At 39.7% G+C, this 72,089-nt stretch overlaps 1 protein-coding gene across 1 annotated transcript; it reads right to left on the reverse strand.

The window, feature by feature from the left end:
• Positions 1–6,502: 6,502 nt before the first annotated feature.
• Positions 6,503–40,292, reverse strand: LOC311597068 (protein disulfide-isomerase TMX3-like). The gene is made up of 16 exons (XM_084781113.1): positions 40,092–40,292; positions 39,203–39,257; positions 35,540–35,579; positions 34,165–34,288; positions 29,005–29,050; positions 27,701–27,781; positions 25,262–25,361; positions 24,547–24,624; positions 21,310–21,376; positions 19,844–19,942; positions 17,745–17,802; positions 17,543–17,596; positions 15,502–15,558; positions 12,593–12,722; positions 10,988–11,056; positions 6,503–9,450 (listed from the first exon to the last, which is right to left on the reverse strand). Exons 1-16 carry the CDS (start codon positions 40,186–40,188, stop codon positions 9,193–9,195), a joined length of 1,413 nt encoding a protein of 470 aa, XP_084637239.1. The 5' UTR covers positions 40,189–40,292; the 3' UTR covers positions 6,503–9,192.
• Positions 40,293–72,089: the final 31,797 nt, after the last annotated feature.

Below are 72,089 nucleotides of genomic sequence, written 5' to 3' on the forward strand. Positions count from 1 at the left end.
ATTCCCTAAGGGGTCACCAGTAGTATAGTGATTAGGACAATTCCCTTTTCCACCCCTTAAATCCTGGACCCATGGATCCTGGTTATGAGATAAACCATTCCATATATTGGATGCTGACTCAAAGGATATACAGCCTTCTGGAGGACCCTGCTCCAGCTCTCCAGCTGCCTGTCACCTAATTTGCTTTGCAATGGTATCTTCAAAAGAACATTCCATCTTTCTATCAGATCAGCTGATTCAGGATGCCAAGGAACATAGCAATACCAGTGGAATCCATGATAGTGGTCCCACTATCTCTTTTCTCTGTTTTGAAGTGAGTTCCTTGGTCAGGAGCAACACTGTGTGGAATACTATTGCAGGGGATAAGGCATTCTGCACATCCATGGATGATGGTTATGGCAGAAGCAATTATGTACATGAAAGTTACTATGTAAACATCTGCCACTATGGCCACTTTATTCATGGGACCATTGGAAAATGACAGGAATGGCTGGGGAAAGAGGCTGACTGCTCACAGAATGAATCATTCTATCTATTTCATTATTGAATTCTTCCTCTGCAGAAGTCACCTTTTTAAGAGCATTTACATGTGACATAAATATCTTTACATTCTTTAAACATTTGGAGAAATATATCTATGTATTTCTTCCCATCTGTGGTTTTCTTTGATGAGCTTTTGGGAGCTTTTGTAGGGGGAGCCTTTCTAGATTCCTTATTGAGGTGGGATTTGAGTGCCTATAGATTCAACCCATTCCCTGTTCTTTGTATCTACTGTATTGTGTTTGAAATCGACCAGTCAGCTTCCTTCCTGTGCTGTCATGCTCTCACCATTACTCCTAAATCATATAAGATACATTAGTAGCAAGTGCTATTCAATGCTAAGCTATTTTGCTAGCTTGGTATATTTATATTTTTAACTTTGTTGTTTCTGGTTTTGATTTTGAAGACAAAGTTTCTCTGTGTAGCCCTGATATGTAGACCAGACAGGGCTTGTTCTTAGAGATCCACCTGACTCTGCTCCAGAGTACTGGGATTAGATGCGGGTCAGCATGCCTGGCTTGTTTTGTTCATTATTAGCTGATATATGTAGAATATATGTTTTTGTACATGCCAACCATGTGTTGGGCTTCATCTACATCTTGAATTTTGAAATTTTGCAGAAAGTATATTCTATTTCTCAGAATAGTACATATTAATTACATTAATACTACCTGGGCCTTCTGAATCATTGGATTGCAGGTTTGTGACATTCTTCCTATCTGTTGTGTTTGTTCTGAAAAAATTTTTAAATATTTAATTTATCATGTATACAGTGCTCTGCCTGCATGTTCACCCGCAGGCCAGAAGACATCAGATCACATTATAGGTGATTGTGAGTCACCATGTGGTTGCTAGGAATTGAACTCAGGACCTCTGGAAGAATAGTCAGTGTTCTTAATCTGTTAAGGATTTTTTGAATGAAGATGAGTATTTTACCTGTATGCATAAATATGTATATCATGTGTGCCTCCTCTTCACTGTAGTCAGAAGATGGCCTCAGAACTCTCAAACTTTGAGGATAATTGTGAGCCCCATGTAAAGACTAGCAATTGACCCCAATTATTTGCAAGACCATCAAGAGCTCTTAACTGGTGAGACATCTCTCCTGCCCTATGCTGCTTATTTATGATCAACATATTGCTAGTATTTTCATCTGTCTATTTGTAGCTGTTTAAACATGCATTTTCTTTTAGTAAGATCTTACTAGTGTTACAGTTTAATCTGGGGCACTTCAAGTTTATAGGATGAATACAGAACTGGAGTGAATGTATAATTCTTAGTAGGAACTTCAGTAAAGAGTTCTCTTTTCTGTTTGTTTGATTTTTGCAGGGGAGTCAGACTCAATATGTACCTCTTGCTGTTCTGGAACTCATTGTGTAGACTAGGCTGGCACCAAGCTCAATGAAATAAACCTGCCTCTGCCTCCTGAGTGCTGGGATTAAGGGAATGAGTGAATACACCAAGCTTGCTCATCATTTTTTGTTATTAGTAATTGTTCATACAGTTTCTCTGATGTGTTTCTCTCTCTCTTCCCCCTTCTCTGTGAATTGGCATTTATCTTGCAAGGCTCTATCCTATTCAAAGGGCTCAGAAATGATAGAGGTGAACCTCATTATTCAGTTTCCTTCTAAAATGACTTGGTGATTACATTAGAACTTCTGTGTCAGGAAATAAGTCATGGAAGCACTAGAATTATATGAATATATTGTAAATGAATATACATTTGCAGCATTATAAGTTTCATGCTTTCTGTTATACCATGTATAGGATATTTAAGGTTACAGTGACCTATGATGATGTGCATGTGAACTTCACTGAGGAAGAGTGGGCTTTGCCGGATCTTTCCCAGAAGAGTCTCTACAAAGATGTGATGCTGGAGACCTACAGGAACCTCACTGTTATAGGTAAGACTTTTTTAAAACAAAGAGACAACTGTTTCTTTGTTATTGATGCTCTTCTGTAATTTTAATTGAGGACAAGGAAGAATGAGGTGAATTAATCAGGTTCACTGAAGATAGTAAGTTAAAATTTGCCTAATTTCCATATTTTCTGGTATTATGTTTTAGGCTACAATTAGGAAGACCATAATATTGAAGAACATTCTCAGAGTTCTAGAAGACATGAAGGTAATTTTCATCTGCAAGCTGATAAGAAAATGCTTATGAAGAAATTATAATGTGTCCTGAAAGTTTTAAAGAAAAGCAATGGTGTAAACAAGCAGTGCTTTAAGTGTACTGATAATTATTAAATTCTCACAAAACCATGTACCTCAATATCAGGTATCTGATTTGTGTTTGCAAGGCATTCCCCACTTTGGCACAGAGCAATAGGACCTTTTCTATATAATTCTCACACTCAACATCTGCATTCATTTCTCACTAAGACACTGGCTCATTTTTATTGTAAATAGTTATTTTAGGTCAGGGACTGTTAATAGTCCCATAAGCACATACTATATCTGCATTATAAACACAAAGACAACTAAGTCAGAAGACCACACTAAAAGAAAAAAAATATTTTAAAATTTATTTACATTCGGATCGAAGCATCCTCTTTCAGTCTGTTCCCCCCATGCCGCCCCCCCCCCAGTCCCATGTCCCATACAATCCTCCCCATATCCTCAGAAAAGACTCTGAGAAAAGGAGGCCTCTCATGGATAGCAACCCAACCTGGTATATCAAGTTGCAGTAGGACTAGGCATATCCTTTCCCAAAGTGGCTAGCCAAGAAGTCCAGGTAGGGGAACAAGATCCAAAGGCAGGTAACAGAGTCAGATATAGCTCCTAGCTTTCACTGCTAGGGTCTCATGTATGCTATTATGTGATTTAGTCTTTTGGGTCCCTATGGGCCCAGATTAATTGATTCTGTATGTTTTCTTGTGGTGTTCTTGACCTCTCTGGCTCCTTCAGTGCTTTGTACCCCTCTTCCATAGAATTCCCAAGCTTTGCCCAGTGTTTGGCTGTGGGTCTCTGCAGCCATGCCAGGCACCTTTCTGGAATATCATTAATAATGTCGGGAGTGGTCTTGCTCTTACAAGCATGGGTCTCAAGTTTGGCCAGTCATTGGCTGGCTGTTACTTTAATCTCTGCTCCATCTTTACCCTTACAAATCTTGTTAGCAGATTTGTGGGTCTAAGGTTTTGTGGTTGGGTTGGTGGCCCAGTCCCTCCATTGGAAGTCTTTTCTGGTCATAGGAAATGGCCATTTCAGGCTCCATTTCCCCCACTGTTAGGAGTCCTAGCCAGGATCACCTCATAGATTCCTGGGATACTCCATTTTCCTAGGTTTCTAGCTTGTCCCCCACAAACCCCATTCCAGTTCTCTCTCCTCTGGCCCCTCCACTTTATCTCTCCTGCTCCCCTCCTCCAACCCTGTTCCCTCCCTCCACTCCTATGTCTGCCTTATTTCCCCTGCTCAGTGAGATTCAAGCATCCCCCGTGGCCCTCGTTACTTAGCTTCCTTTGGTTCTGTGGATTGTAGCATGGTTATCATACCTGTCTCCTTTGCTGGAAGTAAGAATTATCTTGAGTTACTTGCTTAGCATCATAACAATCAAGGTGTAAAACATTTTGTTCCAATTGTTTTGATAAGCAAAACAAAATTTACTTAATGTAGGAGTGCCTACTAACACGTGTCTTTGTGTACCATGTTTGTGTAGCACCTGCAGAAACCAGAAAAGGGTATCAGATCCTCTAGAACTGGAGTTACAGAACATTGTGAGCAACCATGTAAGTGTTGAGAATTGAACCTGGATATTCTGGAACTATGTATGTTCCTAGTATGTTCCTAATGCTCTTAACTAGGGAGAGATGTCTCCAGCTCCCACTTAGAACATTCATCCCCAGTCCAATTTAGATTACATATTTCTTTCCATTCCAGCATAGCAAACTATTTTCCTACTATTCCACAAAGGCAGAAAAATGTCATTTTAGCAAGTTTTCTTCTAAAGTCATTCAAATATCAAGTTACATATGCACACCAATTGCTTGTACTCCAGTGTGGAAATCAGCTCTGTTCTCAACCCACTTCCCCAACTCACCTGTCCAGAGTATTCTCCTAGATAAAGGCACAAGAAAACTATCTTAGGGCTATCATTTACTGTAATAAAACAATACACCCAAGTCAACTTAGGAAGCATTTAGTCAGGGGTTTGCTTACAGCTTCCAAAGATACCATCATCACCAAAAGGGAGTATGTGTCAGGTAGGCATGGTGCTGGAGAACCTGAGATCTGCATCATGATCCACAGGTACCTTCTGAAACCTCAGACTCCACCTATGGTGACATATCTGCATCTAATTGTCTAAATCATACAGAACTTTAAATAAGATATTCATAAATATTAATCAATAACTGGCAGGTTACATTTCCTTGTGTGTGATCACTTTCATTTAAAAAGCACAAAACCCAGTGGATTTTCTTTTTTTCGTTTTTCGAGACAGGGTTTCTCTGTGTAGTCTTGGCTGTCTTGGACTCGCTTTGTAGACCAGGCTGGCCTCCAACTGCCTCCCAAGTGCTGGGATTAAAGGTGTGCGCCACCACCGCCTGGTTCCAGTGGATTTTCATAGGTAACTAAACTTAAATATTTGTTATTAGATCCTTCCTCTCCTTGAGGTCAATGATAGAATTCTAAATGAGAAGTCAATTAAATTTAAACAGTAATCCTCAATTAATGAATTGTGGCTGTGTCAGTCATGGGGTCTTCTAACTTTAAAAAATCCACAGATAGGCAGCATTATCCTCAAGACACAGGTAATTCGGAAGTGGGACAGGTTAACTGGCTTTTCTAACTTCACAAGGGTGGAGAAAACTCCCGTACAGATGGTGCCCCACCCACTTATAACACAGGGCACCTCCTTCACACATAGCTGAGCTGTCTGTTTCTGCTCATAAGCTGCAAATCAAGTTCAAATTCATATTTTGAGCTCAGTTATTCTTGGTCTCAACACCTCATGAAAACATATCTGATGTCAGGAATTTAAAATTAACATTTGTGTAAAACTTATGTACTCATAATGTACGTGCTTTACTTAATGTTGAAAAAAAAAATCAAACACAAATAGCCACCCCTCCAATGCTTTAAATTGCCTGTTCATTGATAATAAAAATGAGAGGTCAGGACAGTATGGTATTCAGAATCGTTAATTTATTAATTCAAAGTTCACCAGTTTTAACTTTGAATTTTGTAGAAATTAGGTTTTATAAAATTAAAAGTAGATAAAGGGGTGTTGGGGTTTTGGATATAATTCTCTTCTAAGCCTGCTTAAATCTAAAATTTCTGTGATTATTAATAAGCTATGTCTTATTAAAATGAAAGTATTGTATGGAATATTAGTTATAGCTTATTTTGTTTAGACAACTAGTCAAATGGCAAACTTCTGAAAAACACGTATTAAAGGTAGCAGTTATGCAATGATGTTTTTAGTTACTTTATTTTAGAAAAACAAAGGTTTCCAATTGATGTCATAAGGCAGAGTATCACAATTCGACAAGTTAACAGTAATACACTTTCAAAAACCTTTATAGCTTAGTCCAAACTAGAAAATGTATTATTTCTACAATTAATTATTGTTTTTTCTCATTCTTGGGGCTCAGGCACATTCAGAAAAAATATATATTTATAAAAAGAAAATGGCAAATTCAGTCCTGCCACTTAAGTCTAAACAGTCCACACTTAACAATTTCTGTGTAAGAATAGGTGAGTGGTTTCTCCCCTACCCCCGTTCATCTCATCATGAAACACTGATGAAAATATTATTACTTTTCTTTTCTCCCTCAAAATAGGGTTTCTCTGTGTAGCCTCACTCTGAAGATCAGGCTGACCTTGAACTTACATGTATTGGCCGGACTCTGCCTCCGAGTGCTGGAAAATATTATTTTCTTAAAATAAAGAGCTACCAAGTCAAAATATTAGAAACATCATGAGCAATAAAACTGGGTAAAAACAAACAACACACACAATTGCTTCAGCTCTTCAAGAGACTTTTCCATTACTTTTACTCATTTGGCATCTTTTACATGAGTTCTAAACCAGGTTCCAAAAGTCCTCTGAGTAAGGAAGAAATCAAAACCTCTAGACCTAGTAAATCTCAAACAAATTTCAAACAATAGAAACTACAAAATATTGGTAAACACAACAAAGAGGAATTTCAGGGCAGAGGTGCTGGGGTTGCTGGGCTAAACATGCACATTCTCTGAAATACTCTTAAATGTTGTTGAGCACCAATGAGCTACGATTTTGAATTTCAGAAATCAGATCTTTACACATGAAAAAAAAAAAAAAAAAAAAGGCAGAATCCCACTTTCCTGAAAGGATTCTGTTGTTGGTTTTTAGCCATGGGAATTAGAGTATCAATCATTTACTACATTATGAAGAGGGGTGCCTTGATTCTAAAGTATGTTCTCCTGATAAGCATACAGTATTCAGAATGATAACACACTCAAGAGAAAAGCACATGAATGAACAAATTTTAGTTTTGTTTTGTTTTTATGTGAGCAACCTGACAATGCAAATAAAAATGTCCTTAAGAATAAACAAGTAAAAAAGAGTTCAATACAAAAAACTTTACTTACAATCCACATACACATTTTGTTTTATCCGATGCACATTTTAAAAGTATAAATAGACTATGAGGATCAGTATAAAGTTGTTTTGCAGCAGAGAACCAAAGGACTCATTCGTAAAGAAAAATATTGCCGAAAACAAAGAATTATCTTTGCACTTCTGTTCATTGATGCAAAGCTGTGCTTTAGTTATTCTTTTTTTCTTACTAAGAACTTATTTACAAGGGATGATTGACAAGACAAAATACATACATAGTTGACAGTGATGAACAATACTAAAATATACTGGTGGGACTTCCCTTGTCTCTCTCCTTACCATACAGGATCATAAATGAGGAATCTCTATGCACTTCAGGTCTTTTCTCCTATAAAAAGGCTTGACCATTGGGCCCACTACCATGAACCTTCCTAAAGAATCATCTTTATTCTTTGGAGGAGCTTACTTTTCACAGTAACTTTTTTTTGAGCCAGGGTTTCTCTGTGTAGCCTTGGCTGTGCTGGACTCCTTTGTAGACCAGGCTGGCTCCGAACTCAGCGATCCTCCTCCCTCTGCCACCCAAGTGCTGGGATTAAGGGCGTGCGCCACTATGCACAGCTCACAATAACTTTTAACAGTGCGTATCTCCAGTTTCCATTAGAGAATATTCTTTTATTTCCTAAAAATTCCCTGTGACTACATATTTATAACATTATCAATAAAGTTAATGATGATTAAATGTTAAAAATGGATGCTTTTGACTATGAAAAGGAACACTTGGACACAGACTATGATTAGCAATTCCCTAGCTCCAGACACACGTGTTTAAGTTCAGTGCTGATTAGTATTGCATCTGAGATCAGAAGCTCCCCTGGCAACCAAAGCAGAAGCCCCAAGAAATGTCACTGTTGGAACTACACACGATGTCTGTAAATGCACAGTGGATCCTTTTAACAAACCCTAAAGTAGTCAAAGAACAGAATCTAAACATTACCTAATAAAAAATCAGAAATTAGCTAAAACGAAGGCCTCAAAATTAACAAACTGATCTGTAGTAAACATATTATCACAAAATACCTACTGTTAGGCATGACTGCATTCTGATAAAACATGAGAGGTCGTGACTGTCATGGAGGCAAAGGTGAGGGGCTAGAGAAGAGAACTCTCTCTATCCATGATATCTGAGTTTAACATGTTGATTGTATCACTGATATATTATAGTCTCCCACAATAGAGGTGTGGCAGTAAATTTTAAATTATTAGTTTACATATCATAAAATGTAATTTGTATTTCTTATGAAAACATTCTTAATTAATAGAAATATTGTAAGTAATATCAAGCTATAAAATAAAAATGAAACAAAACAAAATACCAGGCTGCTTTGGCTAAAAGTGAGATGGCCTCTCTTTCCTGCAGTAGTGGACAGTGTGCTCTGCTAAACAGCACAGCTTCAGCCCCCACTCCACACATATCTTGGTCATTTTGTAAAGGTCAATTACAAGATCCTTCTCCTACTTCATGGTACCATATGCCCGTATCGTAATAATGCAGTGGAGTTTAAGTAAAAAAGTAACATTTCTCCTTTAAAAACAACTAGTAAAATAAAATCATTATGCTATATATAAAATCACTACTTTTAAACTTAGAACTTTAAATTTGATAGATGGAAAAATTACCAGTTTCTCTTAAAATGTCTAAATTTTAAAGATTTCATCTGTTTATATAAACTTTATCCAAAATATAGGAGAATTGGTATAGTAGGTGAAAGTATTATTTCTCTTTGCAAAACACACATCTTCCACCTTAATGGTCAAGTTAAAATTCTGCCAAAGTTTCTTAACTTTGCCATAGAACACACACATAGACAGGTGTACAGACACTGGGCATCTGAACAATAGTTGACAGAACGATTTGACTTTGTTCTGGACAAACTCTTCATCTCTTTGCTCCAAACAGCTTCCATTTATGGAAGGATTACTTTAATTCATGCAGTTGTTAGCAAAATACAAAGAACATGTTCTCTTCTGTAAATAGATCATGATTAAATATCTAAATTCAATAAATACTCTTTAATAATTTGAAATCTTATCAAATATTTTCTTTCTGTGAAGTCTCAATCTTTCTTCTTTTCTAATACATCCTTGGGCTCTTGCACCGCAGGCACTAGAGACCCTCCACTGCTGGACTCCTGCTCTTTGTTCTCTTCTATCTGTTCTTGGTTTTCCATTTCGCTTTTGGACACTTCATATCGCTCTTCTATATAGCCTCCATCTGTGTCAGCTGTATAGATTCCACAGCACATGATACTGATGACACCCAGCGGCAGGCCAAAGAGAAAGCAGCCCATAAGTGGAGAGCTCTTGAATATAGACTGTGGGGAGAGAATTTAGTTGCACTTCAATGGAATTCTGACATAAAAAACATGATGTAAATTTAAAGCCACACAACTTTTCTCTCACTGTTACTGAACTCAGTTGCAATGAATAACTGTCAATACCTGAGCAGTATCTACCATGTTAAAGGCTCAATAAATAAAGCCCGATGTGGTGGTTCACATCTTTAATCCCAACACTCAGGAGTCAGAGGCAGGTGGATCTCTGTGAGTTCGAGGCCAGCCAGGTCTACAAAGAGGAGTCCAGGACAGCGAGGACTACAAGTGAAATCTTGACTCGAAAAATAAAAACAAACAAAAAGACTCCATAAACAAAAATTCTATGCTCATATATGCACATGTAAGTGTGCATGTGTGCAGAAATGGCTACAGGCAACAGGATAAGCAATCAAATAGTCTGATTATCAAGACCCTTCTTTTTCTCTTATCGCCTATAAATATCTCTTAGATGATTATTATCTATGTGTTAAACTCTAGGAAGTTGCTTGTGGGTTCTTTCTGGTAAAGAGTTAATATTCATGCTCATACACACACACACATACTTAAAGATTTATGTGTGTATGTCTGTGTGTGTAGGTGCCTGGAGGCCAGAGGTATCAGATCTCCTGTAGCTGGAGTCATGGGAGGTTATGAGCTGGGAACTGAACTTAGGTCCTTTGTAAAAAGTACCAGCTCTTAACTACAGAGCCATCTATTTACAGCCCTATACATACTCTCTTCACATGACATTCTAATATCTGAGTCATCTGGTTGTTAGTAAAGCTTTATTAATTTACTACTTCCTCTTATGTTATGTGCTATTTCCTCAGTTACGTGAATTGGTTTTACCACTAAGATTTATTTCATGGGTTGGGTCTGTTACTCTAAAAGAATACAGAGAACAAAAGGTAATTTTGGTTGATTCACAGAATAAGAGGTGGAAATTTGAGGATGAGTGAGAAAGAAGCAGAACACGACAATGTATGACTACTGACTCTAGCCCTAGAAAGCCTCAGCAATATTTAAAAGCCAGTAAGGAAAGTACTTCAGATGGGTGAGGTCTTCTGGTGAGTATCACTGGAAAAGGGAAAGGAAGTGCTCAGAACTGATGGCTGTTGTGACACTGTGTAGTGGACTGAAGACTGTTGAGAGGATGTGTGGTCCTGAGTGAAAGTGAGGGCAGCTGTCAGACAAAATACAAAGAGGACAAACCATTTAGGTGGAAACAGGATAGTGATAAACAGAAGGATGTTATGTATGGATAATTCAGATTACCCAAATTTATTCCTTACCAATAAGGCCACATTTTCATGGTTGCCTTTGCCTCAACAAATGAAAAGTGGCATGGAGCAAGACAGTTGGGATGAACAAATGAACTGTTAGAGAATTAATTCACATTTTAATTCTACAATTTAAGCCTGCCATATAAAGAAATAAAGTATTAAAGAAAGAAGGCAAGTTGAAAGAAACAGAGAGCAGACTGACAATGCCAAAATTTTCAGTTATTGAAGACACTAAATTAACTGCCAGAACTTACCACAATTGTAGATTTGGCATCAAATACTATTCTTTTTAATCTCTGCAAAATGCTATCACCTCCTTGGGCCTTTAATTTAATAAGAATAAGACAAGTTATACACATATTAGTAGTTCGTTATGTTACGTACATAAAAATATAGCTAGAAGTAAAAATATTGATTCAAAAAATATTATACCCTAGTCCCCAAAAATCATGTTAAATATTTATACCACTTATATATTCACGTTAAATATATATATTCCTACTTATCATGTTAACGTACTCTAAACAATTCATTCTTCCTTTACTTATAATCCTTGTGGCTTGCTGGAAGGTGGCCCACCCTCCCTAGGCTTGCACAAGCTCTGAGTTTCTCTGGCTGCTTAGCTACAGTGTGGCCAAAGACTTTCTTACTAAGTAGGAACATCTTCATGCAGATGGAGCTCAACAGATAGTGCTGAGATGAGTGCAGAGAAAAGTTCCTGGGGATATCAAACCTTGGCATCTAGCTACCCCAGATCTCTGGACCATTCTTTGAATTGCTAAGCTATAGGACCAATGACATATCTGTTACAAGAGTCTGGTCAGGTTTCACTAACTCACAAACAAAAGGGCTCTCACTACTATAACTCAGTTTCTTTCAATCAAAACAACACTTCAACACAGTAACATATTGCTACTATGTGACTCAGGGAGCTTCCCAAAGTCTGTGTAAAACTGAAAAAAACATGTAAAAAACAAAACAATAATTAAATTATCACTGAAGCAACAAAGACTCATTCTGACTTTTTTTTAAATTACTGAATTAAGATATGTTTTCACGACTGTTCAATGAGTTGCAGCCTAGTTTGAGAAATACTACAATAAGAATTACAGTAACAAAAAGAATAGAAAAAGGAAAAAATAAGATCACATAGTCTTTATGACAATTCTTTCACATGATTATTTTTAGAACTCTTTGCTGGAGCTCTGGTTCTCAATACATTTCTTTTTTTTCTTTCTTTCTTTTTTTTTTTTTTTTTTTTTTAAGATTTATTTATTTATTATGTATACAGTGTTCTGTCTGCATGTACACCTTCAGGCCAGAAGAGGGCATCACATCACACTACATTATGGATGGCTGTGAGCCACCATGTGATTGCTGGGAATTGAACTCAGGACCTTTGGAAGAGCAGGTGGTGCTCTTACCCACTGAGCCATCTCTCCAGCCCCTCAATACATTTCTTGATGGTTTAAAAAACTGGTTTTCATAGTCTGGCTAACTTAATTCAGTTGTCCTTAATTCAACTGACTCCAAAGGGTCATGCCAGGAAAATTCTCTAAAAAAGCATTATTCCGGGTCACAAACCTCCTAATATCTCTACCAGCTCTAGAGGCCAAGAATACTTTCCCCATCACTGTGATAGGCAACAGTGTCCCAAATAACTCTTTGAGGGACATTTGCCCCTGTGAGGCTCTAATAGGCTGACTGAATGAGGCAGGAGAAAGCAGTGGGTGGAAGCTGATTCCCTCTTCCCTCCAAGCAATGAATACCTACTCTTTTCAGGATCTAAGGTAAAGAACTGCTAGTTTCTCTTGTGCCTCTTTCCCTTCATCCCTCTGAAATGGATCTGAAACACTTACTGGTACTGTACCATCCAAAATGCTGTTAATGAACTGGACCATGTCACTGGCATCCTTAATATGTCGATCTAGCAAAAAGTACTGTTGGTTAGAAGTATTCAGTACAACTATGGTTGGGACTGTCAACTCACTAGAAAAAAAAATAAAAATTTATATTAAGCACAGCAATAATAAATACTCTAGCGCTCAATTACATCTAAGTAGCTATAGTTAGAGAAGAAAAGAGATTTTTAATATCTTTACCTCTGTGGTTTACAGGAAGCTTTCAAAGTTTGTATAAACTTTACCATTAATCAAGATTGCATGAAAATATTCTAAAAACCAACACCTAAGTGATTAAAAGTGCTGTGCAAAGTATACAATTCTGCACAGTACTATACAGAATACTAATAACGTTTAACTCTACCTCAGATGGTACTCAGAAACCCCAACAGGCAAGAGAGTGGTCTCTGGAACCACACTGTTTGAATCTGGAGCTTTCTCTTAACACTGCAGCATGTTAGTCAAGAACTTTAGCTTCTTACATGTAAAGCTTTTTTCTTATAAAATATGGAAACCAATAGTACCTAACTTGCTACACAATTACATGAGAAAATTCAAGCTAACCCTTCAGAATGGTTCCTTGTATACACTGAGTAAACATACATGTTAAATAAACACTATTGTGAATTCTCTGTAGTCTCCTGTCACTCTACCCAACAAGAGGACACATATATTTTCCAATGTACTTAAACATTCACCAGGCAGGTCACACCTTGGCACTTAAGCCCTGCTGTCATGGCTTGAATATGAAATGGCCTGGAAAGGCTCGTGTGTGAAGGCCCCCAGCTGGTGACATCATCTTTGTAGGCAGAGGAGTCTTCTACAGTTAAGCTGGCTAGATCTATCAAGTCACTGGTAACATGACACTGAAGGTTTCTCCTGCTTCCTTTTCTCTTCCTCTACTTTTACTTCTTAGTCACCTAAGGTGAGGAGTATCAGCCATACAATTCCTGCTGCCACGATGATCTGCCTCATTCAGACTGAAAGCAGCAGAACCCACCAACACTGACTGAGACTTACATACCAAAATAAATTTTACCTCCTTTAAAACGTTTCCCTCAGGTATTTGTCAAAGACAAAAAAACTAAAACACACCCTTCAAACCTAACAACTTAAGCTGACTATGATGTTGTGACTGTAATTTGAGCTAAGATCTTACAACTGACTAAACTACGAATTAAATGCTTACCTACTGCTAGATACTATCATCGTGGATTATGATGTTAGTTATTGGAGCAAAAGTGCTGCGGAATGCTGCAAACATTTAAAAAATGAATCTATCAACTTAAATGGTCTTATCAAAGTCCCTATCATATACTGAAAAAAAAATGAATTTCCATTATAGGGTTATACAGAATATCTTTCCTCTTAGGTTTATACAAGATCAACTTTACAACTTCTATACACAATAATTGTTCTATGAGCAATAGGAAATTTATAAACAATTGTTTTCCTTTCTTTTCTTTTTCTTTTTCTTTTTTTTTTAAACATTATTAAAACTTTAGTGCCATTTGGGAAACAATGTGGAAGAGGGATGGAAGTGGAAATGGGAAAAAAACATAAACTCTAAAGAATGGGGAGTTGTGCTGCAAAAAGATGAGTGCTGTACATAACACAGCTGCTGCAACTATGAACTCACTGAACATGTGGTTCTCTGTGTAAGCCCTGCATGAGACTGGGTCTGTCAGCATTTCATCATGCACAAGGAAGGGGCCTACGAGGTCCTGTCTCTTCCTGTGTGATTACTGGTAGTTAGTAGCTTTCGGGTCAGGAGGTTATAATTTTCTTCAGTGAAGTTACCAATAACCTATCACACACTTATGCAAACAACTCAGACTTATTGGGCAGAAGTGTTTCAGAGAAAGATGTGGGGGAGAAAGGGAGGGAAAGATGGTTAAAAAATATCTAAAATTTATTCTACACTTGCATGAATCTGTCAGTGAAATTTTATTTATTTATTTATTTATTTATTTTCTCAAGATGGTTTCTCTATGTAGCTTGGACTTACTTTGTAGACCAGACGGGCTTTGAACTCACAGCAATCCACCTGCCTCTGCCTCCGACTACCACACCTGGCGTGAAATTTTAAAATTTAAAGAATATCCTCTAACTAGATAGGACTCATAGTGGAGGGATGGGAACACCAGCCCACCCATAAAAACTTCGACCCCAAATTTACCCTGCCTACAAGATGTGCAGGGATAAAGACAGAGCAGACACTGAAGGAAAGTCCAACTACAGCCTCGTACCACCCCATGGGAGAGAGCCAACCCCTGACACTATTAACAATATTCTGCTATGTTTGCAGACAGAAGCCTAGCATAGGTGTCCTCTGAGAGGCTCCACTGAGCAGTGGATTGAAATGGGATGTAAAGAAAATTAAGAAAAAAAAAAAAAGAACAAAGAAAAAATACTGTCAATTACTTCAAGCATCTTCGATTATTGCATGTGGAAGTCAGACAACTCTCAGGATTGGGCCTCTTCTGACACCTTGTGGCATATGGGGATCAAACTCAAGTTGTCAGGCCTATGAGGAAGTGGCTCTACTCAGTGAACAACCTTACCAGCCCACAATAACTTATTAAAATATGTATTATAAAAACTATAAATTTACCTATTATAGAATGATTTGAAAATGTTATTATGTTGAAGTGGGAGACAATCTTTATAGTAAAGAATAAAATTAAATCTTAATAAATTCAAAATACAGGATTTATAAAATAAAATCAGACATTTATTGGGGGGATGTCAGCATCAGAAAATGACAGAAAGTGCTTTTTGGTATGTTTTTTCCAGCTAATTAAGTCGCTCTCCATCTCTCAAAATTAGTAATATCAAAGTGGAAAAACCATCAATACTTTACTTACTCCATCAGCAAGGTGTTTATATAGTCATTTCCATCCATATGGCCAAACTGAAAATCTCTGTAAGACACAAGCAACAACAAAGAGAAAGAAGAGAAAGAGCACACTATTGGATTAAGAGAAAAAAGGTACACACCACAAACTAGAACTTGTAAGCACATAAACTTCCAACACTGAACATGGAACCCCTGACATTTACACCAGAGTGTTTTCTACTCAGTTTTGATAAGCAAATACACAACCAACAAACTGGACATTTCACCTCACTATACATGTTTAAAAGACAGGGAATGAAATGTGCTGCAAGTAAAATACATTTAAAGAAAGTGAGCCAGGTGTGGTGGCACACGCCTTTAATCCTAGCACTCAGGGAGGCAGAGGCAGGTGGATCTCTGTGAGTTCAAGGCAAGCCTGGTCTACAAGGAGAGTTGCACATAGCGAGGACCATTACACAGAGAAACCTTGTCTCAAAAAACCAAAAAAGAAAATAAAAAAAAAGTGGATTTACTGTGAAATAGGATCACTCAGAAGAGGTCAGCTACCATGTACCATGAGAATTGCACAATGAACTTTTAGTAGATTTTATACAAAGAAAATAATGAATCCTCGAGGTTTCTCTTGCTGTTTTGGTAGCAGCAACAAACATAAAAAAATGAAATACAGCAAAAATTCTTATTCCTAAGTAACTTTTTACATTTCATTAGTATTTTGAGTTTTTTTTTTTACAATCACTTTCCTGGCATGTGAGTGTTCATTTAAATTGTTTCAAATTTGCAAATTTATGTGAATATTCTTCTACCATAAAACATGTGTCAAACACTCTCAAGAAGTAGGAATGGGATGAATTATAAATGACTGGGTGCAGCAGCTTCTCCAACTTTTAAGATGTGGCATAGATATGTCCTCATGCTGACTGGAAGCTCCAGGTCAATTAATTCTTGATTTACCTTTCAAAGTATGAGATATGATCTCTCTTATCTGAAATGCTGGGGCCCAGAAGTGTTTGACATTTCTGAGTTTTCATGGTTTGGATTTGCGTACAATAAGCTCCCTAGGGCAGGGACCCAAATGTTCAGTACAGAACTCATGCAGAGTCTTTGGTTGGTGCTTCAGTCTCCAGGCTGGCGCTGTCAGTTGGCTCTGTTGGTCTTCTTGGGGTGCTCCTGTCACCTCCAGGTCCTTTTCCCCTTCCCCCTTTTCCACAAGAATTCCTGTACATTGCCTTGTGTTTGGCTGCGACTGTTTCTAACTGCTACTGGGTGGAGCCTCTCAGAAGACAACTATGCTAGGCTCCTGCCTGCAAGCAAATCTTTAGATAAGAATATCTTTAATAGTGTCAGGGCTGGCTCTCTCCCATGGGTGGGTCTTAGGTTGAGCCAAGCACTGGTTGGACATTCCTTCAATCTCTGCTCTAACTTTATCCCTGCACATCTCTCCCTACACAGACGTAGCTGATGGGCAGCTCAGGCTTTCTGTGGGTCCACTAGTAAGAGGAGTGGGGGCTCTCTCTGACATGGACTCTGTTGGCTGTTGTTTGATCATTTCTCCCTGGTGGGACAACCTTAGCAGGCCACAGGGGAAGAAGACACACTTAGTCCTGATGTGATTTGATGAGCTGGGATAGAAGGGAAGGAGGTTCCCCTTTTTTGAGGAAGAGGGGATGGGGGAGGGAGGAGGGAGAGGGAGCGTGGGCCTGTGAGGAGAGGAGGGATGGGGCTATGACAGGATATAAAGTGAATTAAAAAAAATACAGAACTCATTTTTCCCTCCTCATATACACCTTATACACATACCATGAAGGAAGTATCACAATTCTTTAACATGACTTTGTGTTCTGACCACTATCATGGGAAGGCAGGTGTGGAATTTTCCACTTAGTGCTGTGTCAGAGCCCATGCATTTAGACCTTAGAGCATCTAAGATGCCAGCCTTAAATTTTTGAGATTAGGGATCTTAACTACTTTTAATTTACTTCACTGATAAACCGAATTAAACAGTGACAAACTTTCAAACAAAGTCAACTTTTCAGAAAACATGCACATACCTATGGAAGTGGTCTCTGAAATCTCTAGCAACTTCTTGAACAATTGACTTTAATCTGTAGAAGAATAAATACATAAATATGTCACCTCTTCAATTAAAAGGTTTAACTATCCCATTACAACATCTGTTGCAAGACACTCTATGTAGACTACACAAAGCTGGCATGGCATTTGAAGCTTAAATCTGTTTCAAAGCAACTATACTTGGTATGCTCAAATGATGTGTTTTTCTCATCAATGACTACAATAGCCACAAGCTTTCCTGAAATTAAGAATAGTATCTTTCATTTCCTTGAATTGAGAAAGACATAACTCACATAACCCATACTTGTCAAATATTACTTCTGATACCAGACTATGTTTCTAGATTCCAATCATCATTTACGCATTGGTGGTTCAGTGGTAGAATTCTCACTTGCCAATCATTATTTACACATTACATAAAATTAAGCCAACATATTTGCAGCCCAGACCAGTAAATTAGTCAACTTCAAATGATACATTTCTTCTACCTCTAGGAGGTAAATATTAATAATTTTATTTTAATTTCTCTAAAATTATTTTATGCAAACCAACAACGTAATGAAATATTTTGTCAAAAGCTACACCATAAAGAAGACATTGCCAGATGTGGTGGTACATGCCTTTATCCCAGCACTCAGGAAGGCAGAGGCAAATGGATCAAAGTTAGAGGCCAGCCTGGTCTACAATGTGAATCCAGGATAGCTACGGCTACACAGGGAAACACTGTTTTGAAAAAGCAGCAGCAGCAGCAACAACAACAACAACAACAACAACAACAACAACAACAAAGACATTGATTTAAAAACATTTACTAAAAATTGCTAATAAGCCCTAGTAGTTTATAACACTAAGGAAATTATTTTTGCATAGCCATTTCCTCTGTTACAATTTCACCAGTGATGGCATATAGAATCAAATTGAGTGACACTACTTTTGAAGTATAAGTAAAACAGTAAGTTATATGCCTACTGACAATGTTCGGGAGGGTAGAACAATGTAATAACAGTAGTGTTCGGGGTGCTGACGTGGGTTATGTTCTCAGCACTGTACCAAGCAGGGAGAATAAAAGTGAGATACCACTCTCTAATACTTATGTAACTGAACATAAGCAAACTCCCATTTATTTTAGGAAAGCAAGTTTTTCTGACTTATAAGGAAAAATTAAATGAATTTATATACATAAACATACTTGAGTATAGTTTCACTCGAGGTAGAAACACAAATGTAGGAATAAGTTAAAAACCAAACCAAACCAAACTAACCAAACCAAAATCCCCCCCCCCAAAATCCCAAAACCAAAAAATTAGCATCATTTACATTATTTTCATGCTTTTCCTAATCTCACCCTGCATAATACATCTCTAATACATCTACATAATCTTGATTCACTGTTAGCTTTTTGTTGAAAACATCATCTATAAGAATTATTTCATTTCTTGAAATATTTCATGTACTATTCAGTGCTTAATTTTTCATTTTGTTTTTTTCTTATTCTTCTTTCCCCCCAAGACAGGGTTTCCCTGTGTAATAGAGTCCTGGCTGTCCTGGCCTCTCTCTGTAGATCAGGCTGGCTCGAACTCACAAATATCCATCTACCTCTCTGCCTTCTGAATGCTGGCATTACAGACGTGTGCTACAGCACCTGGCTTCAGTGCTTAATTTGAATTGTGTCTAATTTTCAAATGTTTCTTCCCTATCGCTGTATTTCCATTTCATGATCATGAAACTGTGAGAGGGAACACATGTGGTAACAACATATAGATGTCCCACCTTTAGTGGGGTCTAAGCCTATACAATACTCTCCTAATAAAGTAAGCTTCTTATAATTTTTAAACTTTCTATGTTGGCTAACTCTTATATTTCTATTTATTTTTCTTTCTTTGTCATTTTCTATCATATGACCTTAAGAAATGAACAGTATGACTGATTCCCACTCACAAGTAACAGCAGACCTTAGGAGACAGTGAGAAGGCTTCACTTTAACTTGTAGCTTCATGGTTTTTGTTTGTTTGGTTTTGGTTTTGGTTTTTTATTCCCTTATTCTTGAATCATTCAGGCCCTTGTCTTCCTCATCACCATCAGGTGTTAGTAAACCTCTTTGGCTACACTGATCCTCATATGAAAGTATATATCCGTGGTACTCTAAGTCTCAACTCTTAGAAAGCAGAACTAGCAAACATGAGTGTACTTTAATTAGGAAATGCAGCTTTAAAAGAACCAGTAAATAAGCACTCAAAGAAAAATTCTGTAATGAAGCGGAATGGCCATATGCTTGTTACCTGTGTCACCAAGTTCATACAAAAGGAAGCCATCCATAGTAAGGTAGTTCTGAAATCTCTCCCTGCTGATCCATGTGGACAGATCGCCATCTTCATACTCTTGAAACAAAGCAAAGGAAATACATCAGCGTACAAGGCAGCTGTAATGTCTCAATTCAGCAAAGTGATAACGTATCTAAAACAGTATTATAATTATAAAACCTTAAGCTGGTTCTTAGGTAGTTTATAGTTGCCTGAATTAAGGGCCTCTTAGCAGGTTTAGAATAAGAGATTTGAAGGCTGAGTCTAGATACTGCTAGACATTTTAACTTGGGAGAAAAAAGAAAACACTCTTCTTTAAAAATACATAAAATAGTAACAATGGTCAAGTATACATTGAACACTTCTAGTAGCATTTTCTTAACCAAAAAGAAGGTAGGTACAGACAAATATATGGGTTCTTTCCTTTCTCCTCTTTTCATGTATGCAAGTTCTTCTCAAGTTCATTTGACTGGTGATGACTATAAACATTCAAAAACTATCTCCTGAATGAATGTACTTTGATGTTTCACTGTATAGATCACTTTATCTAATACTCTAATGATGTAGGACAGTCATGTATCTGCCACACTATCCCCTGTATAAATTAAAGGACAGAAATAACTATGCAACATTAGGTGGGTAACGCAGGACATCTAATGTATAGCACTAGTGATAATTATGTATCAAGTTAGTTCAATTGAACACAATGACAAAAATTAGAGATGTGTAGTTTTCTCTGCAGTTATCAAGACATAAAATATAAGAAAATATCAAAACATGTTCCTTTACTAAAGCAAGGAAAATAATTTTTTTCTTCAGTGGTCCAACAATCAAGTGGTTACCTAAAAAAAATATAACCCCCATTTTTAAAAAGAAGGATAGTGAAACACAGTGAAAAAATTTCATTAGGATTTGCTTTGAATTACTTCAAAAGAAAAACAATAAAACTGAAACAACTACAGTAAGGTCCTGTTAACCATTTATGAGTATGAGGGTTTTATTATATCTTTCTTTTTATGATGTATGGATGATATAAAAATAAAATTTAAATAAAGTATTTTCTGACAGAGGGGGAGAAATACCTAAAGAAGGTAAAGAGTTTCATTCTGCTGAGGATATTTTATTTTATCGGTGTGTGATGAAAGCTAACTATCCTCCTAAAATTAAGTCTGAACATTTTAATGTATAGAAATTGAATACAGATTATTTCTTAAAGTGGCAAATAATTACACACACACACACACACACACACACACACACACCCCTCAATGGAAGCAACTAAGAATGAAGTACATTGTTGGAAATCTACTGAAGGATTAAAAGATGATTCTATCAAATGTGATACTTTGTAAGTGGCAGCACTTACACAATATTTTATAAATGCCTGCTTATAACAATGTTTTAATTATGAAAGGCCTTATGTGAGTTAAAGCTTTGGAACTTACCATCATAAACAAAGTAAGTGTTGTCCTTGAAAACAAGCACAGCAGGAATCTCTTTCAGTGTCACATACTGCAGAAAAACATCAGAAGTTTGAAATTTTAACGCCAATAATTCAATTAGTACCTGTAATAGCATGATCTGGTGCTTTGTATTTGATTGCGAATTATTTTGTTCCAGAGATCTGCTTGCTTTCTCTTACAAGCACATTCTCCGGTACATCTTCCCTTACTGTGTAAATCTTGCTCTACCTAATTTAAAGGTGATTGGTTAAAAAAAACCGCTGAAGCCAGGTGTGGTGGCACACACATTTAATCCCAGCACTTGGGAGGCAGAGGCAGGCAGATTGGATCACTGTGAGTTCAAGGCCAGCCTAGTCTACAAAGTAAGTCCAGGACAGCTAAGACTACACAGAGAAATCTTGTCTTGAAAAACCAAACCAACCAAACAAACAAACAAAAACCAAACCAAACCAAAAAACAAAAAAACCAAAACCAAACAAACAAAGCAAACAAACCAAAAATCAAAAACCAAAACAAAATGCTGAAGCCTGGGCAGGGCAGAAGTGAGAGGTGGAGCTAAGGTTCATGGGGAGGAGATAGGAAAAGAAGCAAATGGCTTGGAGGAGCAGCTCTAATGATGGATGGAGCAAAGCAGCCCAGGTGAGAAACACGTGCAAGTATTTATGATTTATGGATGGGGGGGAAGTAGCCCAGATAGGAATTATTAGAGCAATTGGCATAGGATATGGGACTGGGAGATGAAGGGTAGTTGAGAGGGGAAATATTTGCTCAGCCCCAGGTAAAATAAGGCTTATCTAAAATCTATCAGGTGTCTGTGTACTTATTGATTTGGTAGCAGGTTAGAGAATAATACCACCATAACAATTACAGGCTTTTAATAATAAACATTATTAACCATTTTTATTTTCTACATTAAGTACCTACAATTAATTTCAAAAGCATTGAAAAAAACTAGGAAATAACCCCTCACCCACACTACTGAAGACTAGAAAGAGTACAATCTTAAATTCAGCTAAATTTTATGTTTTCAGATACCTCCCTGGAAGCATGCTGCCTGACATAAGAAAAGACAAGGACCACTCTTAAGAGTTTCTATAAGACCATGGATAATATTTTGAGTAGGAAAAGATGGAGGAATTCTGGAGCACAGAGCAGTAGGACCAATGCTTTAACAGTCTACCTAAGGATATCACTCCCCAGTACTCATCAGCTTTGTGATACTCAGTTACTTCATCTAGATTCAACTGCCTCAGCCTAGAAACTTAAAGCCAATGACAACATCTACCTCCCAGGATAATTATGGATGACATTAGGCAACAAGTACTCTCCAAACTACTTTTTAAATACTATTGGCATTCATAAGGAATCATCTAAAAGTACCTCCTTCTATTTTGTATGTATTTCAAACAGGTAAAATTATGAAAAATTAGGCTAGGCAATTACCCATGAGTATATGTAACCCAAAAGTAACAGTGAATAGATTCAGGTACATCTCAGCACAGAGGCAATATGATAAATGATCTTGCTACATTGTAACTAAAAATTACATAATACTATCATAATATCGGGTAGTAAAAAAGCTCTCAATCATGACTAGATTTGCCTTTTCTTGGCCACTCACCCACAAAAATGTTAGGAAGTTTCTGTGCTAGCATGAGGCATTGCTCCCTTCCAAAGCAATGAAGTGGCCTTTCTTGGAAGGACTTACAGCAGATAATCCATTTCCATATCTATCTCTTCCTTACATTCCATGGCGTTTACATTACAGGAGGTGCTGGTCTGCTCTCTATTGTTTTAGTTTTTTCTTTGTTTTTAAAATATAAAGTCTCACTGTAGCCCAGGCTAGCCTTGAGCTCCTGCCTCTATTTCCAGTTGTATAATAAATATCATGTACAGCTAATTCTTTAGCTTCAAAGAGATAGTGGTTACACAACTATTTGCATGTGCCAAAAATAACACATCTGTACACCAAAATGGAAGGATCTGACTGTAAAATATAAAAATTAATACTTAGATCTAAAAAAAGGAGAAATGACAAATTAAGGGTATGAACATTATGTGCTCTGAAAAAATAATATGTCTTCTACCAAAATAGGTAAACTGGAGTGGATTTAGATTGGCAAAAGTAGAGGTTCTTTAACATGTTGAAAACATTTCAGAATTTCCATTGTAACATAAAAACCTATGTACTAAAGCAATGGTTCTCAAGCTGTGGTCGTGACCCTTTTGGGGTCAAACTACCACTTCACAGGGATTGAATATCACACATTCTGAATATCAGACATTTACATTTTAAGGTTCATAACAATAGCAAAAATTATAGTTATGAAATAGCAATGAAAATCATTTTATGGTTGGGTTACCAAAACATGAGAAACTGTATTAAAGCATCGTAGCATTAGGATGGTTGAGAACCAGTGTGCTAGAGTACACTCTAAGTTATTTCATATTCACCTGCTTATTGACTCCCAAGTTCAAAGGTTAAGTGATCTGTGAATCTACTTTCACAATATTGTGCTCTTAGCACTTTCAAATGAACCGACTTGAGTTCCTTATGAACTTCACCTTCATTATACATGCTGTAAAATATACAACAAGAATTGTCTTCTGCTTGCTTCTATCCCCTTCTCACAGTGATATAGGAAGACTGGCTACTGTGCTGCTGTTCAAATATGCAAGTTATGCTCTTGTCTTGGGCATTTGAATTATCTCCTCTTTTCTGATATTCTATCCATAGACCTGTGTGAGGCTCTTTCACATCAAGCAGGCTTCAGTTCAAATATTTTCTGCTCACACCTCCCTCTTTCCTTACCTTTTTGGATCAAAAAAATTAAACAGCTGTCCATCCCTACATATCCCAACTCTCACAATGTCCACTTACTTTTGGTAGCATCTCTGGAGTCTTGTTTTTGTAGTATTTATTTACTACTGGGTGTGAGGGGCCAGGAGTAGACTGCATTTGCAACAATACATAATTTATTACTTAAAAGCACCTTTGGGGTTTGATATATATCACTGCTTACCAATATTATTTCATAAAGAAAGAAGGTCACCAATGTAATGTAACCACAATCTCTAAGTGCCATGATTGTGGAAGCATTGGTTCATGAATTATAAACAGTCTGACATCAGTAGTAAAAAACTTTTCATACAACATTACAAATAAATCTGACATGTAGAACCAAATCAAAATTCATTAAATCAAATATTAAATATTACCTCAGGAACCACATCTTCTGAGGCAGAAAAGAAGTATGTATACACAATTAACTCTGAAGCAGCATCTATGTATTTCTCCTATAATTTGAACAGAAAAAGGATATCTTAAACATTAAAGATAAAAAATTTATTCCTTATTTAATAATCCAATTAACTATAATATACTATAAAGATTTCCTACCATGTTACCTTTCAGTGAAATAAGACACTATAACTAAAACAAATGTACTGTTGTGAAGGCAAACCACCATTGCAACTAAGTGATCCTACCCTCCCCTTCAAAAAGAGTTGATGAATTATAACACAAAGTCGACTCAGGTTTATTAATAGAGATTAGCAATGATGATTAATGATGATGGTGGTGACAATAAGAAAAGTATACACAAATACACATATACATTAAGTAAACTTAAGCACAGTGCTTTGCTTTAAAAAGGTAACATCTGAACAACAGTTTTCAGTCTTTCACTTAAAGTACGAAAAAGTGATGCAAAAAAAAACTAAGGCAGGCAAGCTTTATCCAAATTTCACTTAATTTCAATTTGATAATTTCATAATTGTAAATTTAGTAAGAGAGACTAAAGAAAGTGTTTTCATTGTGAAAAATAGATAAGCTAAAATATTTTGCTTCAAAGTTTTGGAAGAATCATAGCTGCATAGCAAACATAAAATTACAACATGTCTGTTCATGTGGAAAAAAAAGATAATGTCATACTTTTAAGGGTGATTCTCCACCAATATAAACAAAAAATACATGGTGCCTCTTCCGTACATGGTCGAACATTTGTTGACTTGGAAGAGGTCGAATCAGAGCCCTGTGTGAAAACAAAACAAATGGTAGTGAACTAAAGATAGAGCACAATTCATTCTTATGGGACATGTTTTAGCAATGTATTATCTGCACTTATGTATATCACCAAACCCACTCAAGTAAAATTTCAGCCTATGGTACTTGTGTACTACATAGTAAAATTCTATGTAGTATGCAAAATTAAATCTGACAGCTTCAAATCATTTTAGACATCATCGACACTATTTTAAATTAGTGAGATATAGAATGATCATCCATTTATAGTCCTTGGCTAAAAGCAAGACAATTCACCTGAGAATTCTTTCCTTTTCAAAAGCATACTTACAGAAATAGTATCCCAGGAGTCAACAAGAGTTAATATTTATATAATATGTGTCAATTTAAATACTACATACTTCTTAAGTACCCTATAGAGGTCAAAGTCCCAAGCTTCTAATTTATATTACTATTTATTTTCAGAAAAATAAAATGGAAGCACAAAGAGAAAGCTTTCCTACAAAATTTAATAAACAGTCATTTTTAAAACAAATGGATAAATGAATGACAATAAAGGTTACTATAAAACATATCACTTATAAAGTTAAGAGATAAAATAAATGCTTTCTTTTTAAAAATATGGTATAGATTATCATACTTTTAGTCGACAAAACTTATAAAATAAACAGAACCTATTTTGCGAAGTGAACACTTTCAAAACACACAGTTTTTAAGGTCATTGCATCATTCTCCCGAGCCTCTGCTTCAACCCTTCATAATTAACCAGCAAGTGATGCAACTCTAAACTGAGTCATGAAATCTCCCCTACTCCAGAGGCACTCTCACATCAGGAGAATCTCTTCTTACAGTTAAAGAAAAACGCAATCAATAACTGCCAAACATAAAACTACCTGAAGCCACAGGAGAGTCAAGTGTATATACCACTAGCGTCATTTACCTCAAATAAACGTGTTTCAAAATTTATTTATTCACACAGTAAATGAAGAGAAATATACAATCAAAATGAGAAAATACAGTTGAAATTACATATAAGAGTCACAAACTATAACAAAGATCATTCCTAAATCTGTGCATTTACACAAATATTTTGAGGCTTAATTTTACACCACGAACCTATCCTGTTTCAACCTCAAGCTATTTATAATTACCAATATATCTTATTAAGCTAATAAAGTGTGTAGAACTTTAAAGCCAATATAAATTGATCTTGACAAGTGCTCTTCACAAAGATACACATAAGCATATTACAAATATAATTATAAACACTGATATTCTTTACACATTAGCAAGATGTAGATATCTTGTTTTTTAAAAATCACATTCAAATCAGCAAGAACTGCTTGTGAAGGATCTACTTCCTGATCAGCAATAAGTCAAAGATTGGTAATTCAGTGCAAATGGCTCACTGGGTTTTAACTATGTCACTAGCTAAGCCAATACTGCCAGAATACTTTGCAGGTAGCATTGAAAAAAAATGTGATGGCAAAGAAAATTAATTTAGATGTATTTAAAAAAATATTTTCATCACCACAAACTAGAAATGAAACCCCAAGTCTCTAAGAGCAATAACATCTGGGCTTCTTTTAAGACTCTGAAATTAGAGAAGACGCTATGTAAGTTGATACACGGCATTACAACATAAGAACTATTTCTAAAAAATAAGATTCATGAAATTGCTAACAGATACTCCTAATTTCTTTTACCATGTTTCCAATTACTCATAACAACTATGGTCTGATAATACTAAGTAGAAACTTCCACAGGAACCAGTCCATAAGTTAAACTGTGCACTGTTCTGAATAACAGGAAGCCCCACTGTACACTGCTTTCCTTCAAAGAGTACAGAGACAGCCAGTAAATTACTCAGGGCTGTGAGCAAGTAATCCTTAGTTTGTTTATCAATGGAACAAAGTGCAGAAGTTAGTGACATTGGAAATCCAGATACTAAAGAAAGGAAATCAAGTGCTTCCTTTAAGTGAAAAGCGAGAAGTACAAGATATTTTGAAAGAAAGGAAAAAAAAACATTCATATGATCTGGTACTAGGCAGTTTCAAGCATCTCTGGGAGGAGTTGAGGTAGGGGCTTAGGATGTCCTTAATATATAGGACAGACTGTTATATCTATAATAAAAATTTTGAAAATATATTAAAATTCATTGGAGAAAAAAATTAACATAAACTATATCATCTATCTTTACAGAACTTCACTGCATATGCTATATAACCTTATATTTTCATAAATGTATACAACACATTTAATATCTAAAATATGTATGTTCAATATAATCTACTAAAATACATTTCTTTCAAATACTAGAATCATATAGTAAAGGCTTTTTCAACTTACCCAGATACTCTGTGAGCAAACTCAATTATATCATCTTTAGTCCGTGGTCCTCTATAATTATATGCCAAGTCTCCCTTTAATCTTAAAAATAAAAGATAAGAATTGGAAATTAATCGTCCTCATATTTACTCTCAATCCTCCTCTACTAAAGTATAAGCTTAAAATGCATAAAACACTAAATAAGAAGAAGCTTTAAGAGCAGCGCACTTGTGTAAAGCAGAGTGTGCAGAGTCCCCTGAGAACCAGCAACTTACAATGCACAGGAAAAGGCAATGTGCCACATACACATCAGAGATACATTTTAATCTGTAGTGTAGAGTTATAGTATGAACCTTCAGAAAAGTGAGTAATTTGTACATTTACAGTCAAGAGCTTAAATCAGAGTAATTTTAATTATTCTCCATCAAGCAGAAAATAAAAGGACTAGGGACTAGATTATTTTGGTGGTAGCAAAACCCCCAACATGCATCATGAATTAGGCATAAAAATAGTTTTCCTAAAACACAGATTATCTTCCAAAAGACATGTCAATGAATAAATTTATATTTAACCAACTGTACAGATACAAAAGAGCAATTAATAGGCAAAAACAGAGCTCTTAATAACAAAGAGAAAGGACCATTAACATACACTGTAATAGAATAACATTTTCAACAAAACAAAACTAAAAACAAAGGAAAAATGTCAATTAAAAAAACCCAGACTAATATAAAAAATTGGGGGTTTTAAAATATTGGGGTAAAGTTAGTTTACTTAAAATAAAAAAACTGAAAAAAAAAATGGCTTAGCTGCTCACAGCACGAAAATAAGATTAATGTAAAAAACAGGAAAATTTAGCAAAATCATTTTAAAACATTTTTTCCCAACTCACCACATTGTTTTCCAACTTAATTTCTCTAGTACACATAGATTAAAATGAATATTTATCATTTTTCTCTAATAAAGTTAGTGTCATTAATTATACAAGAATGAAATCTCTTAGATGTGATTTGCAGTGGCAAAGCAGAAACATACTGGGGCTCCTCAAGAGACCTTTCATAATTTATGATGTACACCTTAAGTGTAAGTGTAAGTGCATGTTACACAGTAAACATCCAGAACACATTTACTGAATTAGCTGTATACCACACACTTAAATATGAAGATGTATAGAGGTGAACTTTCTCACCTTTGATCGTACTCTTGGCTTAAAAACAATGGCTGAACCCAAACCTTTGCCCTCCAAAGAAAGTACTAGAATAAGTAAAATATAAGCAGAGTGAACTATTAAAACCATACAGACAAACATACAACACTCAACTTACAGCTTAATTGTTGGATAACCTCGAACTCCAAACTCTGAAGCAATGCCTTGATAAGAAAAAGAATAAATATTTCTAAGTTCCTTTTAAACTGAGAAAACTAAGTAATATGAGCCTTTTATTCAGAAAAAAGTATATCTATATAAACTTGATTGTTTTTAAGTATTAAATCTCACAAAGAAGAAAACCATGGCATTCATTATCTTATAATTATAGTCGTAGACTAAAATGTTTTGCAGTCTAGAAAGGAAATTTGCAAACATAATCCTTTAACAAGAACAAGGAATAGGAATGGTACCAGTGCAAGTGAGGCTGACATAATCCTTACTGTAAAGCCTGTATGTAGGCTGGAGAGTAAGCAGGGTTTTAGGGGCTCCACAATAGAAAGAAACATTTGAGGAAACTATACAATTTAACGTCTATATGAGAAATACTTTTAGCACTGATTCCTGGAAGAGTAGATATTTGTGTATGTGTAGATGTTTTAAGACATGCTAGATTAATTACTAATTAAAACTGGATAAAAAATTTGTCACTATTTGAAACAAAGAAAAATAAATCATACTAATTCAAAGTTCCAGTTCAAAAGTTCTATACACTGGGATTTGTTTCATTGTGTCTATTTGTTTCAGTCACAGTTATACAACTGAGAATAAGCTACTGTCAAATAATCTTATTTCTACATGACTGCTTTGAATAGCCCTCTTTCAAACCAAACCCAAATCATGTAACTACATACCAATATTCTACTTTATGGTTCTTCAACTTAAGTTCTGCAGTAGAAGTATTCAAAATGCCTTCAAAACTATTCTCATAACCTACTCTGAAATATTTTCAAATGATATGGCAGTGTGGGTGTCTGGATTCTAAACTAACAGTGAGTACTCAGGTAATCTTAACACAGGTAGACAGACCAAATATTGAGAAACACAATGTCCAAAATGCACAGGAGAGGTATCTATGAAATAGTCAAAAGTTTATAACTGTACAGACAACAAAGAATAACAAGGACAGGTGGCTTAAAAAAAAATCAGTCCTTTATCAATTTAACTCTCAATTGCATCAAAATGTCTGTATTTAAAGTTTTGCGGTATTTAAGGAAGCATTGAGAATTATAAGAACAAAACTATGTGATCTCTAGACAGCAGTTTATGAATACTTATCAATGTTTATCAACATACTAAAAAGTACATTCTTTTTCTGTACAGTACATTGGAGACGGTATATTCAATGATAAAATAACTTATTTATGTTTATTGGATATTGTTTCTTTTCTAGTTTATGTACCGGAATAGCCCAGTTTCCCTTTGTTCAATGGTGTATTACCAATGTCTAGAATGTGTCTGGCATGTGCTGGCTTATAGGGAAATGATTCTGCAACTGGTACATACCATCATGGAAGGAACACTCATTAAGTTATCTTCTAGGTAAATGAATGCTGACTTTACAGCTTTTCTATGAAAGAATGACTTTTGTAATAGACCATGTTTGGCCTATTAAATTAGTGACAAGATTCCTAAGAACTAAGAGCACTGCTTGCTCTTCCAAAGGTCCTGAATTCAATTCCTAACAACCACATGGTGCCTCACAACCATCTGTAATGAGATCTAGTGCCCTCTTCTGGTGTACATGCAGACAAAACATTGTGTACATTGTGGAGGAATGCTGAGTGAGTAATTGTATCAACCATCAATAAAGCGCTGCTTAGCCAATCAGCTAGGCAGAAAAACAGTAAGTGAGAGGCGGGACTTCCTGGAGGGGAGGGGACAGTTTGAAGGCTGGAGTGAGGAGAGGTTTTTTGACAGTTGGAGGAGGAATGGGTCATAGTGGCAAGTGCTTGGAATATATGTATGTTACAAGGCTTAGAATAGTTTGATTAGTTTATGAGCAGATTAGAATCAGTTCAGATTCTGCCCAGCAAAGTGCTGGCAGCTTTAAAGTTTCAGTCTCCCTGTGTCAGTTATTTGCTTTGTAGGCCGAAAGGATACAAAATACTGTTAACAGTAAATAATTATTAAAAACATCTTAACAACAAGAAGAAAGAATGTATTACTGCTCTGGTTGGGCTGTAAGTTGGAAGGGGAAGTAGAAGAGTTTCACTGGTCTATATCCACAGAGTGTATCACACAAGGTAAAATACTTGGCAGGTGACAGTGTTCCATATGTATGAGTTTCTCTTTCCCCTTTCCCAAAGATATGCAGTTTACACAAGATGTGTTAAATGCATATTTTCTGTATGGTCAGCTCTATATAACAATGTTTTGTGAACGAGAAATATAAGCTGTAATAATCACACCTATGAAATTAAAATGTACCAATGGGCATGGAGGCATACATCTTTAATTCCAGTACTTGAGAGGCAGAGGCAGGTGGATCATTGTGAGTTCAAGGCCAGCCTGGTCTACAAAAAGAGTTCCAGGATAGCCTGGGATATTACATAGAGAAACCCTGTCTCGAAAAACAACAAAGCAAAACAAAACAAAACAACAAAGTGGGGGGGGGGAAGTCCCAATTAGAGTGGCTAAAAAGAAAATTATAAACGAATTCATAGCATGTAAAACACTTTCTCACCTGAACTACCAAACAAAATTTACTAGCTTTATACATGCAAGGGAGTGTTCTACCATCAAGGAATTCTATCTCTCACTTGGCTAATTTTCCTAATCACAGAACCCCTTTAAAAGGGTCAGTTAATGAATACTAAATTTAAAATATCAGATAATATAAGTGTTTTGAGTTAATGTAATATCTCTGAGGCATCACACAGTTTATCTTTAAGATATTTACAATTTAAATGCATTACATGTATTATATGTATTTTTTCTAATGACTTTTCTTTATATGTCCATTGTATTTTCCAATAAGTGATTCAAATGATCAATTAATCTGCCATTTTCCAGACTTTTTGGCACTTACTAGTTTATTTCTCATTCTCTAATAGGTTATTAAGCATTTCTTGGCCTAATGGAACTTGTTTGACCTTTAAACAATCTCTAAAGATTGGAATGGAGGCTCATAAATAGTTAAGAAGTATAATCTGATTGAGTGGACAAGTGAATGATTGCACCATAAGTAAATATGTGTGTGAGCTCCTCTGAAGCTGAAATTAAATGTGGTTATGAGCCACCCACTGGATGCTTGGAACCAAACCTAGGTAGGTCCTCTCCAACAGTAAAGTGCTCTTAACCACAGAGCCATCTTGCCAGACTCTTCTAATACGGTCAAAAACTAATTCAAACATACCAATCCAAGCATATAATCCTTCCTCTCTACAACAAGGGTCTGCCAGTCATTTTATCTCCTTCTAGTATTCAAAAGTTCATTTATTTGGTTTAGTAATTCCAGCTCTGACAACTCATCTACATTCTAGATCACTAATTCACTAACATCAGTAAACTAAAAACTGCCAACTGAAACTAGCTGACAGCTTGAACATAACAAAAAGCAAAATGTCCTGCTTGCAATACAGCAGTACATCTAGGATTACAGTTTATCCCATCTATACCTTCAGCCTTGCAAATTACTATGAACATTATTTTTACTGCTCTGCTGTTTCCATTCAAGCCTAAGCTTCCAGGCCCCTACACAGAATACCTATAACATTTCATATAGATTATCCTTCTGTATGTATTGATCTTTTCCTTCATCTTACAAGTTTCTGCCCAAAACATTTCTTTTATCAAGTCATTTGCTTTTCCTCAAATGAGTTCTCTCCCTATTGACAAATGATAAAATGTAAAACTTTGCCTGACGTAGGAAACTCTTAATATGGCTCCTTCTGTATCATCAGATGCACTATCTACTACACCAATGGGTTTTAAGTATGAAACATTATGCAATGTTCACCACCCTAAAGATTACTGCTCCCTGATCGATCAAAAAACTAAAATTAGGTTAAGTGCTTCTTTCATAGCCACAAAATAGGATGTAAGAGTTGAGATTAAAAACATGGGCCTGTCTTGACCCAAAGTACAATCTAGAACATAAACTTACTGTCCTAAAGAAAAAAAAAAAGGACAGTAAGTAGCTGGGTGTGTTGCTTCATACTTGTAATGCTAGTACTTGGGAGACTGAGGAAGAAGAGTGATATGAGTCCAGGGACATAATAGAATGTTCCAGGCCAGTCTGAACTACAGGGAAAGAGCCTGTCTCATTTTTGTTTTATTTTAAAGAGAGCAAGCATACATATTGCCACATAACACAATTCTTTCCTAAGTAAAAGAGAAGGAAACTAATTTTATTGAACACAAAGGATTTTACATGTATCACATCATTCAAACTTCAAAACAGCCAGTAAAGAAATATCACAATTAAATGTTTACTGATAAAGCCAAAGCTTAGGATCTTCAGAAGCCTTCCCAGTTTCACACACAAGAGCAATAGGCAGTACCAACCTTACTGTCTCTGAAGCTCTTTCCAAATTGCTCTGATACCTCACACTTCTCTAAGCTTAATTTCTTCTTTTATTATTTCCCTTAAGACACTTCTTAATGAAGATTATGTTATGGGGCATGTAGTTTCTGTCACAACTCAGTTTTGACAAAGAAGCATGAAAATAATCTACATAACAATACACAAATGACTGTGGCATCGAATAATTCTATTTATAAAAATAGGCAGCAGGGCAGATTTGGCTTATTGTACTTATACTTGTCTCAGCTTCATTCAGTTTCTGCATCCATTTATTAATCTCATTTTCTACTTTCAATACCTTCCTAACCCTCACTTATTTTTTCTAACTCAGTCCACCTTTTAAACTTCTACTTATTTCCCTATCTTTTTTCCTCAGCTTGCACTTACAAAATCAACTTTTCTATAGTAGTCTCCTATAATATATTATGATCAATGTGGACTCAATTAGGAACAAACAATGGCTTGCATGTCTACACTATGATTAAGATTAGCTCACATGGGCTGGAGAGATGGCTCAGCCATTAAAGGCTAAGCTCACAACCAAAATATAAGATTAGCTCACATTATTTATTAAAATTTTAATAGCTAATTCATTTAACTCAAAGTATATAACCTTAAAGTATTAAGTTATTAAAGTTATTATGATAATTTTACATGATAAAACAAACATCTCTTCTACTCACCCTGAAAACAGTTTCAATTAAAATATTTCTATTATTAGAACCATAAAATAATTAACTATGAGCTTACTAGAATAGGAAGTAGCATCCATCTTTCCAACATTAACTGGAGAACCAATGCTTTTCATTTCAAGCCCAACTTCATTCCAAATCGGTTCTAGTTTTTTACAATGGCCACACCAGGGTGCATAAAACTATACAGAAAGAAAGAAAACACACTAAGAAGCTGCATCACTATGAGGATCAATCATAATATTCAAAGAATTTATCCAAGCAATATAACAAAACAGATAAATATAGATAGATACCTCAAAACTAGTATTTTAACTTTATTTTAATTGACTATCAATATCTATTTAGAATAGAAATGTGATTGACTCAAAGTCTCTAATTCTGTGCAAATGTGTCCATGTTTATATAAAAACACTAAGTAAACAAGCATGTACCATACCACATACAATCTGTGTTCATAAAAAAATATGTTCTTAGTACAAAAAGTTAAGAGGTAGGTGAATTTCCTTAGTTCTATTGTTTTCACTAGCAGAGTAGAGGTGATCATTGAGAAATGTGACACAGGGACAAGTCAGGTTGATCAGAACCATAGCCCTTCATATCACAGAACCATCAGATTTAATTAGATCCCTGGGTTATATGATATTAACACAGTATTTATTTATTTTCATGAAATAAGGCTTATTTTTAAAGTTGATAGTATGGAATGTTCACACTGAAATAAAAGAAGAAAGATTTAAGCAGTAGATTCTCAGGTCCTATCTTCTACCTTAACAGTCACCAACTCTGCTATCTTGTTCTATTTCATGGATCGAACTCCCCCCCCCCGATATTTGTTAGAGCAAACCCCCAAATTTAGCTTTGCTCAGTATTGGGATGAAAGTACGTTTGATATTATTGTTATATTAATATAACTCAAGTTCTCAAAATAATTAAGAGATGAATTAAGTCTACACTGAAATCATAACATAATCTCCTTAAAATATAATCTACAACACCTCATTATAAGAAAAGGTTACAGCTTCCCACAGAATAACCCTATTCTCAGCATTTCATCCAAAATAAATTTCTGTGCCAGGCACTAGAAAATTCTCAGGGTCATTTAAATACAAAAGTCTAAGTACACAGGAGAAAGATGGGGAGATACTTAACCAAAATAGAAAAAAATCTTGAGTTCCATCAGTGAAAGAGTCTGTCTTACATTATATAAGATGCTGAGCAACTGAAGAAGTCACAGTGTCAACCTCTGCCCTTCATAGGCACAGACATACACTACGTACACTAACACACACAAGTGAATGCACACTTAACAAATATGCATGCATACATGTACACCCACATACATATGGGGGGAATACAAGTATCAGTATCTGAGAAAACAAATTTGTTCTCTTTGCAGAGAGCAAAATTGATACTTAAATTTACATACTCACATCAACAAGCCATATGTCATCTTTTCGATTATCTTTAAATCTAAAAACAAAAGGAAAAATAAATCTGATTTTATATTTCTGTTTACAAACACTGTCCCTGCCAATAATATTTATTATTGCAATTGTATAATTTGTTTATTTATTTTTTAAAGATTTATTGATTATATATACAGTGCTCTGCCTGCATGTATACCTACAGGCCAGAAGAGGGCATCAGATCACACTATGGATGGTTGTGAGTCACAATGTGGTTGCTGGGAATTGTACTCAGGACCTTTGGAAGAGCAGTCAGTACCCTTAGCCTCTGAGCCATCTCTCCAGACCCCCTACAATTAGTATAATTTATAAATCTGCCACTTAAGTAAAAATATTGAACTAATCATTACAGAACAAAATCTTTGAATAAAAGTTTTACATAAAAATTTTACTCAGTGACTGTTAAATCTTATCCTATCCAGTAAACATTTTAAGAATTAAAATTGAAAATTGACCAAAAAAATAAAAAATCGAAAAACTATAAAAAAGAAAGAACTTTTTGGGAAAACCACAAATGCAGTCTGTTTCCTTAATCTGGTATTCCATTTGGAACAAGGGGCTCCTCTAAACTGAACAAGTATTAGTTTTTGCTTCTTGTCTTTATTCCATTAACAATACAGCAAAACTATTTACATTATACTTTGTTAGGTTTTACATGAACTCTAGGAATGAGTTAAAATACAAAGGAAGATGTGTGCAAGAGACATGCAAATAAGTTATATATATGTAATATGTGTAAAGACACATGTAAATAAGTTATCATATATAGCATATCATAAATTTATATAATGTACTTGAACATCCAGACTTTGTTAAAATCCCGGAACTAATCTCCAGGAGTCTTGAGGGATGACAATGTTTGTGTAAGCTCTTCACTCTTCTATTTTGAGCCTGTGCAGGAAATTTAACGCAGTGGCCTAAGGTTATACTTAGAAAACACTGCTTATAAGATTGGCCCCTTCACAGGACATTCTCCACAGCTGAGTGGAGAGTGGGGACTGACTTTCACACAAATTCTGGTGCCCCATATTTGACCACGTCCCCTGGATGGGGAGGCCTGGTGGCACTCAGAGGAAGGATAGCAGGCTACCAAGAAGAGACTTGATACCCTATGAGCATATACAGGGGGAGGAAATCCCCCTCAGTCACAGTCATAGGGGAGGGGAGTAGGGGGAAAGTGGGAGGGAAGGAGGAATAGGAGGATACAAGGGATGGGATAACAATTGAGATGTAATATGAATAAATTAATAAAATATATTTTTAAAAAAGATTGGCCCATTATTTTTATTAAGAACTTGGATTTTAGGAGGAATCCCATCATTTTTTGGTAAAGGATGCAGCTCTCATAAAATATTGGTGAAAAGCAACAAATCCAGAATTGCTGCATTGGGGTCAATGTCTGAGATTCACATTCCAGGCTATAATGAACTTGTAAAATTCCATCAGTTAGTTAGCTCAAAACTCTAGGGCCACCATCAGATGCAATGCTCTCAGAAAGTCTGAGCAGGACGCAAATACAGCAGAGCACCTAGCAAGGCGGCACAAAGCATGAGGATGTCAATGCACATCCAGAGACACATTACTGCATTTAGGTCTATAGTAATATTACAGACAATATAAGGGGTTCAACATGTTTCATCTGGTGAGGATGGCATGCCTTTAGGCTTCGGAAGTCTCCCTGCACAGGATATTTAGCTTTCACCAGGATGTGACAAATGGGGCTCCCCCCCCATACTGTTTTGGTGTCTTTTCACAGTTGGATTCCCTTTTCATGGAGCACTGTCTTGTATATCTGAGTGAAAACACTGGCTGGCACTATGACAAGATACAGTTCAGTTTTCACATTCAGGCATCAAGCAAGGTACTCTATTTTGTAATGAAAGAGCCTTCAGGTGAGCATCCACTTCAGGAGCAAAATGATTACCAAAAGTGAAACCTCCCCTGCTCAGGCAGTTACCATTATAAGAGCAGTGTGAAGCCAGGTGTGGTGGTACACACCTGTAATCTTAACATTCGGGAGGCAGAGGCAGGCAGATTACTGTGAGTTTGAGGCTAGCCTAATCTACAAAGAGAGTCCAGGTCAGCCAGCACTGTTACACAGAGAAACCCTGTCTCAAAAAGCAAAAAAAGAAAAAAAAAAAAAGAGAGAAGTATGAAAAAGTGGTTGAAAGTGAAATACCCCACAAGATACCATTGAGTTCTTGCTATCAAAGAATTTTCCTTAAACATATAGTTTCTTTTTTTTTTCCTTGTTGGGAAAACATATAGTTTCTATAAATAATCTTCAAACACAACTTCAATGCCCATCACTAGGACTAGAACCCATGGGATGTTCATACTTCTTTGTAATCCATAAGTACCTGTATTCAAATGACCATACTACTTACTACAGCCATTCTATCACACAGTTGGGTGCCAAGGTGGATAATGCGGACAAGGAACAAACTGAAATTGTCTGAAGAAATTGTTCTGTGAGTAAGAAAGTTTATTGTGCAAGCAGGATCAGGGTTTAGATTCTAGCACCCACAAAAAAAGCTAACACCATGCCTGGATCCTCAGTGTTACAGGGTAGGGACAGGAAGAGTGTTGGGGCCTACTAGATACTGGCCAGAACCAGGTTAATGGAAAGACCCCGTCTCAAAGACATAAAGCAGTAGAGCAGGACTACCAGAGTATTCGTCTGTCCTCTGCACAAGCATACAAAGGCTGTGCTCACATATACAAACTACAAACACACGCCCACACCATTTCACACAGAAAAGCAAAACTGGAAGTAATAAGTACTGATTCATCTACTGTTAACAATGAAAGATATAAGATAAAAAAGATAGTAGCTCCTTGGTAGGTGGTGTTTGTTTCCATCATGAAATAGTACCATACAAGTATCATGCAGATGAAGTACAGACAGGGAAATCTATCTCACTGATGAAGAACACAGAAGAAAAGATTTCTGCCTCTCTATAAGTAGAAAAGTAACTAAGTTAAAGACTTCAAAAAGAACATTTTAGTAGCAAAGTATATGAAAAAAATGCCAAAAAAAAAAAAAATGTACCAACAAGTAGGCTAGGAATGCTGGTATACTTCTGAGCCTGGTTGGCATGGGAAGCTTGAGTCCTTGGCTACAAGTCCCTCCAGAGACTGATTGCACACCAAATCTGGTATGGGAGAGGCACCCATGTGGCCTGCCAAGGAAGAGATTGTTGTCAGTTGCCGTGAAGGCAGAAATACTGACCTTGAATTTTGCAATGAAGCTAGTTTTCCCACCTATTGTGAGCAAGATCTCACGAATAAACCTGTTATACTATAGATTAAGCACCGAATTCCAGCGCTAACTTTGTATGATTAAACCAAAAAAAAAAAAAAACAAACAAAAAAAAACAATAAGGAGACTTTTGTTGGGTTTTCACCTTATAACTATTAGCAGAACTCTCTGCAGCACTCTTCCATTTTGCATGTAAATGGCAGGCACTCTATACAACTCCTGAAACAAAACTGACAATGTTAATATCAGTCACCACAGCACCTATTATTAAAAGATTAGATTCATGTGTGGATATTTAGAAGGCATCTGAGTTAGGCAAAGTTAAACAGTATTTAACAGTATTTTACACATATATGTATACTCACGATTCATTTAGATCTTCTACAAATCCTTTACAGACAGCCAGGTCAAGTAAAATAACTGGAAAGGACAAAATGTAGAAGATAAATGATTCATTACTTTGTTTTTACCTTTAGTCTAAATTGCCTATTCAATGTTTGAATTTTTTTTTACTATCTATCAAAAAAAAAAAAACAAACCTCACCAATGATCCATTACAAGATTTAAGTGACACAAAAGCATAATTAGTTCATCCAATCAGTAAAAATTTACTCTGCATGCAATCATATTGCAAGGGACAAGCACTATGAAAGTACATATAATAATAGTTGTTTGTTCTACATATTTCCACTCTCGTTTTATTTTTCCTTTTCGCTATTTTTCTGCCCTAGACATTAAAATAATTTCCCCTTTCTCTAAGTAGCATTTATCCCTTCGATATAAAGTCCAAATACAATTCACCAAAATAGGTAGGAAAAAGACTCACACCTTAAGTAGGTGGCTGAATCAAGGGGTGAACCACAGAGAACCCAAATATCCATGACAGCAGAGGGCTGAGAGCTTAAAAGACGCATGGTTTCTCTTTATACCACAGTTCTGGATATCTGACTAGGATCTGCCCTTAGGCATCATCCTCTTCTTTAGCTTGGGCAAGGAAAGCCTTTTACTGTAACAAGACCCTGTAACCTATGGCTAATTGGGGCTCGACATTCCTTGTCCGTCTACCAATGGAGTCACGGAAACTTCCTGGTGGCAGAGAAGGTAGCCGTACTCTCGGGGCGTCTGCGAGCGCAGAGTCCCGCTGAGGAAGCCCGACCCACAGAGGAGGTCGGATGAATACTCTAAGCACCCCGCGGCGCGACCCCGACCCGGCCCAACCTCCCACCGTTCCCCACCGCCCCGCGCGCTCCTCACCCACTGCGCAGAGCCAGAGGGCGGCCCAGCTCCTGCGCTCCGCAGCACTCGCCATGGAGCGTGGCGTGGACCCCGCGATGAGCGCGCCCGGAGACATACAAACCCCGGAGCCAAGGCCCGCCTGCCCGGAAAAGAAAGCAAGGAAGACCTGGGCGGTAGACAACGCCGGGGCGGGGCGGGGCGGGGCGGGGCGGGGCGGGGCGGGGCGGGGCGGGGCGGGGCGGGGCGGGGCGGGGCGGGGCGGGCTGGTACCCTTCAGGGTCCCGGTAGTCCGGAGGTCTTAGCCGCTGAGCATGCGCAGGGCGCGACGCAGGCGCAGGGCGCGACGCAGGCGCAATGCGCGACGGGCGCATTCGAGTTCCCACGGAGCCTTTTCTCCCTCAGAGCTCTGAAGAGCGTGGGTCTAGGCGTGGGCTTCTTCCTGTGACGGTGCGAGTGTGCCATGGGACTCTCCTCAGAATGTACATACGGCATTGTCGGGTGAACTTAATGCTGTAGGTGAGGTAGGGTCCAACATGCACTGTAAGCTTGAGTTTTGTCTCATGTTTTAAACTTGCTACTAAGTCCAGTGAACTCACTTGTACACCGAGATGTTACACTGATAGGTGGAAATCGTGCTTTAAAATAGAGGGCTAGATTGCTGAGCTCGGACACCCTTTGTGTAAATACTTATTTAGAATCCTATAAATAGGTTAATTACTATGCCATTATGGATGGGAGAACAATGAACAGTTAATGGTTGCTCCAGTGTTGTATGTGTCATTTTCTTAAGTGGCAGGTTGTTATGCTTATGTAAGCAGCGGCAGTGAAACTCAGTGCATTTTACACACACACACACACACACACACACACACACACACATGGACGCACGCACGCACGCACGCACACACTGATCCAAGTTCATCATACTTTTTAAAATGTGAAAGAATAAAAAGAGAATTGCTTCTTCTGAAATTTAAAAAAAGGAAGTTAATTATAATATCTTCTTGGTTATGTTTTTTACTGTTTCCTGATTATCTGTAGACCGAAATCCTTAGTATAAAATGTTTGTAGCATCCTTCATACTTTATTACGACACGTTTATGAAAACAATACACTTGTAAGTCGGTCCCTGTGTTAGTCACTGACTTTGATGAAAAAAAATTTTTTTTAGTAGGAATGAAGTGCTAGAGGATTTGGATTACATTAGTTCTTAGAATTTATATTATGAAAACCGAGCATACAAAGGCAGAAGAGTAGAGGAAGGAGAAAGGGAAAAAGGAATATGTGAGAAAAGTCCCTCACAGGTTCGTATATTAATTATTCCTCAGCTGGTAGTGCTCTTTAGAGAAGTTCTAATATTTGGTTGGACATGGTCCCTAGCTGGATGAAACAGAGCCTTAGGATCAGGACTTACATGTTTCACACCACCTGGGCTCTCTGCTCCCTCACTGCCAGTGCAATGTGACCAGTTGCCCTATACCCACCTCTGCCTCAGCACCTTCCCCAGTCATGTTGCACTAAACCCTCTGAAACCAATTTTTTAAGAAAATCCAATTACTTCTTTCAAGTATTTTATCACAGCTATGAGAAAAGTAACTAATACAGCTGTACATACAGCATAAATTAGCAGGATGAACAACTTTGTAAATATATAAAAAGTTAAAGCTCAAACATTAAAAATAAAGAAAACACATTCAAGAATGAAATCAATTTTAGAATTAGCCTTTAGATAAATTAATTCAGATTTTAAATAATTCCATAAAGAAAGCAGTAGAATCAGTTTCTAAAATGTGCTGATATGCTATCTATTTTTATTAAAAAACAGTTATTACCAATACTTTTCCAGCAAAACAAAAACAGTAGGAAAAGATTTATTGGATGTGGTTCACAAGATAAGTAAGACCCATAATCTGAAGGTGTAAACCAGTAATAGAATTCTGAAACCTAAGAACTCAGGGCAGCAGCTGGGCATGGTGGCAGACATGCCTGTGAACCTAACACTTTAGGAGGCAGAGGCAGTTGGATTTCCGTGATTTTGATGCCAGCCTGGACCACAGAGTGAGTCCAGGAGAGCCAAAGCTACATATGTAGATCTCTGAGTTCTAGTCAATTCAGTTGAGTTATGAGTTGAGAGGCAGTGGAGTTGAGTTCGTGGCAGTTCAGTTTGTGGAATTCAGAAATTGTTTTACTAGGAGAGATTTACAGACAGGGCTTGAAGATAGAACAAGCTAGACACAGGTGAAGACAGAATGAGCCAGAGAATGAGGAGGAGCCAGAACATTAGGACAGATTGCTAGAGTTAGCTTGAGGCCAAGCAGAGCAATTCAGTCAGAGGCTGAGTGAGAAGCCAGGCTGAATAAGTCATCTTGGAGAGAAAGTTGAGCAACAACAGCTGAGTTGAACCTGCCAGCAAGAGTTCAGAAAGACCAATAGTGGGTGAGTTTGTTCAACGGTAAATCTCAGAGGCTGAAAACATTCTAGATGTAGATAAAATTGTACAGAGGCTAGAAGCTTCAAACACTAGGCCTACATTAGCAGACAGAGGCAATAAGCTTTGGAGACATCAGTTTCTTCAGGAGAGTAAAAGACTACCTTAACAGATTGCACTGACTGCAATGAAGTGAATTGGAACCACACGAACTCAACTGAATTAAACTGCACTTAGCTGAACTGCACCAAAATGAACTCAGCTGAACTCCACTGCGTTGCCTGAACTCAATTGAACTGAGCTCACTGAGCTTCCCTCTCCTTCTCTCTACTCTTTCTGCACTGCTCTTAAGTAGCCTCTATTTTTTGTCTGTTCCTGTGAGAGTTGGGCATATCCTATCTCTGACTCATTCTGTCAAGTATTTTCTCTGATTTGTCACTTTGTTTGCCCTTCAATTAGATGGTGTTGTTGAGATGAAAGGTGTGTACCAAGGGCATGTCTGTATTCCAGTCAGAGGGATTAAAAGTGTATCATTCCAGCCAGATCACCCAGACCTGGAAGGCCTTTGGATGTTATTCCTTGCCAGAGCATGTAGGCTTTGAACTTTTTCAAACCTACTTTATTTGGGGTTCTTTAATGCTTTACCTCCCTTCCAACCTACCTACTCTAGATAGGAGAGAAAAGAGGTTAATGTGAACAGGAGAAGTAGACCTTTTTAGACTCAGTTCTTCGGAGCGATTCCACTGGTTGGGATAGGGTTATGGTTAGGGTTTAGGATTTAGGGATAATGTTCGGGTTTAGGGTTTAGGGTTAGGGATAGGGTTAGAGTTAGGGTTAGGGGTTAGGGTTTAGCGTTAGGGTTAGGGTTAGGGTTAGTGTTAGGATTAGGGCAACGGTTGGGATTCAGGGTTATGGTCAGGTTTAGGTTTAGTGTTAGGGTTAGGGCTAGGGATAGGTTTTGGGTTAGGGTTTGGGTTATGGTTAGGGTTAGGTTTAGGACTCAGGTTTAGGGTTAGGCTTAGGGTTACTGTTGGGGTTAGGGTTAGAGTTAGGGTTGGGTTTGGGGTTAGGGTTAGTGTTAGGGTTACAGTTAAGGTTAGGGTTAGGGTTATGGTTAGAATATTGGTGAGGGTTATTGTTAGGGTTAGGCTTAGGGTAAGGGTTAGGATTAAGGTTAGGGTTAGGACTGAGGGTTTGGGTCATGGTTAGTGTTAGGGTTAGGGTTAGGGTAAGCGTTAGGGTTAGGATTCAGAATTAGGGTTAGGCATAGGGTTACTCTTAGGGTTAGGGTTAGGGTTAGGGTTTTGATTATGGTTAGGTTTAGGATTAGGGTTAGTGTTAGGGTTAGGGTTTGTGTAAGGGTCAGGGTTAGGTTTAGGGTAAGGGTTAGGGTTAGGGGTAGGGTTAGGTTTAGGCTAAGGCTTAAGGTTATTCTTAGGGTTAGTGTTAGGGTTAGGGTTAGGTTTAGGGTAAGGGTTAGGGTTAGTGTTAGTGTTAGGGTTATTGTTAGCCATATGTTTAGGTTTAGGGTTAGGGTTGGGGTTAGTGTTAGGGTTAGGGTAAGGATTAGGTTTACGGTTAGGATTAGGGGTAGGGTTAGGGTTAGTGTTATGGTTAGGCTTAGGCTTAGGTTTAGGGCTAGGGTTAGGCTTAGGGTTACTGTTAGGGTTAGAGTTAGGGTTAGGGTTGGGGTTAGGGTTAGTGTAAGGGTTAGGGTTGAGGTTTGGTTTAGTGTTAGTGTTAGGGTTACGGTTAGGACTCAGGGTTAGGACTCAGGGTTAGGGTTAGGATAAGGGTTACTGTTAGGGTTAGGGTTAGGGTTAGTGTTAGGTTTAGAACTCAGGGTTAGTGTTAGTCTTTCGATTACTTTTAGTGTTAGTGTTAGGTTAGGGTAAGGGTTAGGGTTATGTTTAGGGTTAGGGTAAGGGTTAGGTTTTAGGCTAAGGGTAAGGTTAGGATTAGTGGTATGTTTAGGACTCAGGGTTAGGGTTAGTGTTAGTGTTAGGGTTAGGGTAAGGGTTAGGGTTAGAGTTAGTGTTAGTGTTAGGGTTAGGTTTATTGTTAGGGTTAGGATTAGGGTTAGGGCTATGGTTAGGGTTAGGGTTAGGGTGAGGGTCAGGGTTGGGGTTTGGGTTAGTGTTAGGATTAGAATTATGGTTAGTGTTATAGTTAGGGTTAGAGTTAGGGTTAGGGTTAGGGCTACGGTTGGGGTTGAGGTTGGGGTTAGGGAACGGGTTAGGGTTAGGTGTAAGGGTTAGGGTTAAGGTTGGGTTAGGGTTATGGTTAGGGTTTAGGATTTAGGGATAGTGTTCGGGTTTAGGGTTAGGGTTAGGGATAGGGTTAGAGTTAGGGTTAGGGGTTAGGGTTTAGCGTTAGGGTTAGGGTTAGGGTTAGGTTGAGGGTTAGGGTTAGGGTTAGGATTAGGGCAAAGGTTGGGATTCAGGGTTATGGTCAGGTTTAGGTTTAGTGTTAGGGTCAGGGCTAGGGATAGGTTTTGGGTTAGGGTTAGGGTTAGGGTTTGGGTTATGGTTAGGGTTAGGTTTAGGACTCAGGTTTAGGGTTAGGCTTAGGGTTACCGTTGGGGTTAGGGTTAGAGTTAGAGTTAGGGTTAAGGTTAGGGTTAGGGTTATGGTTAGAATATTGGTGAGGTTTATTGTTAGGGTTAGGCTTAGGGTAAGGGTTAGGATTAGGGTTAGGGTTAGGACTGAGGGTTTGGATCATGGTTAGTGTTAGTGTTAGGGTTAGGGTAAGGGTTAGGGTTAGGACTCAGAATTAGGGTTAGGCTTAGGGTTACTGTTAGGGTTAGGGTTAGGGTTATGGTTTTGTTTATGGTTAGGTTTAGGATTAGGGTTAGTGTTAGGGTTAGGGTTTGTGTAAGGGTCAGGGTTAGGTTTAGGGTAAGGGTTAGGGTTAGGGGTAGGGTTAGGTTTAGGCTAAGGCTTAAGGTTATTCTTAGGGTTAGTGTTAGTGTTAGGGTTAGGGTTAGGTTTAGGGTTAGGGTAAGGGTTAGGGTTAGTGTTAGTGTTAGGGTTATTGTTAGCCTTATGTTTAGGGTTAGGGTTAGGGTTGGGGTTAGTGTTAGGGTTAGGGTAAGGATTAGGTTTACGGTTAGGATTAGGGGTAGGGTTAGGGTTAGTGTTATGGTTATGGTTAGGGTTAGGGTTAGTGTTATGGTTAGGGTAAGGGTTAGGGTTAGGCTTAGGCTTAGGTTTAGGGTTAGGGTTAGGCTTAGGGTTACTGTTAGGGTTAGGGTTAGGGTTAGGGTTGGGGTTAGGGTTAGTGTAAGGGTTAGGGTTGAGGATTGGTTTAGTGTTAGTGTTAGGGTTAGGGTTAGGGTTAGGACTCGGGGTTAGGACTCAGGGTTAGGGTTATGATAAGGGTTACTGTTAGGGTTAGGGTTAGGGTTAGTGTTAGGGTTAGAACTCAGGGTTAGTGTTAGTCTTTCTATTACTTTTAGTGTTAGTGTTAGGTTAGGGTAAGGGTTAGGGTTATGTTTAGGGTTAGGGTAAGGGTTAGGTTTTAGGCTAAGGGTAAGGTTAGGATTAGGGATATGTTTAGGACTCAGGGTTAGTGTTAGTGTTAGGGTTAGGGTTAGGGTAAGGGTTAGGGTTAGGGTTAGGGTTAGAGTTAGGGTTAGTGTTAGTGTTAGGGTTAGGTTTATGGTTAGGGTTAGGATTAGGGTTAGGGCTATGGTTAGGGTTAGGGTTAGGGTTAGGGTGAGGGTCAGGGTTGGGGTTTGGGTTAGTGTTAGGATTAGAATTATGGTTAGTGTTATAGTTAGGGTTAGAGTTAGGGTTAGGGTTAGGGCTACGGTTGGGGTTGAGATTGGGGTTAGGGAACGGGTTAGGGTTAGGTGTAAGGGTTAGGGTTAAGGTTGGGATAGGGTTATAGTTAGGGTTTAGGATTTAATGATAATGTTCGGGTTAGGGTTTAGGGTTAGGGTTAGGGATAGGGATAGGCTTAGAGGTAGGGTTAGGGGTTAGGGTTTAGCGTTAGGGTTAGGGCAAAGGTTGGGATTCAGGGTTATGGTCAAGTTTAGGTTTAGTGTTAGGGATAGTGCTAAGGATAGGTTTTGGGTTAGGGTTAGGGTTAGGGTTTGGGTTATGGTTAGGATTAGGTTTAGGACTCAGGTTTAGGGTTAGGCTTAGGGTTACTGTTGGGGTTAGGGTTAGAGTTAGGGTTGGGTTTGGGGTTAGGGTTAGGGTTAGGGTTAAGGTTAGGGTTAGGGTTATGGTTAGAATATTGGTGAGGGTTATTGTTAGGGTTAGGCTTAGGGTAAGGGTTAGGATTAGGGTTAGGGTTAGGACTGAGGGTTTGGGTCATGGTTAGTGTTAGTGTTAGGGTTAGGGTTAGGGTAAGGGTTAGGGTTAGGACTCAGAATTAGGGTTAGGCTTAGGGTTACTCTTAGGGTTAGGGTTAGGGTTATGGTTTTGTTTATGGTTAGGTTTAGGATTAGGGTTAGTGTTAGGGTTAGGGTTTGTATAAGGGTCAGGGTTAGGTTTAGGTTAAGGGTTAGGGTTAGGGATAGGGTTAGGTTTAGGCTAAGGCTTAAGGTTATTCTTAGGGTTAGTGTTAGTGTTAGGGTTAGGGTTAGGTTTAGGGTTAGGGTAAGGGTTAGGGTTAGTGTTAGTGTTAGGGTTATTGTTAGCCTTATGTTTAGGGTTAGGGTTAGGGTTGGGGTTAGTGTTAGGGTTAGGGTAAGGATTAGGTTTACCGTTAGGAATAGGGGTAGGGTTAGGGTTAGTGTTATGGTTAGGGTAAGGGTTAGGGTTAGGGTTAGTGTTTTGGTTAGAGTAACGGTTAGGGTTAGGGTTAGGCTTAGGTTTAGGTTTAGGGTTAGGCTTAGGGTTACGGTTAGGGTTAGGGTTAGGGTTAGGGTTGCGGTTAGGGTTAGTGTAAGGGTTAGGGTTGAGGTTTGGTTTAGTGACAGTGTTAGGGTTAGGGTTAGGACTCGGGGTTAGGACTCAGGGTTAGGGTTAGGATAAGGGTTACTGTTAGGGTTAGGTTTAGGGTTAGTGTTAGGGTTAGAACTCAGGGTTAGTGTTAGTCTTTCGATTACTTTTAGTGTTAGTGTTAGGTTAGGGTAAGGGTTAGGGTTATGTTTAGGGTTAGGGTAAGTTTTAGGTTTTAGGCTAAGGGTAAGGTTAGGATTAGGGGTATGTATAGGACTCAGGGTTAGGTTTAGTGTTAGTGTTAGAGTTAGGGTAAGGGTTAGGGTTAGGGTAAGGGTGAGAGTAATTATTAGTGTTAGGGTTAGGGTTAGGTTTATGGTTAGGGTTAGGATTAGGGTTAGGGCTATGGTTAGGGTTAGGGTTAAGGTTAGGGTCAGGGTCAGGGTTGGGGTTAAGGTTAGTGTTAGGATTAGAATTATGGTTAGTGTTATAGTTAGGGTTAGAGTTAGGGTTAGGGTTAGGGCTATGGTTGGGGTTGAGGTTGGGGTTAGGGAACGGGTTAGGGTTAGGGTTAGGTGTAAGGGTTAGGGTTAAGGTTGGGTTAGGGTTTTGGTTAGGGTTTAGGATTTACGGATAGTGTTCGGGTTTAGGGTTTAGGGTTAGGGTTAGGGTTAGGGATAGGGTTAGAGTTAGGGTTAGGGGTTAGGGTTTAGCGTTAGGGTTAGGGTTAGGGTTAGTGTTAGGATTAGGGCAAAGGTTGGGATTCAGGGTTATGGTCAGGTTTAGGTTTAGTGTTAGGGTTAGGGCTAGGGATAGGTTTTGGGTTAGGGTTAGGGTTTGGGTTATGTTTAGGGTTAGGTTTAGGACTCAGGTTTAGGGTTAGGCTTAGGGTTACTGTTGGGGTTAGGGTTAGAGTTAGGGTTGGGTTTGGGGTTAGGGTTAGTGTTAGGGTTAGGGTTAAGGTTAGGGTTAGGGTTATGGTTAGAATATTGGTGAGGGTTATTGTTAGGGTTAGGCTTAGGGTAAGGGTTAGGATTAGGGTTAGGGTTAGGACTGAGGGTTTGGGTCATGATTAGTGTTTGTGTTAGGGTTAGGGTTAGGGTTAGGGTAAGGGTTAGGTTTAGGACTTAGAATTAGGGTTAGGCTTAGGGTTACTCTTAGGGTTAGGGTTAGGGTTATGGTTTTGTTCATGGTTAGGTTTAGGATTAGGGTTAGTGTTAGGGTTAGGGGTTGTGTAAGTGTCAGGGTTAGGTTTAGGGTAAGGGTTGGGTTAGGGGTAGGGTTAGGTTTAGGCTAAGGCTTAAGGTTATTCTTAGGGTTAGGGTTAGTGTTAGGGTTAGGGTTAGGTTTAGGGTTACGGTAAGGGTTAGGTTTAGTGTTAGTGTTAGGGTTATTGTTAGCCTTATGTTTAGGGTTAGGGTTAGGGTTGGGGTTAGTGTTAGGGTTATGGTAAGGATTAGGTTTACGGTTAGGATTAGGGTTAGGGTTAGGGTTAGTGTTATGGTTAGGGTAAGGGTTAAGGTTAGGGTTAGTGTTATGGTTAGGGTAAGGGTTAGGGTTAGGCTTAGGCTTATGTTTAGGGTTAGGGTTAGGCTTAGGGTTACTGTTAGGGTTAGGGTTAGGGTTAGGGTTGGGGTTAGGGTTAGTGTAAGGGTTATGGTTGAGGTTTGGTTTAGTGTTAGTGTTAGGGTTAGGACTCAGGGTTAGGACTCAGGGTTCGGGTTAGGATAAGGGTTACTGTTAGGGTTAGGGTTAGGGTTAGAACTCAGGGTTAGTGTTAGTCTTTCGATTACTTTTAGTGTTAGGGTTAGGTTAGGGTAAGGGTTAGGGTTATGTTTAGGGTTAGGGTAAGAGTTAGGTTTTAGTCTAAGGGTAAGGTTAGGATTAGGGGTATGTTTAGGACTCAGGGTTAGGGTTAGTGTTAGTGTTAGGGTTAGGGTAAGGGTTAGGGTTAGGGTTAGGGTTAGAGTTAGTGTTAGTGTTATGGTTAGGTTTATGGTTAGGGTTAGGATTAGGGTTACAGCCATGGTTAGGGTTAGGGTTAGGGTTAGGGTTAGTGTTAGGGTGAGGGTCAGGGTTGGGGTTTGGGTTAGTGTTAGGATTAGAATTATGGTTAGTGTTATAGTTAGTGTTAGAGTTAGGGTTAGGGTTAGGGTTAGGGCTACGGTTGCGGTTGAGGTTGGGGTTAAGGAACGGGTTAGGGTTAGGGTTAGGTGTAAGGGTTAAGGTTAAGGTTGGGTTAGGGTTATGGTTAGGGTTTAGGATTTAGGGATAGTGTTCGGGTTTAGGGTTTAGGGTTAGGGTTAGGGATAGGGTTAGAGTTAGGGTTAGGGGTTAGGGTTTAGCATTAGGGTTAGGGTTATTGTTAGGGTTACGGTTATTGTTAGGATTATGGCAAAGGTTGGGATTCAGGGTTATGGTCAGGTTTAGGTTCAGTGTTAGGGTTAGGGCTAGGGATAGGGTTTGGGTTAGGGTTAGGGTTTGGGTTATGGTTAGGGTTAGGTTTAGGACTCAGGTTTAGGGTTAGGCTTAGGGTTACTGTTGGTGTTAGGGTTAGAGTTAGGGTTGGGTTTGGGGTTAGGGTTAGGGTTAAGGTTAGGGTTAGGGTTATGGTTAGAATATTGGTGAGGGTTATTGTTAGGGTTAGGCTTAGGGTAAGGGTTAGGATTAGGGTTAGGGTTAGGACTGAGGGTTTGGGTCATGGTTAGTGTTAGTGTTAGTGTTAGGGGTAAGGTAAGGGTTAGGGTTAGGACTCAGAATTAGGGTTAGGCTTAGGGTTACTCTTAGGGTTAGGGTTAGGGTTATGGTTTTGTTTATGGTTAGGTTTAAGATTACGGTTAGTGTTAGGGTTAGGGTTTGTGTAAGGGTCAGGTTTAGGTTTAGGGTAAGGGTTAGGGGTAGGGGTAGGGTTAGGTTTAGGCTAAGTCTTAAGGTTACTCTTAGGGTTAGGGTTAGTGTTAGGGTTAGGTTTAGGGTTAGGGTAAGGGTTAGGGTTAGTGTTAGTGTTAGGGTTATTGTTAGCCTTATGTTTAGGGTTAGGGTTAGGGTTGGGGTTAGTGTTAGGTTTAGGGTAAGGATTAGGTTTACGGTTAAGATTGGGGTTAGGGTTAGGGTTAGGTTTAGGTTTAGGGTTAGGGTTAGTGTAATGGTTAGGGTAAGGGTTAGGGTTAGTCTTAGGCTTAGGTTTAGGGTTAGGGTTAGGCTTAGGGTTACTGTTAGGGTTAGGGTTAGGGTTAGGGTTGGTATTAGGGTTAGTGTAAGGGTTATGGTTGAGGTTTGGTTTAGTGTTAGTGTTAGGGTTAGGGTTAAGACTCAGGGTTAGGACTCAGGGTTAGGGTTAGGATAGGGGTTACTGTTAGGGTTAGGGTTAGGGTTAGTGTTAGGGTTAGAACTCAGGGTTAGTGTTAGTCTTTGGATTACTTTTAGTGTTAGTGTTAGGTTAGGGTAAGGGTTAGGGTTGTTTAGGGTTAGGGTAAGGGGTAGGTTTTAGTCTAAGGGTAAGGTTAGGATTAGGGGTATGTTTAGGACTCAGGGTTAGGGTTAGTGTTAGTGTTAGAGTTAGGGTTAGGGTAAGAGTTAGGGTTAGGGTTAGAGTTAATGTTAGGGTTAGGGTCAGGGTCAGGTTTGGGGTTAGGGTTAGTGTTAGGATTAGAATTATGGTTAGTGTTATAGTTAGGGTTAGAGTTAAGGTAAGGGTTAGGGTTAGGGCTACGGTTGGGGTTGAGTTTGGGGTTAGGGAACGGGTTAGGGTTAGGGTTAGGGGTAAGGGTTAGGGTTAAGGTTGGGTTAGGGTTATGGTTAGGGTTTAAGATTTAGGGATAGTGTTCAGGTTTAGGGTTAGTGTTAGGGTTAGGGATAGGGTTAGAGTTAGGGTTAGGGGTTAGGGTTTAGCGTTATGGTTATGGTTAGGGTTAGGGTTAGGGTTAGTGTTAGGATTAGGGCAAAGGTTGAGATTCAGGGTTATGGTCAGGTTTAGGTCTAGTGTTAGGGTTAGGCTAGGGATAGGTTTTGGTTTAGGGTTAGGGTTTGGGTTATGGTTAGGTTTAGGTTTAGGACGCAGGTTTAGGGTTAGGCTTAGGGTTACTGTTGGGGTTAGGGTTAGAGTTAGGGTTGGGTTTGGGGTTAGGGTTAGTGTTAGGGTTAGGGTTAAGGGTAGGATTAGGGTTATGGTTAGAATATTGATGAGGGTTATTGTTAGGGTTAGGCTTAGGGTAAGGGTTATGATTAGGGTTAGGGTTAGGACTGAGGGTTTGGGTCATGGTTAGTGTTAGTGTTAGTGTTAGTGTTAGGGTTAGGGTAAGGGTTAGGGTTAGGACTCAGAATTAGGGTTAGGCTTAGGGTTACTCTTAGGGTTAGGGTTAGGGTTATGGTTTTTTTTATGGTTAGGTTTATGATTACGGTTAGTGTTAGGGTTAGGGTTTGTGTAAGGGTCAGGGTTAGGTTTAGGGTAAGGGTTAGGGTTAGGGGTAGGGTTAGGTTAAGGCTAAGGCTTAAGGTTATTCTTAGGGTTAGGGTTAGTGTTAGGGTTAGGTTTAGGGTTAGGGTAAGGGTTAGGGTTAGTGTTAGTGTTAGGGTTATTGTTAGCCTTATGTTTAGGGTTAGGGTTAGGGTTGGGCTTAGTGTTAGGGTGAGGGTAAGGATTAGGTTTACGCTTAAGATTAGGGTTAGGGTTAGGGTTAGTGTTATGGTTAGGGTTAGGGTAAGGGTTAGCGTTAGGGTTAGTGTTATGGTTAGGGTAAGAGTTAGGGTTAGGCTTAGGCTTATGTTTAAGGTTAGGGTTAGGCTTAGGGTTACTGTTAGGGTTAGGGTTAGGGTGAGGGTTAGAGTTGGGTTAGGGTTAGTGTAAGGGTTAGGGTTGAGGTTTGGTTTAATGTTAGTGTTAGGGTTAGGATTAGGACTCAGGGTTAGAGTTAGGATAAGGGTTACTGTTAGGGTTAGGGTTAGGGTAAGTGTAAGGGTTAGAACTCAGGGTTAGTGTTAGTCTTTCTATTACTTTTAGTGTTAGTGTTAGGTTAGGGTAAGGGTCAGGGTTATGTTTAGGGTTAGGGTAACGGTTAGGTTTTAGTCTAAGGGTAAGTTTAGGATTAGGGGTATGTTTAGGACTCAGGGTTAGTGTTAGTGTTAGTGTTAGGGTTAGGGTAAGGTTTAGGGTTAGGGTTAGGGTTAGGGCTAGGGTTAGGGTTAGGGTTGTTAGGGTTAGGGTTAGGGTTAGCGTTAGGGTTAGGGTTAGGGTTAGGGTTAGGGTTGGGGTTGAGGTTTGTGTTAGGGTTAGGGTTAGGGTTAGGGTTAGGCTTAGGCTTAGGCTTAGGCTTAGGGTTAGGGTTAGAATATTGGTGAGGGTTATTGTTAGGGTTAGGCTTAGGGTAAGGGTTAGGATTAGGGTTAGGCTTAGGACTGAGGGTTTGGGTCATGGTTAGTGTTAGTGTTAGTGTTAGGGTTAGGGTAAGGGTTAGGGTTAGGACTTACAATTAGGGTTAGGGTTAGGGTTACTCTTAGGGTTAGAGTTAGGGTTATGGCTTTGTTTATGGTTAGGTTTAGGATTACGGTTAGTGTTAAGGTTAGGGTTTGTGTAAGGGTCATGGTTAGGTTTAGGGTAAGGGTTAGGGTTAGGGGTAGGGTTAGGTTTAGGCTAAGTCTTAAGGTTACTCTTAGGGTTAGGGTTAGTGTTAGGGTTAGGTTTAGGGTTAGGGTAAGGGTTAGGGTTAGTGTTAGTGTTAGGGTTATTGTTAGAATTATGTTTAGGGTTAGGGTTAGGGTTACGGTTACGGTTAGGATTAGGGTTAGGGTTAGGGTTAGGGTTATGGTTAGAATATTGGTGAGGGTTATTGTTAGGGTTAGGCTTAGGGTAAGGGTTAGGATTAGGGTTAGGGTTAGGACTGAGGGTTTGGGTCATGGTTAGTGTTAGTGTTAGTGTTAGTGTTAGGTTTAGGGTAAGGGTTAAGGTTAGGACTCAGAATTAGGGTTAGGCTTATGGTTACTCTTAGGGTTAGGGTTAGGGTTATGGTTTTGTTTATGGTTAGGTTTAGGATTACGGTTAGTGTTAGGGTTAGGGTTTGTGTAAGGGTCAGGGTTAGGTTTAGGGTAAGTGTTAGGGTTAGGGGTAGGGTTAGGTTTAGGCTAAGGCTTAAGGTTATTCTTAGGGTTAGGGTTAGTGTTAGGGTTAGGTTTAGGGTTAGGGTAAGTGTTAGGGTTAGTTTTAGTGTTAGGGTTATTGTTAGCCTTATGTTTAGGGTTAGGGTTAGGGTTGGGGTTAGTGTTAGGGTTAGGGTAAGGATTAGGTTTACGGTTAAGATTAGGGTTAGAGTTAGGGTTAGTGTTATGGTTAGGGTAAGGGTCAGGTTTAGGGTTAGTGTTATGGTTAGGGTAAGGGTTAGGGTTAGGCTTAGGCTTAGGTTTAGGGTTAGGGTTAGGCTTAGGGTTACTATTAGGGTTAGGGTTAGGGTTAGGGTTAGGGTGGGGTAGGGTTAGTGTAAGGGTTAGGGTTGAGGTTTGGTTTAGTATTAGTGTTAGGGTTAGGGTTAGGACTCAGGGTTACGACTCTGGGTTAGGGTTATGATAAGGGTTACTGTTAGGGTTAGGGTTAGGGTTAGTGGTAGGGTTAGAACTCAGAGTTAGTGTTAGTCTTTCGATTAATTTTAGTGTTAGTGTTAGGTTAGGGTAAGGTTTAGGGTTATGTTTAGGGTTAGGGTAAGGGTTAGGTTTTAGTCTAAGGGTAAGGTTAGGATTAGGGGTATGTTTAGGACTCAGGGTTAGGGTTAGTGTTAGGGTTAGGGTTAGGTTAGGGTACGGTTTAGGGTTAGGGTTAGGGTTAGAATTAATGTTAGTGTTAGGGTTAGGGTTAGGTTTATGGTTAGGGTTAGGATTAGGGTTAGGGCTATGGTTAGGGTTAGGGTTAGGGTTAGTGTCAGGGTCAGGGTTGGGGTTAGGGTTAGTGTTAGGATTAGAATTATGGTTAGTGTTATAGTTAGGGTTAGAGTTAGGGTTAGGGTTAGGGTTAGGGCTACGGTTGGGGTTGAGGTTGGGGTTAGGGAACGGTTTAGGGTTAGGGTTAGGTGTAAGGGTTAGGGTTAAGGTTGGGTTAGGGTTATGGTTAGGGTTTAGGATTTAGGGATAGTGTTCAGGTTTAGGGTTTAGGGTTAGCGTTAGGTTTCGGGATAGGGTTAGAGTTAGGGTTAGGGGTTAGGGTTTAGCGTTAGGGTTAGGGTTAGGGTTAGAGTTAGGGTTAGGGTTAGGATTAGGGCAAAGGTTGGGATTCAGGGTTATGGTCAGGTTTAGGTTTAGTGTTAGGGTTAGGGCTAGGGATAGGTTTTGGGTTACGGTTAGGGTTAGGGTTTGGGTTATGGTTAGGGTTAGGGTTAGGGTTAGGCTTAGGGTTACTGTTGGGGTTAGGGTTAGAGTTAGGGTTGGGTTTGGGGTTAGGGTTAGTGTTAGGGTTAGGGTTAAGGTTGGGTTAGGGTTATGGTTAGGGTTTAGGATTTAGGGATAGTGTTCAGGTTTAGGGTTTAGGGTTAGGGTTAGGGTTAGGGATAGGGTTAGAGTTAGGGTTAGGGGTTAGGGTTTAGCGTTAGGGTTAGGGTTAGGGTTAGATTTAGGGTTAGGGTTAGGATTAGGGCAAAGGTTGGGATTCAGGGTTATGGTCAGGTTTAGGTTTAGTGTTAGGGTTAGGGCTAGGGATAGGTTTTGGGTTACGGTTAGGGTTATGGTTTGGGTTATGGTTAGGGTTATGTTTAGGACTCAGGTTTAGGGTTAGGCTTAGGGTTACTGTTGGGGTTAGGGTTAGAGTTAGGGTTGGGTTTGGGGTTAGGGTTAGTTTTAGGGTTAGGGTTAAGGTTAGGGTTAGGGTTATGGTTAGAATATTGGTGAGGGTTATTGTTAGGTTTAGGCTTAGGGTAAGGGTTAGGGTTCGTTCTGTGGGTTTGGGTCATGGTTAGTGTTAGTGTTAGGGTTAGGGTTAGGGTCAGGGTTAGGGTTAGGACTCAGAATTAGGGTTAGGGTTAGGGTTGCTCTTAGGGTTAGGGTTATGGTTTTGTTTATGGTTAGGTTTAGGATTAGGGTTAGTGTTTGGGTTAGGGTTTGTGTAAGGGTCAGGGTTAGGTTTAGGGTTGGGGTTAGTGTTAGGGTTAGGGTGAGGATTAGGTTTACGGTTAGGATTAGGGGTAGGGTTAAGGTTAGTGGTATGGTTAGGGTAAGGGTTAGGGTTAGGGTTAGTGTTATGGTTAGGGTAAGGGTTAGGGTTAGGCTTAGGCTTAGGTTTAGCGTTAGGGTTAGGCTTAGGGTTACTGTTAGCGTTAGGGTTAGAGTTGTGGTTAGGGTTAGTGTAAGGGTTAGGGTTGAGGTTTGGTTTAGTGTTAGTTTTAGGGTTAGGGTTAGGACTCAGGGTTAGGTCTCAGGGTTACGGTTAGGATAAGGGTTACTGTTAGGGTTAGGGTTAAGGTTAGTGTTAGGGTTAGAACTCAGGGTTAGTGTTAGTCTTTTGATTACTTTTAGTGTTAGTGTTAGGTTAGGGTAAGGGTTAGGGTTATGTTTAGGGTTAGGGTAAGGGTTAGGTTTTAGGCTAAGGGTAAGGTTAGGATTAGGCGTATGTTTAGGACTCAGGGTTAGTGTTAGTGTTAGGGTTAGGGTTAGGGTAAGGGTTAGGGTTAGATTTAGGGTTAGAGTTAGTGTTAGTGTTAGGGTTAGGGTTAGGTTTATGGTTAGGGTTAGGATTAGGGTTAGGGCTATGGTTAGGGTTAGGGTTAGGGTCAGGGTTAGGGTTGGGGTTAGGGTTAGTGTTAGGATTAGAATTACGGTTAGTGTTATAGTTAGTGTTAGAGTTAGGGTTAGGGTTAGGGTTAGGGCTACGGTTGGGGTTGAGGTTGGGGTTAGGGAACGGGTTAGGTTTAGGGTTAGGTGTAAGGGTTAGGGTTAAGGTTGGGTTAGGGTTATAGTTAGGGTTTAGAATTTAGGGATAGTGTTCGGGTTTAGGGTTTAGAGTGAGGGTTAGGGTTAGGGATGGGGTTAGAGGTAGGGTTAGGGGTTAGGGTTTAGCGTTGTTAGGGTTAAGGTCAGGGTTAGGGTTAGGGTTAGGATTAGGGCAAAGGATGGGATTCAGGGTTATGGTCAGGTTTAGGTTTAGTGTTAGGGTTAGGGCTAGGGATAGGTTTTGGGTTAGGGTTAGAGTTAGGGTTTGGGTTATGGTTAGGGTTAGGTTTAGGACTCAGGTTTAGGTTTAGGCTTAGGGTAACTGTTGGGGTTAGGGTTAGAGTTAGGGTTGGGTTTGGGGTTAGGGTTAGTGTTAGGGGCAGGGTTAAGGTTAGGGTTAGGGTTATGGTTAAAATATTGGTGAGGGTTGTTGTTAGGGTTAGGCTTAGGGTAAGGGTTAGGATTAGGGTTAGGGTTAGGACAGAGGGTTTGGGTCATGGTTAGTGTTAGTGTTAGTGTTAGTGTTAGGGTTAGGGAAAGGGTTAGGGTTAGGACTCAGAATTAGGGTTAGGCTTAGGGTTACTTTAGGGTTAGGGTTAGGGTTAGGGTTTTGTTTATGGTTAGGCTTAGGATTAGGGTTAGTGTTTGGGTTAGAGTTTGTGTACGGGTCAGGGTTAGGTTTAGGGTAAGGGTTGGGTTAGGGGTAGGGTTAGGTTTAGGCTAAGGCTTAAGGTTATTCTTAGGGTTAGGGTTAGTGTTAGGGTTAGGTTTAGGGTTAGTGTAAGGGTTAGGGTTAGTGTTAGTGTTAGGGTTATTGTTAGCCTTATGTTTAGGGTTATTGTTAGGGTTTTGGTTAGTGTTAGGTTTAGGGTAAGGATTAGGTTTACTGTTAGGATTAGGGGTAGTGTTAGGGTTAGTGTTATGGTTAGGGTAAGGGTTGTGGTTAGGCTTAGGCTTAGGCTTAGGTTTAGGGTTAGGCTTAGGGTTATTGTTAGGGTTAGGGTTGGGGTAGGGTTAGTGTAAGGGTTAGGGTTGAGGTTTGGTTTAGTGTTAGTGTTAGGTTTAGGGTTAGGATTCAGGGTTAGTACTCAGGGTTACGGTTAAGATAACGGTTATTGTTAGGGTTAGGGTTAGTGTTAGGGTTAGAACTCAGGCTTAGTGTTAGTCTTTCGATTACTTTTAGTGTTAGTGTTAGGTTAGCGTAAGGGTTAGGGTTATGTTTAGGGTTAGGGTAAGGGTAAGGTTTTAGGCTAAGGGTAAGGTTAGGATTAGGGGTATGTTTAGGACTCAGGGTTAGGGTTAGTGTTAGTGTTAGAGTTAGGGTTAGGGTAAGAGTTAGGGTTAGGGTTAGAGTTAATGTTAGGGTTAGGGTCAGGGTCAGGTTTGGGGTTAGGGTTAGTGTTAGGATTAGAATTATGGTTAGTGTTATAGTTAGGGTTAGAGTTAGGGTTAGGGTTAGGGTTAGGGCTACGGTTGGGGTTGAGGTTGGGGTTAGGGAACGGGTTAGGGTTAGTGTAAGGGTTAGGGCTGAGGTTTGGTTTAGTGTTAGTGTTAGGGTTACGGATAGGACTCAGGGTTAGGACTCAGGGTTAGGGTTAGGATAAGGGTTACTGTTAGGGTTAGGGTTAGGGTTAGTGTTAGGTTTAGAACTCAGGGTTAGTGTTAGTCTTTCGATTACTTTTAGTGTTAGTGTTAGGTTAGGGTAAGGGTTAGGGTTATGTTTAGGGTTAGGGTAAGGGTAAGGTTTTAGGCTAAGGGTAAGGTTAGGATTAGGGGTATGTTTAGGACTCAGAGTTAGGGTTAGTGTTAGTGTTAGTGTTGGGGTTAAAGTAAGGGTTAGGGTTAGGGTTAGGGTTAGAGTTAGAGTTAGTGTTATTATTAGGGTTAGGGTTAGGTTTATGGTTAGGGCTAGGATTAGGGTTAGAGATAGGGTTAAGATTAGGGGTAGGATTAGGGTTAGGGCTATGGTTAGGGTTAGGGTTAGGGTTAGGGTCAGGGTCAGGGTTGGGGTTAGGGTTAGTGTTAGGACTAGAATTACAGTTAGTGTTATAGTTAGGGTTAGAGTTAGGGTTAGGGTTAGGGCTACGGTTGAAGTTGGGGTTAGGGCACGAGTTAGGGTTAGGGTTAGGTGTAAGGGTTAGGGTTAAGGTTGGGTTAGGGTTATGGTTAGGGTTTAGGATTGAGGGATAGTGTTCGGGTTTAGGGTTTTGGGTTAGGGTTACGGTTAGGGATAGGGTTAGGGTTAGGGATAGGGGTTAGTGTTTTGTGTTAGGGTTACGGTAAGGATTATGGTTAGGGTTAGGTTTACTATGACGTTTCACCGTTCAGCAAAGACATGCGTAGAAGCACAGCGCTAGCAGAAATGACTGTTTCTCGACGTTTTCTAACTCAGGGAACAAGTTGCACACTTCTGAGATGCATTTGGGAAACTTTGTGAGAAATGAGTTTTTTGCCTAAAGAGACGTGCTTTAGAACGCACTAGTTTTGCCTATTTGCGCAGTAGTACAGATTCTGAGTATGTAACTGGGCTTGATGAAATGAGCATTTCTCTTGCTTCCCTGTGCGTAGGGAAGGTCAGTTTTAGTCACAGTAGCTCCCACAAGTGTCTCCTCAGTGTATTCCCATTTCCTTAGACACAGTGTATTTGCTGGGAGAAAAGTGCATTACTGTGCGCTTTCACCGTTCAGCAAATACATGTGTAGAAGCACAGCGCTAGCAGAAACGACCGTTTCTCGACGTTTTCTAACCCAGGGACCAAGTTGCACACTTCTGAGAGGCATTTGGGCAACTCTGACAGAAATGAGTTTTTTGCCTAAAGAGACGTGCTTTAGAACGCACTAGTTTTGCCTATTTGCGCAGGAGTACAGATTCTGAGTATGTAACTGGGCTTGATGAAATCAGCATTTCTCTTGCTTCCCTGTGCGTAGGGAAGATCAGTTTTAGTCACAGTAGCTCCCACAAGTGTCTCCTCAGTGTGTTCCCATTTCTTTAGAAACAGTGTATTTGCTGGGAGAAAAGTACATTACTGTGCGCATTCATCGTTCAGCCAATACATGTGTAGAAGCACCTCGCTAGCAGACACGACCGTTTCTCGACATTTTCTAACTCTGGGAACAAGTTGCACACTTCTGAGATGCATTTGGGCAACGTTGTCAGAAATGAGTTTTTTGCCTAAAGAGACGTGCTTTAGAACGCACTAGTTTTGCCTATTTGCGCAGTAGTACAGATTCTGAGTCTGTAACTGGGCTTGATTAAATCAGCATTTGTGTTGCTTCCCTGTGCGTAGCAAGCTCAGTTTTAGTCACAGTAGCTCCCACAAGTGTCTCCTCAGTGTGTTCCCATTTCTTTAGAAACAGTGCATTTGCTGGGAGAAAAGTGCATTACTGTGCGCTTTCCCCGTTCAGCAAATACATGTGTAGAAGCACCTCGCTAGCAGAAACGACCGTTTCTCGACGTTTTCTAACTCAGGGAACAAGTTGCACACTTCTGAGATGCATATGGGCAACTATGTCAGAAATGAGATTTTTGCCTAGAGAGACGTGCTTTAGAACGCACTAGTTTTGCCTATTTGCGCAGCAGTACAGATTCTGAATATGTAACTTGGCTTGATGAATTCAGCATTTCTCTTCCTTCCCTGTGCGTAGGGAAGCTCAGTTTTAGTCACAGTAGCTCCCAAAATGTCTCCATTTCCTTAGAAACAGTGCATTTGCTGGGAGAAAGGTGCATTACTGTGCGTTTTCCCCATTCAGCCAATACATGTGTAGAAGCACCTCGCTAGCAGAAATGATCGTTTCTCGACGTTTTCTAACTCAGGGAACAAGTCGCACACTTCGCAGATGCATTTGGGCAACTTTGTCAGTAATGAGATTTTTGCCTAAAGAGACGTGCTTTAGAACGCAATAGTTTTCCTATTTGCACAGTAGTACAGATTCTGAGTATGTAACTGGGCTTGATGAAATCAGCATTTCTCTTGCTTCACGGTGCGTTGGGAAGCACAGTTTTAGTCACAGTAGCTCACACAAGTGTCCTCTCAGTGTGTTTCCATTTCCTTAGAAACAGTGTATTTGCTGGGAAAAAAGTGCATTACTGTGCACTTTCACCGTTCAGCAAATACATGTGTAGAAGCACAGCGCTAGCAGAAACGACCGTTTCTCGACGTTTTCTAACTCAGGGAACAAGTTGCACACTTCTGAGATGCATTTGGGCAACTTTGTCAGAAATGAGTTTTTTGCCTAAAGAGACGTGCTTTAGAACGCGCTAGTTTTGCCTATCTGCGCAGTAGTACAGATTTTGAGTATGTTACTGGGCCTGATGAAATCAGCATTTCTCTTGCTTCCCTGTGGGTAGGGAAGGTCAGTTTTAGTCACAGTAGCTCCCACAAGTGTCTCCTCAGTGTGTTCCCATTTCCTTAGAAACAGTGTATTTGCTGGGAGAAAAGTGCATTACTGTGCACTTTCACCGTTCTGCAAATACATGTGTAGAAGCACAGCGCTAGCAGAAACGACCGTTTCTTGACGTTTTCTAACTCAGGGAACAAGTTGCACACTTCGGAGATGCATTTGGGCAACTTTGTCAGAAATGAGTTTTTTGCCTAAAGAGACATGCCTATTTGCGCAGTAGTACAGATTCTGAGTATGTAACTGGGCTTGATGAAATCAGCATTTCTCTTGCTTCCCTGTGCGTAGGGAAGCTCAGTTTTAGTCACAGTAGCTCCCACAAGTGTCTCCTCAGTGTGTTCCCATTTCCTTAGAAACAGTGTATTTGCTGGGAGAAAAGTGCATTACTGTGCGCTTTCACCGTTCAGCAAATACATGTGTAGAAGCACAGCGCTAGCAGAAACGACCGTTTCTCGACGTTTTCTAACTCAGGGAACAAGTTGCACACTTCTGAGATGCATTTGGGCAACTTTGTCAGAAATGAGTTTTTTGCCTACAGAGACATGCCTATTTGCGCAGTAGTACAGATTCTGAGTATGTAACTGGGCTTGATGAAATCAGCATTTCTCTTGCTTCCCTGTGCGTAGGGAAGCTCAGTTTTAGTCACAGTAGCTCCCACAAGTGTCTCCTCAGTGTGTTCCCATTTCCTTAGAAACAGTGTATTTGCTGGAAGAAAAGTGCATTACTGTGCGCTATCACCGTTCTGCAAATACATGTGTAGAAGCACAGCGCTAGCAGAAACGACCGTTTCTCGACGTTTTCTAACTCAGGGAACAAGTTGCACACTTCTGAGGTGCATTTGGGCAACTTTGTCAGAAATGAGTTTTTTGCCTACAGAGACGTGCCTATTTGCGCAGTAGTACAGATTCTGAGTATGTAAGTGGGCTTGATGAAATCAGCATTTCTCTTGCTTCCCTGTGCGTAGGGAAGCTCAGTTTTAGTCACAGTAGCTTCCACAAGTGTCTCCTCAGTGTTTCCCATTTTCTTAGAAACAGTGTATTTGCTGGGAGAAAAATGCGTTACTGTGCGCTTTCAGCGTTCAGCAAATACATGTGTAGAAGCACAGCGCTAGCAGAAACGAACGTTTCTCGACGTTTTCTAACTCAGGAAACAAGTTGCACACTTCTGAGATGCATTTGGGCAACTTTGTCAGAAATGAGTTTTTTGCCTAAAGAGACATGCCTATTTGCGCAGTAGTACAGATTCTGAGTATGTAACTGGGCTTGATGAAATCAGCATTTCTCTTGCTTCCCTGTGCGTAGGGAAGCTCAGTTTTAGTCACAGTAGCTCCCACAAGTGTCTCCTCAGTGTGTTCCCATTTCCTTAGAAACAGTGTATTTGCTGGGAGAAAAGTGCATTACTGTGCGCTTTCACCGTTCAGCAAATACATGTGTAGAAGCACAGCGCTAGCAGAAACGACCGTTTCTTGACGTTTTCTAACTCAGGGAACAAGTTGCACACTTCTGAGATGCATTTGGGCAACTTTGTCAGAAATGAGTTTTTTGCCTAAAGAGACATGCCTATTTGCGCAGTAGTACAGATTCTGAGTATGTAACTGGGCTTGATGAAATCAGCATTTCTCTTGCTTCCCTGTGCGTAGGAAAGCTCAGTTTTAGTCACAGTAGCTCCCACAAGTGTCTCCTCAGTGTGTTCCCATTTCCTTAGAAACAGTGTATTTGCTGGGAGAAAAGTGCATTACTGTGCGCTTTCACCGTTCAGCAAATACATGTGTAGAAGCACAGGATTAGCAGAAACGAACGTTTCTCGACGTTTTCTATCTCAGGGAACAAGTTGCACACTTCTGAGATGCATTTGGGCAACTTCGTCAGAAATGAGTTTTTTGCCTACAGAGACATGCCTATTTGCGCAGTAGTACAGATTCTGAGTATGTAACTGGGCTTGATGAAATCAGCATTTCTCTTGAATCCCTGTGCGTAGGGAAGCTCAGTTTTAGTCACAGTAGCTCCCACAAGTGTCTCCTCAGTGTGTTTCCATTTCCTTAGAAACAGTGTATTTGCTGGGAGAAAAGTGCATTACTGTGCGCTTTCACCGTTCAGCAAATACATGTTTAGAAGCACAGCGCTAGCAGAAACGAACGTTTCTCGACGTTTTCTAACTCAGGGAACAGGTTGCACACTTCTGAGATGCATTTGGGCAACTTTGTCAGAAATGAGTTTTTTGCCTACAGAGACATGCCTATTTGCGCAGTAGTACAGATGCTGAGTATGTAACTGGGCTTGATGAAATCAGCATTTCTCTTGCTTCCCTGTGCGTAGGGAAGCTCAGTTTTAGTCACAGTAGCTCCCACAAGTGTCTCCTCAGTGTGTTCCCATTTCCTTAGAAACAGTGTATTTGCTGGAAGAAAACTGCATTACTGTGCGCTATCACCGTTCTGCAAATACATGTGTAGAAGCACAGCGCTAGCAGAAACGACCGTTTCTCGACGTTTTCTAACTCAGGGAACAAGTTGCACACTTCTGAGATGCATTTGGGCAACTTTGTCAGAAATGAGTTTTTTGCCTACAGAGACATGCCTATTTGCGCAGTAGTACAGATTCTGAGTATGTAACTGGACTTGATGAAATCAGCATTTCTCTTGCTTCCCTGTGCGTAGGGAAGCTCAGTTTTATTCACAGTAGCTCCCACAAGTGTCTCCTCAGTGTGTTTCCATTTCCTTAGAAACAGTGTGTTTGCTGGGAGAAAAGTGTGTTACTGTGCGCTTTCACCGTTCAGCAAATACATGTGTAGAAGCACAGCGCTAGCAGAAACGACCGTTTCTCGACGTTTTCTAACTCAGGGAACAAGCTGCACACTTCTGAGGTGCATTTGGGAAACTTTGTCAGAAATGAGTTTTTTGCCTACAGAGACGTGCCTATTTGCGCAGTAGTACAGATTCTGAGTATGTAACTGGGCTTGATGAAATCAGCATTTCTCTTGCTTCCCTGTACGTAGGGAAGCTCAGTTTTAGTCACAGTAGCTCCCACAAGTGTCTCCTCAGTGTGTTCCCATTTCCTTAGAAACAGTGTATTTGCTGGGAGAAAAATGCGTTACTGTGCGCTTTCAGCGTTCAGCAAATATATGTGTAGAAGCACAGCGCTAGCAGAAACGAACGTTTCTCGACGTTTTCTAACTCAGGAAACAAGTTGCACACTTCTGAGATGCATTTGGGCAAGTTTGTCAGAAATGAGTTTTTTGCCTAAAGAGACATGCCTATTTGCGCAGTAGTACAGATTCTGAGTATGTAACTGGGCTTGATGAAATCAGCCTTTCTCTTGCTTCCCTTTGCGTAGGGAAGCTCCGTTTTAGTCACAGTAGCTCCCTCAAGTGTCTCCTCAGTGTGTTCCCATTTCCTTAGAAACAGTGTATTTGCTGGGAGAAAAGTGCGTTACTGTGGGCTTTCACCGTTCAGCAAATAAATGTGTAGAAGCACTGCGCTAGCAGAAACGACCGTTTCTCGATGTTTTCTAACTCAGGGAACAAGTTGCACACTTCTGAGGTGCATTTGGGCAACTTTGTCAGAAATGAGTTTTTGGCCTACAGAGACATGCCTATTTGCGCAGTAGTACAGATTCTGAGTATGTAACTGGGCTTGATGAAATCAGCATTTCTCTTGCTTCCCTGTGCGTAGGGAAGCTCAGTTTTAGTCACAGTAGCTCCCACAAGTGTCTCCTCAGTGTGTTCCCTTTTCCATAGAAACAGTGTATTTGCTGGGAGAAAAGTGCGTTACTGTGCGCTTTCACCGTTCAGCAAATACATGTGTAGAAGCACAGCGCTAGCAGAAACGAACGTTTCTCGACGTTTTCTAACTCAGGGAACAAGTTGCACACTTCTGAGATGCATTTGGGCAACTTTGTCAGAAATGAGTTTTTTGCCTAAAAAGACATGCCTATTTGCGCAGTAGTACAGATTCTGAGTATGTAACTGGGCTTGATGAAATCAGCATTTCTCTTGCTTCCCTGTGCGTAGGGAAGCTCAGTTTTAGTCACAGTAGCTCCCACAAGTGTCTCCTCAGTGTGTTTCCATTTCCTTAGAAACAGTGTATTTGCTGGGAGAAAAGTGCGTTACTGTGGGCTTTCACCGTTCAGCAAATACATGTGTAGAAGCACAGCGCTAGCAGAAACGAACGTTTCTCGACGTTTTCTAACTCAGGGAACAAGTTGCACACTTCTGAGATGCTTTTGGGCAACTTTGTCAGAAATGAGTTCTTTGCCTAAAGAGACATGCCTATTTGCGCAGTAGTACAGATTCTGAGTATGTAACTGGGCTTGATGAAATCAGCATTTCTCTTGCTTCCCTGTGCGTAGGGAAGCTCAGTTTTAGTCACAGTAGCTCCCACAAGTGTCTCCTCAGTGTGTTCCCATTTCCTTAGAAACAGTGTATTTGCTGGGAGAAAAGTGCATTACTGTGAGCTTTCACCGTTCAGCAAATACATGTGTAGAAGCACAGCGCTAGCAGAAACGACCGTTTCTCGACGTTTTCTAACTCAGGGAACAAGTTGCACACTTCTGAGATGCATTTGGGCAACTTTGTCAGAAATGAGTTTTTTGCCTAAAGAGACATGCCTATTTGCGCAGTAGTACAGATTCTGAGTATGTAACTGGGCTTGATGAAATCAGCATTTCTCTTGAATCCCTGTGCGTAGGGAAGCTCAGTTTTAGTCACAGTAGCTCCCAAAAGTGTCTCCTCAGTGTGTTCCCATTTCCTTAGAAACAGTGTATTTGCTGGAAGAAAAGTGCATTACTGTGCGCTTTCACCGTTCTGCAAATACATGTGTAGAAGCACAGCGCTAGCAGAAACGACCGTTTCTCGACGTTTTCTAACTCAGGGAACAAGTTGCACACTTCTGAGATGCATTTGGGCAACTTTGTCAGAAATGAGTTTTTTGCCTACAGAGACATGCCTATTTGCGCAGTAGTACAGATTCTGAGTATGTAACTGCGCTGGATGAAATCAGCATTTCTCTTGCTTCCCTGTGCGTAGGGAAGCTCAGTTTGAGTCACAGTAGCTCCCACAAGTGTCTCCTCAGTGTGTTCCCATTTCCTTAGAAACAGTGTATTTGCTGGGAGAAAAGTGCACTACTGTGCGCTTTCACCGTTCAACAAATACATGTGTAGAAGCACAGCGCTAGCAGAAACGAACGTTTCTCGACGTTTTCTAACTCAGGGAACAGGTTGCACACTTCTGAGATGCATTTGGGCAACTTTGTCAGAAATGAGTTTTTTGCCTACAGAGACATGCCTATTTGCGCAGTAGTACAGATTCTGAGTATGTAACTGGGCTTGATGAAATCAGCATTTCTCTTGCTTCCCTGTGTGTCGGGAAGCTCAGTTTTAGTTTCAGATGCTCCCACAAGTGTCTCCTCAGTGTGTTCCCATTTCCTTAGAAACAGTGTATTTGCTGGGAGAAAAGTGCATTACTGTGCGCTTTCACCGTTCAGCAAATACATGTGTAGAAGCACAGCGCTAGCAGCAACGAACGTTTCTCGACGTTTTCTAAGTCAGGGAACAAGTTGCACACTTCTGAGATGCATTTGGGCAACTTTGTCAGAAATGAGTTTTTTGCCTACAGAGACATGCCTATTTGCGCAGTAGTATAGATTCTGAGTATGTAACTGGGCTTGATGAAATCAGCATTTCTCTTGCTTCCCTGTGCGTAGGGAAGCTCAGTTTTAGTCACAGTAGCTCCCACAAGTGTCTCCTCAGTGTGTTTCCATTTCCTTAGAAACAGTGTATTTGCTGAGAGAAAAGGGCGTTACTGTGGGCTTTCACCGTTCAGCAAATACATGTGTAGAAGCACAGCGCTAGCAGAAACGAACATTTCTCGACGTTTTCTAACTCAGGGAACAAGTTGCACACTTCTGAGATGCTTTTGGGCAACTTTGTCAGAAATGAGTTTTTTGCCTAAAGAGACATGCATATTTGCGCAGTAGTACAGATTCTGAGTATGTAACTGGGCTTGATGAAATCAGCATTTCTCTTGCTTCCCTGTGCGTAGGGAAGCTCAGTTTTAGTCACAGTAGCTCCCACAAGTGTCTCCTCAGTGTGTTCCCATTTCCTTAGAAACAGTGTATTTGCTGGGAGAAAAGTGCATTACTGTGCGCTTTCACCGTTCAGCAAATACATGTGTAGAAGCACAGCGCTAGCAGAAACGACCGTTTCTCGACGTTTTCTAACTCAGGGAACAAGTTGCACACTTCTGAGATGCATTTGGGCAACTTTGTCAGAAATGAGTTTTTTGCCTACAGAGACATGCCTATTTGCGCAGTAGTACAGATTCTGAGTATGTAACTGGGCTTGATGAAATCAGCATTTCTCTTGCTTCCCTGTGCGTAGGGAAGCTCAGTTTTAGTCACAGTAGCTCCCACAAGTGTCTCCTCAGTGTGTTCCCATTTCCTTAGAAACAGTGTATTTGCTGGGAGAAAAGTGCATTACTGTGCGCTTTCACCGTTCAGCAAATACATGTGTAGAAGCACAGGATTAGCAGAAACGACCGTTTCTCGACGTTTTCTAACTCAGGGAACAAGTTGCACACTTCTGAGATGCATTTGGGCAACTTCGTCAGAAATGAGTTTTTTGCCTACAGAGACATGCCTATTTGCGCAGTAGTACAGATTCTGAGTATGTAACTGGGCTTGATGAAATCAGCATTTCTCTTGAATCCCTGTGCGTAGGGAAGCTCAGTTTTAGTCACAGTAGCTCCCAAAAGTGTCTCCTCAGTGTGTTCCCATTTCCTTAGAAACAGTGTATTTGCTGGAAGAAAAGTGCATTACTGTGCGCTTTCACCGTTCTGCAAATACATGTGTAGAAGCACAGCGCTAGCAGAAACGACCGTTTCTCGACGTTTTCTAACTCAGGGAACAAGTTGCACACTTCTGAGATGCATTTGGGCAACTTTGTCAGAAATGAGTTTTTTGCCTACAGAGACATGCCTATTTGCGCAGTAGTACAGATTCTGAGTATGTAACTGGGCTTGATGAAATCAGCATTTCTCTTGCTTCCCTGTGTGTCGGGAAGCTCAGTTTTAGTTTCAGATGCTCCCACAAGTGTCTCCTCAGTGTGTTCCCATTTCCTTAGAAACAGTGTATTTGCTGGGAGAAAAGTGCATTACTGTGCGCTTTCACCGTTCAGCAAATACATGTGTAGAAGCACAGCGCTAGCAGCAACGAACGTTTCTCGACGTTTTCTAAGTCAGGGAACAAGTTGCACACTTCTGAGATGCATTTGGGCAACTTTGTCAGAAATGAGTTTTTTGCCTACAGAGACATGCCTATTTGCGCAGTAGTACAGATTCTGAGTATGTAACTGGGCTTGATGAAATCAGCATTTCTCTTGCTTCCCTGTGCATAGGGAAGCTCAGTTTTAGTCACAGTAGCTCCCACAAGTGTCTCCTCAGTGTGTTCCCATTTCCTTAGAAACAGTGTATTTGCTGGGAGAAAAGTGCATTACTGTGCGCTTTCACCGTTCAGCAAATACATGTGTAGAAGCACAACGCTAGCAGAAACGACCATTTCTCGACGTTTTCTAACTCAGGGAACAAGGTGCACCTTATGAGATGCATTTGGGCAACTTTGTCAGAAATGAGTTTTTTGCCTACAGAGACATGCCTATTTGCGCAGTAGTACAGATTCTGAGAAATTAACTGGGCTTGATGAAATCAGCATTTCTCTTGCTTCCCTGTGCGTAGGGAAGCTCAGTTTTAGTCACAGTAGCTCCCACAAGTGTCTCCTCAGTGTGTTCCCATTTCCTTAGAAACAGTGTATTTGCTGGGAGAAAAGTGCATTACTGTGCGCTTTCACCGTTCAGCAAATACATGTGTAGAAGCACAACGCTAGCAGAAACGACCGTTTCTCGACGTTTTCTAACTCAGGGAACAAGTTGCACACTTCTGAGATGCATTTGGGCAACTTTGTCAGAAATGAGTTTTTTGCCTACAGAGACATGCCTATTTGCGCAGTAGTACAGATTCTGATTATGTAACTGGGCTTGATGAAATCAGCATTTCTCTTGCTTCCCTGTGCGTAGGGAAGCTCAGTTTTTGTCACAGTAGCTCCCACAAGTGTCTCCTCAGTGTGTTCCCATTTCCTTAGAAACAGTGTATTTGCTGGGAGAAAAGTGCATTACTGTGCGCTTTCACCGTTCAGCAAATACATGTGTAGAAGCACAGCACTAGCAGAAACGACTGTTTCTCGACGTTTTCTAACTCAGGGAACAAGTTGCACACTTCTGAGATGCATTTGGGCAACTTTGTCAGAAATGAGTTTTTTGCCTACAGAGACATGCCTATTTGCGCAGTAGTACAGATTCTGAGTATGTAACTGGGCTTGATGAAATCCGCATTTCTCTTGCTTCCCTGTGCGTAGGGAAGCTCAGTTTTAGTCACAGTAGCTCCCACAAGTGTCTCCTCAGTGTGTTCCCATTTCCGTAGAAACAGTGGTTTTGCTGGGAGAAAAGTGCATTACTGTGCGCTTTCACCGTTCAGCAAATACATGTGTAGAAGCACAGCGCTAGCAGAAACGAACGTTTCTCCACGTTTTCTAACTCAGGGAACAAGTTGCACACTTCTGAGATGCATTTGGGCAACTTTGTCAGAAATGAGTTTTTTGCCTGCAGAGACAAGCCTATTTGCGCAGTAGTACAGATTCTGAGTATGTAACTGGGCTTGATGAAATCAGCATTTCTCTTGCTTCCCTGTGCGTAGGGAAGCTCAGTTTTAGTCACGGTAGCTCCCACAAGTGTCTCCTCAGTGTGTTCCCATTTCCTTAGAAACAGTGTATTTGCTGGGAGAAATGTGCATTACTGTGCGCTTTCACCGTTCAGCAAATACATGTGTAGAATCACAGCGCTAGCAGAAACGACCGTTTCTCGACGTTTTCTCTCTGGGAACAAGTTGCACACTTCTGAGATGCATTTGGGCAACTTTGTCCGAAATGAGTTTTTTGCCTACAGAGACATGCCTATTTGCGCAGTAGTACAGATTCTGAGTATGTAACTGGGCTTGATGAAATCAGCATTTCTCTTGCTTCCCTGTGCATAGGGAAGCTCAGTTTTAGTCACAGTAGCTCCCACAAGTGTCTCCTCAGTGTGTTCCCATTTCCTTAGAAACAGTGTATTTGTGGGAGAAAAGTGCATTACTGTGTGCTTTCACCGTTCAGCAAATACATGTGTAGAAGCACAGCGCTAGCAGAAACGACCGTTTCTCGACGTTTTCTAACTCAGGGAACAAGTTGCACACTTCTGAGATGCATTTGGGCAACTTTGTCAGAAATGAGTTTTTTGCCTACAGAGACATGCCTATTTGCGCAGTAGTACAGATTCTGAGTATGTAACTGGGCTTGATGAAATCAGCATTTCTCTTGCTTCCCTGTGCGTAGGGAAACTCAGTTTTAGTCACAGTAGCTCCCACAAGTGTCTCCTCAGTGTGTTTCCATTTCCTTAGAAACAGTGTATTTGCTGGGAGAAAAGTGCATTACTGTGCGCTTTCACCGTTCAGCAAATACATGTGTAGAAGCACAGCGCTAGCAGAAACGAACGTTTCTCGATGTTTTCTAACTCAGGGAACAAGTTGCACACTTCTGAGATGCATTTGGGGAACTTTGTCAGAAATGAGTTTTTTGCCTACAGAGACATGCCTATTTGCGCAGTAGTACAGATTCTGAGTATGTAACTGGGCTTGATGAAATCAGCATTTCTCTTGCTTCCCTGTGCGTAGGGAAGCTCAGTTTTAGTCACAGTAGCTCCCACAAGTGTCTCCTCAGTGTGTTCCCATTTCCTTAGAAACAGTGTATTTGCTGGGAGAAAAGTGCATTACTGTGCGCTTTCACCGTTCAGCAAATACATGTGTAGAAGCACAACGCTAGCAGAAACGACCGTTTCTCGACGTTTTCAACTCAGGGAACAAGTTGCACACTTCTGAGATGCATTTGGGCAACTTTGTCAGAAATGAGTTTTTTGCCTACAGAGACATGCCTATTTGCGCAGTAGTACAGATTCTGAGTATGTAACTGGGCTTGATGAAATCAGCATTTCTCTTGCTTCCCTGTGCGTAGGGAAGCTCAGTTTTTGTCACAGTAGCTCCCACAAGTGTCTCCTCAGTGTGTTCCCATTTCCTTAGAAACAGTGTATTTGCTAGGAGAAAAGTGCATTACTGTGCGCTTTCACCGGTCAGCAAATACATTTGTGGAAGCACAGCGCTAGCAGAAACGACCGTTTCTCGACGTTTTCTAACTCAGGGAACAAGTTGCACACTTCTGAGATGCATTTGGCCAACTTCGTCAGAAATGAGTTTTTTGCCTAAAGAGACATGCCTATTTGCGCAGTAGTACAGATTCTGAGTATGTAACTGGGCTTGATGAAATCCGCATTTCTCTTGCTTCCCTGTGCGTAGGGAAGCTCAGTTTTAGTCACAGTAGCTCCCACAAGTGTCTCCTCAGTGTGTTCCCATTTCCTTAGAAACAGTGTATTTGCTGGGAGAAATGTGCATTACTGTGCGCTTTCACCGTTCAGCAAATACATGTGTAGAAGCACAGCGCTAGCAGAAACGACCGTTTCTCGACGTTTTCTAACTCAGGGAACAAGTTGCACACTTCTGAGATGCATTTGGGCAACTTTGTCCGAAATGAGTTTTTTGCCTACAGAGACATGACTATTTGCGCAGTAGTACAGATTCTGAGTATGTAACTGGGCTTGATGAAATCAGCATTTCTCTTGCTTCCCTGTGCATAGGGAAGCTCAGTTTTAGTCACAGTAGCTCCCACAAGTGTCTCCTCAGTGTGTTCCCATTTCCTTAGAAACAGTGTATTTGTGGGAGAAAAGTGCATTACTGTGTGCTTTCACCGTTCAGCAAATACATGTGTAGAAGCACAGCGCTAGCAGAAACGACCGTTTCTCGACGTTTTCTAACTCAGGGAACAAGTTGCACACTTCTGAGATGCATTTGGGCAACTTTGTCAGAAATGAGTTTTTTGCCTACAGAGACATGCCTATTTGCGCAGTAGTACAGATTCTGAGTATGTAACTGGGCTTGATGAAATCAGCATTTCTCTTGCTTCCCTGTGCGTAGGGAAACTCAGTTTTAGTCACAGTAGCTCCCACAAGTGTCTCCTCAGTGTGTTTCCATTTCCTTAGAAACAGTGTATTTGCTGGGAGAAAAGTGCATTACTGTGCGCTTTCACCGTTCAGCAAATACATGTGTAGAAGCACAGCGCTAGCAGAAACGAACATTTCTCGATGTTTTCTAACTCAGGGAACAAGTTGCACACTTCTGAGATGCATTTGGGCAACTTTGTCAGAAATGAGTTTTTTGCCTACAGAGACATGCCTATTTGCGCAGTAGTACAGATTCTGAGTATGTAACTGGGCTT

This window comes from Acomys minous (genome assembly GCF_964271855.1).
Source record: "Acomys minous genome assembly, chromosome: 5".
NCBI classification, from domain to species: Eukaryota; Metazoa; Chordata; class Mammalia; order Rodentia; family Muridae; genus Acomys; species Acomys minous.

Coding starts and splice junctions, on each gene's coding strand:
- LOC311597068 (XM_084781113.1), bottom strand. CDS start 40,188: ATGTCTCCGGGCGCGCTCATCGCGGGGTCCACGCCACGCTCCATGGCG. Junction 25,362..27,700: donor TTTGCTCACAGAGTATCTGG/GTAAGTTGAAAA, acceptor GTTTTCACACAG/GGCTCTGATTCGACCTCTTC. Junction 24,625..25,261: donor GTGGAGAATCACCCTTAAAA/GTATGACATTAT, acceptor TTCAAATTATAG/GAGAAATACATAGATGCTGC.